Genomic DNA, 72,089 nt, shown 5'->3' on the forward strand with positions numbered 1-72,089 from the left:
GCCTCATTTTAAGTGCATAGGTTATTAACTACTGCCCATATGTGATAATATCCTGTGATTCTCCTTCTCTTCTTTATCCTATTGCTCCTTTTTCTTTTTTTTTAAAAAAGTAAAGTGCTAAACATAAACTCTTTTGGCTTTATAGGGACTAAAGCCGAAGTCTTAATTCTAAATAAAAGTATCTCTAGTGAAAACTTCAGAGCCCTGATTTTTTAATGCTCATTATTATGGATGTGTTACATATATTTTTTACTTTTATTTCTTTGCACAAAAAAAAAACAGAATGAAAAGTGCTTTATTAAAGTGCTGGCAGGTGAACATTAGACTAGAAACATGGTTATCTGACATTTCCACAGTGGCTCACAGGTTCTCCAAAGTTGCCTCATGTTTTCTCATTGGATCCTCAGAACAATGCAGGGGTTACCTTGTCCCCCATGTCAGAGCCAGGAAACCCGAGGGGCAGAGGTGTCCAGTGTCATGTCCAACTTCACTGCTGTTAGCGCTCTTAGGACTGAGCCCAAACGCTCTGCTTCCCACCACTGTGGATTTCCCCCCTTTAGCTCCTGAGTGATCATAGCAATGAGTAAGAAGTGAGATTTAGTAGATTACAGTGTGCAGACACATTAGTTCTCAGAGTGCAGTTGGGCCTGCCAACCCTCTGGGTATATGAAGTGTCAGATCAGCAGGGGGAGAGGAGGGGAACCTGATGGGCATGTGATCCTGACAGGAGAAGTCTGTCATCTTCAACTAGCTGTCACCCTGCTGCTGCTGCAGGAGGGTGGAGATGCCTGTCAAGGATCTGAGGACCGACTGGTCAGTTGTGTACAAGCATTTGGAGACCCTGGGACTAAATATAGTGGCCTTGGCTATTGTTGTAGATAACAGTCCAGCGTTTGTAGAGAACCGAATATTGTTTTGTTTAGTGGTGTTTCGGCCGTATATTAGTAGTCAGTTTATGAAATTATTTTGCAAAAGTGTTTTGGAATATAGTCTGATCCATTTCTTAATGCAAACAGTATCTAACAATCTGTACTGCTTGTAGCCAGATCACGAGTTTCCTTTATTTTTATTTTCAGATTTCAAAATATAGCTATTTTTGAGCTAGAAAAAATTAGTCTTTGACAAAAATTATTTGCATAACAGGATATAATCTGTCATTTACAAACTCTATGGCTTTTTATTTTAAGATTTGTTAATGATAGGCTTCCAGTGTTTTTGAAGGTCTATTAAAATGTTACATTCCAAATAGAATAATATTTAAATAAACCTTTAACAAACTTACATTTCTTTTTTCATTTGTGTGTGTGTATGTTGATGGACTGGAGATTGTTTCCTGAAAAGTCAATCCAACTGCAGAATTCTAAAATGTTCTCATTTTCTAGTTGAATTTTTAAAAAATCGGAAATTTAGGCTGAACTATTTATATTAACAGACTGGTGCTGTCAAGTTAATCCTGTAATTAAAAGTCATCTCTCGAAGATGTGACTAACATCTTAGAAATATTAAAGATTTAAACCCTAAAAATTGGTATGGAAATGATTAAATTTTCTCTATTATTATTTCCTCCTCTCCCAGAGTGATTCATTTCACTTTCTGTCTCTCCTTCCATGAACCGTAATGCTTTTGCGGCGATTCCTAATTCAGTGAAACCTGTTTAGGGGATCATCTCTGTTAGAAAGACAGCTGCCGAAAAGGCATTCACTTTCTGAGCATGGATTTTAGATTATGGCCAATCAAGACTCGGGGGCTGGAGGAACACCTGTCAGAGACGTTTTTCTGCAGGGAGATGGTCTCTTTAATCAGATTTCATTGCACTTCAGAAAAAAGATTCATTTTAAAATGTGGGTATAACAGCATCTGCTTTTATGATTCATCCTCACCATCCTTTTAAAGCTTAAAAAAACAATTTAGACTTTATTTATGACATTGTTCTTTGGTAGAAGGAGAACTTCACCAGAGTGTTTAAAGAGGAAGGGCTTTCCCAGATGTTTGGTTTGTAACTTTCTCTCATGAAAGAAATCTTAAGAATTTATTTTTGAACTTTTTCGTGTGAGTGTAAAAATTAAAGCTAGAAATTCTTATGGGCAAACTTCAAAAATGTTTGAGCATAACTGTGAATACACATAAGGGAAGCTGGGAAGCTCGCCTGTGTTGAAATTGGTTGCATTTATCTGCGAACAATGCAAAGTATTATTGATACTGACTGGTGTTTAGAGAAACGACATTCAACTTTCAACTCTGCTCTAATTAGAGGCACCGTTAAGTACATAAAACACAGGTACTTTCTCACATCTGCAGGCTATATTGAGCGTAACTATTAGAAGACAAACTTCATTTTGCAAACTGTAATTTAATGGTATAACAGTGTGCAGACCGGAATATCGGTTAATTTTCAAAACATTTTATTCTCCACCAATTAGCTTGGGTCCTGGAGGGCAAAATGACAAGAGGTTACTCGTTCACTATGTATTTAATTAATTGAAAAATGCTCAAATTGCTTTTACAGTTGTTATTAAAAAGTAGAATCAGTGTTGCCAGTGCTCAACCATAATTGGAACCCCAGGGAATTAAATATTTAGCATTAGTAATGTAACAGCACTTAGGACACAAATTTCTATTTTCGTAATGAAAGCTATACACTGTGAGTGCAAGCGGCTGAAACGACAGCTGTGACAAGTGAAACGGCCTGGGATATTTCAATAAGACACCTCATTGGACAGCAAGTCTTACCACATTACTCGTTTGTAAAGAGATCTGCAAGTTTAATTCCCAATAGGAACCCGTTACCCAAGTATTTAGATTTCTAATTGCATGCAGGATGAACACTTGGGCAAATGTCTTGCCATAAGCGGCTGCAATGTATAGTGCTTTCTAAATAATCCTATATAAGTTCATGCCGTTGTCAATTTAAAAATAGCAGGACTGTCAGGGAATAAAGATCTTGTTTGTTTTAAGTTTAATTACATTTTAAGCATAAATGCTTGCAGTGTTACAATGAGAAAAGTTGGATACTGGGCTCTAATGAGCTGCAGTGGTAGACGGCTGGAGACCCTGAGGGATTCCCTGTGTATATTAACTGGATAAAAGTACTTGGTTAGGATATAGTTGATGGCTGAGCTGTTCTTAAAACCCAGTTATAGAGCTGTCTCTCACTCCTGTTTTCATTCTAAACAGGCCCTATAGAGACTTTTAACAGCCGCCTGTGACAACAGTTCAACTTGTCAAAATGTATTCTATTACTCCACTAGTAAATAGTATTAAAGGGTATTTGACTTCATTTCTCGTTTTCAGAGGGGATCAGGTTGATAAACACAACCGGCTTAGATCGGTCTCATTTTAATTTGTTTATGTCATCTAAGTAATACTGAAAGTCCCTGGTTTGAATTTGGCAAACATTATTTTCCTGGGGGATGTGAAACTTACAAAATATTATGGACAATGGAAACAATTCATGGAGACTATTTATTGTAGGATCTTTGTCCACGAGAGATGGATGACTTTGACATGTTTAGCCCACATTCAAAGTATTTGAAAAACCGTAGCTAAACTGACATTCTTTGAAGCATAACTCGACTAATTCCTTTGCCAATCATTCTGTCTTTTCTTGAAAAAAGAAAAAGTTGCAGGACTTTTTGATTTCACAGTTTTCTTTTGCTTACCAATGTCTAAGTCAGTATTTTTGAGAATTTATTCCAACTGATGAGGATTTCTTTTCTGTTTTTTTAAGTTTAGAACATACATGCTTATTTTTGTAAAACGAGAGAAGAAAACTGTAGAAATTTATTTGATAAACTCTCCCTTTCACCCTCTTCCCCAATCCTCCCACCCTCCCTGCTGGTCATCTTTGCTAACAGTTTGACCACATATCAAACATTCATAACATTTTCTGGGCGTATTATACACATGCACTTACAGATGTGTGTTTATTTATACACATTACACATAGCATATTTAAAGAACATAATTCGTATTGTTCTGTAGAAGTCTGTTGATTTACTTTTTTCCACACTTAATTTATTACAGACATTTTTCTGTATTGGTACCTGGATCGTCCTCATGCTTTTTCACAGTTAGTTGTCACTCTGCATTTTGGAGGTATAAAATGTGTTTATCCATTGCTACTGATGTCATTTGAAGTCACCTCCCGTTTTTCACTGTGGTGGATAGGATTACAGTGAACTTCTGAGTGTGCCCCAGTGTTTGTTTATACCAAGTGTATGTATATGAATAATACATATATATATATACACACATATATACATATACATATACATATACACACACACACATATATATGCTTTTTAGGGCTGTACCCACGGCATATGGAGATTCCCAGGCTAGGGGTTGAATCGGAGCTACAGCTGCTGGCCTACACCACAGTCACTGCAACTCAGGATCCAAGGCATGTCTGCATCCTACACCACAGCTCACAGCAATGCTGGATCCTTAACCCACTCAGCGAAGCCAGGGATCTAACCTGCAACCTCATGATTCCTGGTTGGATTTGTTTCCGCTGTGCCATGACAGGAACTCCAAAATCTTACAATTAAAATAACTTACAAGCTTTTGCACAGCAAAGGAAACCAAAAAGAAAACAAAAAGACAACTTACAGAATGGGAGAAAATAGTTTCAAATAATGCAACTGACAAGGGCTTAATCTCTAAAATATGCAAACAACTAATACAACTCAACAGCAAAAAAGCCAACAACCCAGTAGAAAAATGGGCAAAAGACCTGAATAGACATTTCTCCAAAGAAGATATACAGATGGCCAACAAGCACATGAAAAAATGTTCAACATCACTGATTATTAGAGAAATGCAGATCAAAACTACCACGAGATACCACCTTATACCAGTCAGAATGGCCATCATTAATAAGTCCACAAATAACAAGTGCTGGAGGGGGTGTGGAGAAAAGGGAACCCTCCTGCACTGTTGGTGGGAATGTAAGCTGTACAACCACTATGGAAAACAGTATGGAGGTACCTTAGAAAACTATACATAGAACTACCATATGACCTAGCAGTCCCACTCTTGGGTATATATCCAGACAAAACTTCCCTTGAAAAAGACACATACACCTGCATGTTCATTGCAGCGCTATTCACAATAACCAAGACATGGAAACAAACCAAATGTCCATCAACAGATGATTGGATTAGGAAGATGTGGTATATATACACACAATGGAATACTACTCAGCCATCAAAAAGAACAAAATAATGCCATTTGCAGCAACATGGATGGAACTAGAGACTCTCATACTGAGTGAAGTAAGTCAGAAAGAGAAAGACGAATACCATATGATATCACTTATATCTGGAATCTAATATACAGCACAAATGAACCTTTCCACAGAAAAGAAAATCATGGACTTGGAGAATAGACTTGTGGTTGCCAACGGGGAGGGGGAGGGGGTGGGATGGATTGGGAGCTTGGGATTAATAGATGCAGACTATTGCCTTTGGAATGGATAAGCAATGAGATCCTGCTGAATAGTGCTGGAAAGTATGTCTAGTCAATTATGATGGAGCATGATAATGTGAGAAAAAAGAATGTATATATGTATGTGTAACTGGGTCACCATGCTGAACAGTAGAAAATTGACAGAACACTGTAAACCAGCTATAATGGAAAAAAATAAAAAGCATTATATAAAAAGTTAAAAAAAGGAGAAAAAGACAAATACCATATGATATCACTTATATCTGGAATCTAATATATGGCACAAATAAACCTTTCCACAGGGGGGAAAAAATTTTAAAACTCTCATCAAATACTCAATCCAATTATAAAAGTTATGTATGCATATAGATTTATATATAATATAAAATTACATATAACAAATTTTCAAGTGATATTTTAACTTCTCATACATTTGCTTTTTCAGATAAACATTTGACTCAGTTTGCCAATTTCACTTTAAATTTCTCTTGGGATTTTGATTGGGAATACATTGAATTTATAGATTAATTTAGGGGCAGGTACGAGTCTTCCTCATCCTGACTCCTTATGATAGCTCAGAGTAATAGCTAATACATTGTTGTTGAAGGAATAAATAGGTGCTTTGTTTTCAGAGAAGGGGGAGTAGATATTTATTTTCTAAATATTTTTAAAATTCTTAAGACGATCCATTTCACTTAGATTTTCAGTTTATCATTGTAAAGTTCTACATAATATATTTACTTTAAAATCTTCCCCATGTTGCTAAATATGTCCACTTTCTTAATTCGGATGTAGTTTACTTTGATTTCTCCATGTTTTGCCTTTGTCAAACTTGCCAGAGTTTTATTTTACTGGTCTTTACGTATATTAAAAAATTTTGCATTAATTGACATCCTCTGTTTTTCACTTGTTTCCTTTCCTTTCATCTTAATACTTCCTTTTACTTGTCTTGGTTTATATGATTGACTTTTTCCTGGGTCTTTTGGACAGCTGAATGTATAGTATGTTTATTTTTTTTCCTCTCTCAGTTTTTTATTTGTTTGTTTGCTTTTCATTTTTGCCTGTGCCCACAGCATGTGGAAGTTCCTGGGGCAGGGATCAAACCAGCACCACGGCAGTGACAACCCCAGATCCTTAACCCACTGAGCCACCTGAGAACTCCCTCTCTTAGTTTTTAACGCATATTTTTAGGCTATAAATTACCCTCTTAAGTTCTGTTTTGGCTGAGTCCAGTAGCTTATGTGTATATTGCTTTCTTTTTTTTTCATAAATGAATAGTCCAAAATTTTACACTTTAAAAAAGTAACCAAAGAGTTATTTTGAAAAGAGCATTTAAAAAATAAGTGATTAGGAGTTCCCACTGTGGCACAGCAAGTTAAGGATCTGGCAATGTCTCTGCAGCAGCTTGGGTCACTGCTGAGGCGTGGGGTCAATCACTGGCCTGGCACAGTGGATTAAGGGTCCACCGTTGCCACAGTTGTGGCAAAGGTCACAGCAATGCCTCAGATTTGATCCCTGGCCTGGGAGCTTCCATGTGTCGCAAGCGCAGGGGGTATGGGGGGTGATTAGAGTAATATTCTGCGGGGAAAGGCACAGGTAAGGAGGAGAGAGCTATCCATTTATTGTTTATTTCTAGTTTTTCGATTTTTTTTTTTTTCATTATAGGTAGGGAATGGAGCCTACATGATTTCCACTTTGGGTAATATGTTGAGATTTCCTTTGTAGTCAAGTGGTTAATTTTGTAAATATTCTACACTTTTAAAGAAATGTGCTTTCTCCTTTTGGAAAAGTATAAATATCCTATACTTTTTTTTTTTTGTCTTTTTGCCATTTCTTGGGCCGCTCCCGCGGCATATGGAGGTTCCCAGGCTAGGGGTCTAATCGGAGCTGTAGCCGCCAGCCTACGCCAGAGCCACAGCAACGCGGGATCTGAGCCAAGTCTGCAACCTACACCACAGCTCACGGCAACGCCAGATCGTTAACCCACTGAGCAAGGGCAGGGATCGAACCTGCAACCTCATGGTTCCTAGTCAGATTCGTTAACCACTGTGCCACAACAGGAACTCCATAAATATCCTATACTTTTAAAGAAATATACTTTCTCTCTTTAGGAAAATTATCTTAATCGACTTATTAAATCAAGCTTGTTCATTATGTTTTTCAAACACTGTACATTCTTATTTTGCATACATCGTAAACTGTCAGTCTTTAGGAGCTTGTGGTTTTCAGATGTTCTCCTGTATTTCCAAATTTGTTTGTATATTTTGATGCTTTTTTGTTTCATGGAGTATCTTCTTGGTGGATTGTATGTTTAATTGATATAAAGCTTCTCTCTTGGCTCCCTTTGATTATAGAAGGAAGCCTTTGCCCTTGTACGACACTCCTTGTGATTGTTTTTTTTTTCCTCCCTGTTTTTCCAGAATCTGAAGTTACTTCACATTTTTCTTGCTTCTCCCTCTGCTCCAGCCCTCAAGCAGTGAGCCTTGCCCAGGCATATTTCTTCTTCTGTTTGGTGAGCAATTCTCAGGGGCAAACACCCAGCAACAACCCACAGTACCTGTGGGTGAGGGTGGGAAAAGGCTGGCACTAAGGGGTGGGCCAGGGAAGGTCCAGAAGGTGCAAAACTGAAGTGATCCCTGTATCTGCAAAGTCAGGAGGCCCTTGTGTGATGCATAGTGAGTGCCTTCCTGAATTTTGCATTCTGGGTGCCTCACCTGCCTCCCTGAGTCCTGGGCCTGCTAACAGAGCCCACTGTTCTCCAGGTGGGCCTGTCCACGCTCAGGAGAGATTACCCATCCCTCACACCGGCTCTTTCATGTCTGCCATCTCCCAGTTTGCTCTTGGCCGCTCTGCTGAGAAGAACGGCCTTCATTTCCACGGGAGCCATTCCTATTCCTGTTTGGATTGTGGTTTGCCCTGGTATTGCTAGTAATCTATTCCTGTCTTTGTACCTTTTATTTTCATAAGGTAACAGTCATGAATTAGTTGGCAATGAGACAGCACTAAAGGAAAACTGGGAGGTCCCTACCCTGCCCCCTTCACTCCCTCTCTACTCCTCAGAGGCAACCCTCGAACATTTTCTAGCTGTTTCTTTTGCTGTGTGCCTTCACATTTCTAAATAGTATGATTTCTGCTTTGGTTCTAAGTTATAGGAATGTTCTTTTGACTTCCATTCATGGCATGTGAGTACATAGCTTTGTTGCTTTCTCTATTGCTCCAAAACTTTATTCTCCCAAAACAATTTTTTGTTAAATTTGGTTTTTACTGCTGGGAAAAATAGTCCTCTTTCCTAGTCATTTTAAGTTTTTTTTCTTGAAGCTGGTAATGTACTTGTTCCCATATTTGATTAATTTCCATATGCTCCATCAAATCCGTTATTCACTAGCAGTAGTTTCAAAACAGTTATAGGTATTAGATGATTATCCATTCTCTTTTGGTTATTTGCTTTTTCTCTTCTAGAGAACTCTCTCTGGAAACCTTTTTTTCCCCTTCTCCACTTTGGATGGATTGCTTTCTTACTTTGCCACCTGGCTGTCATCCTGAAACTTTATATTTTTCTTTGTTGGAGTCTGTGTTTTCTTGTTTTAATTGTTTCTTCTCATTTTCATGGAGCACATCCTTCCACAGCTTTCTACAGAAATATGCATGGGGGTAAAACATTTTCATGTGCAGATGTCCTTATTGTAGGTATCATGCTTTTCTGAGAGCTGTGTCTTATACTCTGCTCCTGTTCTTTTACTGCCTGTTCTTGTTTCATAGATACGGTATCGCCTCTCATTTCTCTGAGGTTGTTAGTACCTTGATTTTAAGCACTGTTTCCTTTTGTGCTCTGCATGGCCTCAGTGTCCTCCAGATCCCATTTTTCCATATGTTTAGGTCTTTCTTTTTCATGTTGGAGGATCTACTCAAATGTCTTGTGATCATTGCTGTGATATTAAAGGAAAAACTACTCAAAAGCTGATGGGAAGCTCTGTGTACCTTTATGGAGCTTGTTGGTGGATGGATTTCACTGTTGGATAAGTGGCAAGCCAGTCTTAGCTGTGGGGGGCCCTTGAACTTCTGGACCTGGAAGTCTCCCTTTCCTTAGGTTTGGGTCTCAAGAGATAAGCCTTCCAGTCTCCTCTGGGAGGTATTACTTAGTGGCTGACTTCTGAAAGCAGAGAGGAGGAAGGGGGCAGGGAGCTCCTCATTCAGGGCACTCCTTTGTCAGCCCAGTGCCTCACCATAGCCCTTCTTTCTGCCTGGTGTCTCTGAGTCTGGAGCCTCTAACTTAATGTCTCCTGCCCCAGGCATTGCCTGGATGCATAGGAAAGGGGAGAAGATCTGGGAGTGTGACTGCCTACCATGCACCAGACCTTGGGCCTGTCTCCATGCTAACCCTCACCCCACGCTCCACCGTACCTGCTTCTCCCATTCTTGAGCCTTTAGGTGCCATGGGCTTCATTCTAAGTTTTGCTCCCCTTTGCAGAATTTAGCTTCTAGCTTCCTTTGCTCTTTAAAGCCAACTTACCACCTCTCTAGTTACTCTCTGCTTTTGAAAAGTATTCCGATGTCTTTGAAGATGACCTTGTTATCTTTCACACAGTCATGTCTTTTTTGTTGTCGTTTGGTTTTTTGTTTTTTAGGGCCGTACGTGTGGCATGGAAATTCCCGGGAGGCTAGGGGTTGAATTGGAGCTACAGCTTCCGCCCTGCACCACAGCAGCCACAGCAACTTGGGATCCAAGCCATGTCTATGACCCACACTACAGCTCACAGCAATGCCAGATCCTTAACCCACCGCATGGGGCCAGGGACTGAACCCGCATCCTCAGCAATACTAATCGGGCTCATTACTGCTGAGCCACAGGGGAACTTCACATGCAGTCATGACTTCATTCTCTTGTTCCTTACATACTTGTGTCCTCTGCCTGGAACCCTTGTCTCTTCCTTCAGGTCTCAGCTTTACCGTCACCTCCTCAGAGAGCACCTGTTTTACACATATTTGCTGAGCAAATAAACAAGGCTAACCAAAGCAGAGCTCAATTGTTCTAGACTGGGGGGAGTGTGACACTTTCCCTATGCCTGGCCTGAAGGAAGCTGCCATCGGAAGCACCCAGGTTGCCAGATCGGAGACCATATGCTGCTTTACTAAGGGGTGAAATTGAAATCCATGCAGAGAGGAAGATTCTGTCTGCTCCTCACTCCCCCACATCTGTGTTCCAGCTGTGATGACTTAAGCCCTGTCCCTTTTGGATGAAAGTGTGTAGATCAGTGCTCAGGGGCTGGAAGTTGATCCACAAAATTAATAATGTGAATGTGCATTTATTGAGCATTTCCTGTATACCAGGCACCATGCTGCTTGTGTAACATGCATGATATCATTTAACTCCTCTCAGGGGTAGATTGGCCCTGTTATTCCTGTTTGTGTAAGTGAGGAGGCTGAGGCTCAGAGAAGATGAGTTGCTCACTCAAGTTCATGGCGTTTGTGAATGCGAGAACTAGGACTTGTTCCCAAGTCTGTCTAATGTCAAAGCTTCTGCTGGTATAGTCGTGTTCTGCTGGTTTCCTTGGAGTTTCCCTCCCTCTACATTTCGGCATCACACCATTCCTGGCTGGGGCCATGACATCCCAGAGGAGGGGAAGATCATAGAGGTGATCTGTCTGGCCCAACTCCTGTTGGCAGTGAAGAGAAAATGCAAGCCTGACATTTCCAGCCACCCATCATTGGCAGGGTGAGCCCTGCGTTTAGCATTCATGCCTCACAGGAAACAATAGAGCTAGAATCCATAGCTCACAGAGGCAGAAAATGGGCACAGGAGCTGGCCTCAGATCATTTTTCGCAAACGCACACAGCCCTCTGTCCACAGGGTAAAGGAAGGTATACGCTGGAGTTACTTAAACAAGTACAGAGCTCAGCCTGAGAAAGATGACACACGTTTCCTTCTGACTTACAATTACCGTAAAACACCTAATAGTCCATTGGTCAGCTTTCCACATCCCCTGTGCCACTGGGCTTTGTGTCAAATGCAGCACTCACGGCCCAAGACTGCAGAGTGCGGAATAAAAACAGCAGGACATGGTTCCAAAAGTCACTATCCAGTACAGATTTTGGACTAAAATCTCAAGCTATTTCTCCCCCACCCTTCCCCTACTCCCATAGTTCCTTGGGTTTTGCAAAGATTTGAGGGCAAGGGGATTACCACCGAAGTAAATAGATTTCCCATCCTGGGGACGTTCTCGTAGCTGCCACACTAAGTAGCTGAACATTTCTGCTTGCTGGCAGCCAGAGTCAGCTCTCACCTCCCGTGGAGCGCCTTCCGACTTCAAAAAGCATTCCGCAGGGTTGCCAAGATGTAGAGAGGGTTACCACTGCCTGAATTCACTTTCCATCTCTGTACTTTCTGGCTATGAGCCACACAGGGGCTGACAGAAGGCCAGAGGAGTTTGAGGTGTTTCTTCAGTTAAGATGCTGGAAGCCCTGATGTTGGAAGGAGAGATTGCCTTCTCCTAGAATTAACTTTCGAAAATCATAACTCAATGTAATTTCAATTGGGAGGGTTCCTACAACAGATGTGCAAGGTATGCCGACTCAGTGAAGGGCTCTCTTGCTGTCTATAAAAGCTCATCTCTTTGCGCCTCTCAGGGAAAAAGCAGTCGTTTAAAGTGTTTTCCCCAGTAGACAATTCTGCTGGTGGCAAACCAAGCCAGCATGAGACGTCACTGCTTCCAGAATGGCGTGAGAAATGTGCCACTTACCAACTCTCGCTGTGCAGAGCCGGAAAGCATGAATGAGGCTGGAGTCAACACAGGCTAGTTTAAAAACCCCTGGATCAGGGACGTCTTAACAGTAGCTAGCCTGTTGAATTTTTAATTTTTTTTTTTTTTTGCCTGTTTGAATTTCTTAAAGCTTCAAGTCTGCTAGATCATTTTCAATATCGAAAATAAGCCGACATAATCCTCATTTTGTTCTGCTTTATATTTTGAATGAAAATTTAAAGTTACATAGTACTGGATTTATTTTTTTTTTTAAATTTGCAAGCTTCCAGCAGAATCCTTAACATGGTACAATATGTCGCTGCCTGAGCCAGCTTCCTCCAACTAATTTAATAGAGATGTGAGCATAATTCGTTAGCTCAAATGAACAATAATAGGCTGCCTTTTATTTTGAAATGTAGTCAATTTATCGCACATCCCTAGGTGTAAGGAATTGTGTGAGCTCACATGTTTAACACACAATACACATCTTCTGATTTCCTTCTGTGGTGATACTTATTGAGTCTTCACTGTGAGTCAGTCATGATTATCTTGGGGAGGAAGGGGGTGGGGCCCTCTCAGCAGCACCTGCCCTTTGATGCTGAATCCAACTTGAGTCCGTCTCTGTCACTCTGGGTTTCTTCTCTCTCCTCCCTCTAACCCACAGGGTGGCCTGTAGTTGAAGCTGAGCTGGAGATTTCCCTGTGTGAAGCTAATTGGCCCATTTGGGGCTTCAACCCAGATTCTTAGACCTCTTAGCACCTTGCTTTAGACACCTTGGATGCAAATGCTAATGGTTAATCATTAGAAATGACTTTCTCTGTTGGGGGTCCCAGAGGGAAGGGGGCTGGCTGGCCGCTGCATCAACCCTGACTCACACTTATAGTAGGAGCTTTGGTAGTCCCTGCAGATGCAAAGGGAATTCAGGCATGGCAGGGCCAGCATGTTCTCTCTCACGTTCCAGGGAAGGCCCAGTGGGTGACACATCCCGGGACCAGCCTCCTCCGCGACACTAATATGCATCCATCAGGAGTTAAGTTAAACAGTACTAGAGACTGGTGCCCATGTGTGAGCCACACGCCTATTTTTTGGTGGTAACCAAAAGACTGCAGGGTGACTTTCTGAGGAAAACTTGTCGTCCTCTGAAAATCTCTGATTCCATTTTGTCAGCTTGAATTTTAGAGCAGCTTGAAAAGTGATTCAGCTGATGACCTTTGTCATCTTAAGGCAGTGTTTTCCTTATGTGTAAAGAAAAACATTTACTTTTTCGTACATTCAGAATTGCTGACTTACGGTGCTGAAATGCATCTGATATGCACACGAGGCCTTGAACTTAAAAGATGGATGTCAGAAGGGCCCAGCAGCCAACTTCCAGAGCCAGAATAGTAAGTAACTCTTCTCCCCATGTGCAAACAGCCATTTCGGATCCACCCTGGGTTCTTTCCTGAGCCCAGATGTGTCATCAGAACTTTTCTCAACACAGGTGTATAAGTCAAGTGCTTGGATTGGCCCTTGAGATGAGATTTATATACCAGCTCTGACCTGGGTAGCTTCATACAAGGACATTTCAGAGTTCTGCTTCTTTGGGTCTACATTGGTCCTGTAGACACTCTCACTCTCTTTCTGTCATGGCTTTTGTGTATTATTGTCCAAATGGCATCGTTTTCCAACCTGGACTGACTGCATATGCTGGCTCATAATTACATAGCTACCAGGAAGGAAAGGAACTTTCCAAAGTCACAATTTTAACATCATAATATGATGCCATGTGATAGTAACTGACTTTTAACCCGTGTTAACTAGACTTCATTAGTTTGAGAAGTGAACTATTTTCTGTCTTTAAGTTTTCACGAAAAGTCTATTGTTTGGAAAAGAAGCATTTTCCAGATTATGTACCTTAGGATACATGTCCCTTAATCCAAAACAAAGACTGTACATGTCCCTGTGTGTGTATGTGTGTGTGTGTCTGAATGTCTGTGTGTATATTCACAGCTGAACTAATAGTAAAACCATTTATCGAGCCCTTACTCTTTGCCAGATCCTATGGTAGTCATTTGAAATGTATTTGTAGTCATTTATCAGGGCTGTCATAAAAAAATACCACAGCTGGGGGGGCTTAAACAACAGAGATTTATTTTTTTATACTTCTCAAAGCTGGGGAGTCCAAGATCCTGGCGTGAGCAGGTTTGATTTCTCTGGAGGCCTCTCTGCTTGGCTTGCAGACGGCCACCTCCTTGCTGTGTCCCCACAAGCCCTTTCCTCTGTGTGCAGCCCTCGCACACAGAGGGGCAGCCCTCGCAGCCTCTCTTTGTCCACATTTCCTCTCCTTATAAGGACACTGGTCGGACTGGCTTAGCGCCCACCCTAATGGCCTCATTTTAACTTAATTACCTCTGTAGAGGCCCTATCTCCAAATGCAGTCACATTCTGAGGTACTAGAGATTAGGGCTTCAACATACTAGGATGGAGGAGAAGGAGACACAATTCAGCTCATAACTGTGTTGGATCCTCACCACAATTTTTGTAATAAGGATACTATCATTATCTCCATTTTAGAGATAAAGAAACAGAGGCTGGTAAAAGCTGAGTCACTGGCCTGTTGACCTTCATGTAGCAAGCCAAGCATACCACTTCCATGCTCTGTATTTCTTTTTCAGCTGTGTGTGTCAGAGGAATCATTTAGTTTATGAAGTGAGTTTGAAAAGGCACATCGAAATTTCTGGAATCCTTTAAAAGGAGATGTGTATTGCCATGTTGCTGATGGGGCCTTTGCCACTTAGCAGCTGCATGACCAGAGCAGAGGCTGTTGCTCTGCTCTGGCCCTTGGTTTTCTCATCTGTCAAATGGAGATATTAATCGCACCTGCCTGAGAGGGCTGTTGTGAGCAGGATGTGAGATCATCCATAGGACGTCTCCGTGACAGTGTCTGTGCACAGCAGATATTAAGTAGATGTTAGTAGCTGTCACTGTACATGATTTATCGTTCCTCCGAGGTTGCATTTTCAGGATGGGACAGAGAGATTTCTATCACTGCATTTTAACATTTGAAAGTGTTGTTGCATGCTGGTTATTTGGATCTGTGTATTAACATAGTTCTAAATATCATCATTTTCAACGTATTAGGTCATTTTCATTGGCAACATGTCAGAGGCTGTGTAACACGTCGAAAGGGGTTTAATTCATCGGCTGTGTGTCATAAATGTGGCACAGCACTGAGAATCAGACCGACAGTACCTGCTTTTAACTGTTGGACAGACCAGCAGGGTTTCCTTGGAGTTAGGTGACATGCTGAACTGTTGCTTTTATTCCCTCAAAACCGATTTTCAAGTGGCCCCATTGCATAGTGGCTTGGCCGTCACTCTGTTATGCAGAAGCCTAAACGGGGCACTTGGAATGTTGTAGAAAGAGTTCCTAGAGAGCCTAGCTCGTCCACCAGACCCCGCATGGCTGCCATGGTCTTCCTTGGTGGGCTGCACTGTCACGGGGCCAGCCCCCTGGAGGGATGCTCCTTGAGGTTGCTTCCAGACATGTAACATTGCAAACCGTGCTGGGCTGCACGGCCTCATCTATCTAGTCTAAGGTGCTTTTACAAGCATTTTTCTAGATTAAATTCCTAGCAGTGGAGTTGCGGGGTTAGAAGTTAAGGATATTTGCAATTTCCATAGATATTATCAAACTGTCCTTCAAACCCGTTGAACCAACACATTCTCACCCACAGTGGATGCTTACTTGATATCGTCAAACATCTTCATTTCTACCGACATGATAGCTAAGATCCATTCTTCCGTAGTTTGCTGTGACTTGTATGTTTGTAATTACGACTGTGATTAAACACCATTTCATCCGTTTGCTCCCTGTTTATATTTTTTACTTCTGGGTGTGAATTGCCTATTCATAGCCTTTGTCCACTTTTCTGCTGGGTGTGTCTTTTTCCAATGAAACCCTTTGGCAATGAAGGAAACGAGCCCTTAAGGCAAATATTTTCCCCAGTTTACCTTTTGTCTTTTGGCTTTGCTTGTAGTATTTTGGTCCAACCTAAGTTTTTAAATTTACATGTGTTTCAGTTTCTCAACAATGAGGAAATTTGTTGAGAGTTGGACTAAATCTCAAGATACCGTTGCGTCAACAGAAGACTCTACAAATACTAACAGTCACCGAAGGAGAGGAAGGCAGGTCCAGTGCTGGGTTTTTGCAGACTTTACCAGGTAGGTGAAGGCTGCTTCTATGGTCTAGGCCTTTTCAAGGATTCTGTCATCTCTCCTGTAAAATACTCTGCTTGGCATTGTAGCAGCTGAACAGTGGACGTTACAGTCAAGGTATGATTTTTAAAGTATTTTTTAAACTGCTTTTATTACTGTTATAAAAGTCATAGGGTTCACTATAGTGATTTGAGTTTTTAAAATCCAGCCTCTGGCCCCACACCTCCCCCTCAGAAATGTGCCAGGTGAGTCCTTCGATGTTTGGGATAAAGGAACGTGGGTCACAAAGGGATGAACCTCCCCAGAAGGCTTGATGGGCTCGAGGATGCTCTAAGGCTTCCTCGGGGGCAGGGAGAGAAGGTGAGAACTTGGAATGAAGACCTGAAATGACTTGGAGATAGCTTTGCGTAATTTACCATGTAGCTTTAAACTTCGTGGAAAACATGAGTCCTCCTACCTTTAAACTTTCTCATTTATAAAACTTTATTAAGGAAAAGTCCAGCATCTAAAGGAGAGAGCTTCTCAGAACCTCCACGTGCAAATGAATCACCTGGGGATCTCGTTTGAATGTAAATGCTGGGGCTCGGTGGGGAGCTAGGGTAGGCCTGAGATGCCGCATTTCTACCCAGCTGCCTGGCCCCAGACCTCGCAGGAACCAGGCTCTAAAATACAAATCTCCTGAACACATTCCCTTGCTGGTATTGTGTGTGCATATACGCATGCTCTCTCTATGTCTTTCTAGTCCTGCTTTCTAAAACATTAATTGAGAAGTAGGCCATTGTTACAGAAGCCACAGCGCAGGTCATGAAAAAAACAGTGGGTACAAAGGCAAAACATTGACAAATTGATACTTTCTTGCTTGGTCACGCCTGATTTAAGGAAATGAACCCAAAATGGGCTGTGTGAATTGGAAATTGACTTCAACCACATTTAAATTGTTCTCCTTTAAAATATTAGCGCTTGAGTGTGTAAACCAATATTTATTTTCTAATCAAAGGTTTGTGGCAAATTGTTTATAAATGAAAGAAATGAGGAAAGAATGATTTAAAATGTTTCTAGTAATAGAAATGGAAATAGGATATTTTAGTTCTTTAAATGGCAGACACAGGCCTCCACTAAAATTCATCCTGTTCAGGGAAGAGGAAATCATATGAAAAACTGGTCATAGTATAAAAAAGCACAGGCCGGCACCTCTCTGCCAGGGATCATGATAAATATTTTTCAGTAGAAAAAAAAGTTGGAAGATCCAGCCACATTAAGGGAGAATCTATTAGCAGAATAATTGTATAGAGAGGACCCCTTAAGAAAAGCTTCCAAAATTCCATTATCTTAACTGTCACTCGCCACTTGGAGTTGTCTTGGCTGTGTGTTTTCATGAATTACCAGAGCTGTTTGTTTTTTCCTTTATCAGTCATCACCCTGTCAGCCGGGCCATTCATAACAACTTCTGGCAGCTCATCAGAGTTCAGAGCCTGGCTAGGACCCTATCAACCCTCACACCTCATTGTGTGAGACTGTTTACCAGCATTGCCTTTTTCTGTAAATATTACAAACAGAGCCCTGAAAGTGGAGATGTGTGAAAACAAAATGGACAAATCTTGTAGCAGTTGGGCTGAGATGGCAGCTGCGGGTGGGGGGAGGGGGAGGGACTGAAAACTTCCAAGTCCTGTGTTTTCTTTATTGGGCTGAATACCGCCTAGTCACCCGGCTTGAATTCTTGTGTATGCTGGCCAATTAGACAGTATTTAATTTGCCTTAACATTCGTGTCAGTTTGGTGAAAGTGAGACTTTGTAATTAGGGAGTACAGATCGGGCCTCTGTCACAGTTCTGCTCACTTCCTCTCATTTAATGCCCCCCTTTTTCAGTGTATTATCACACTTGATGTGCTGAGTTCCCCCCGCTGTCTTTTATGCTTGACTCGTGACAAGGTGGCCCACATTATACAGCCAACAGCAAATGGACTCAGTCTCCTGGATTTAACGGCCTGAAGCTTCTGCCAGATTCACCCCTCAGAAATAGTTTCCTTTTTCAAATGAATGTCAACCATTCTCTACTGAAGCTAATATCACCACCTTGCAAATGGGTATGATTTTCTTTGCTGTTGTTCTCTGTTTTTACTGAAGTTATGTATGCACAGATTTTGAAGTGTCAGATTGTTCCAAGTTTTGTGATGGCAATAGCCATCTCCCCAGCCCCAGCCCCTCCCTGGAGGCAACTGCTTTCAATTCTGGCGGCAGATTATTTAGAAAATAATTTCACAGTGAGAATATAGATTGTTTTGCTTTACCTGTTCTTTGATGTTACAGAAATGGGATCACAGGGCTGTGACTTGCTTCTTCCACATACTGTGAAGGTGGGTTTTCTTTTAATTACTCTTTTTTTAAAACCAAGTATGCTTTATGTACAATAAATGCACAGATGCTCAACATACAGTTCGATACGTTTTGACAAATAAATACACCCACATAACTGTACACCAAACTCCGGAACATTTCCACCCGCCCAGAAAGTCCCCCGTACACCTTTGCAGTCAGTCCCCTTTCATGAAGCCATCACTTTTCTGATTTCTTTCATCATGGGTTAGATTTACCTGTGCTAGAACTTTCTATTTGGCATCATACAGTAGGAACTCTTCTGTGCCTGGCTTCTTTTGCTTAAAATGATATCTTTGAAATTCATGCAGAACTTTATTCCTTTTAACTACCAAGTAGTGTTCTATTGTATGAGAATATTACCCCCCTTTTTTTTTATCAGTTGACTTGTTGATGCTCAGTTACTTCCATTTTGGGGGTCTATTGAGTTGCCTTTTTATTATTGATTCGTAGAAGTTATGCATATTCTAGCTAACAAGTTCTTTGTCAGAACTAGGCTTTGCAAATATCTTTCCCAGTCTGTGTTTTATCTTTTCATCTTCTTAATGGTGCCATTCAATGAGTGGAAATTTATAATTTTGATTATGTTCATTTTTTGGATTTTTTTAGTGACTCATGCTTTTTGTATCCCGTCAGAGGACTCTGCCGACAAGGAGACTGTGCAGATATTCTCTGACATTCCCCTTTAGAAAACACTGAGGCTGTTTCTAGTTTCAAATTGTGCAGGAAGGCTTCCTATCGAAATCTAATTTTTGTGTATGGTGCGAGGTCAAGGTTCTTTTTTTTTTTTTTAATGTGGACTTACAGTTGATCTAGCATCATTTGTTAGGAAAGTTTTCCTTTCTCCATTGAGTGAGGGTTTGTGTGTGTGTATTTCAGGACTTTCTTCTGCCTCACTAACTTGTTTATATATCTTTATGTAGGTAACAGTGTCTTAATTATTATGGTTTTTAAGCACTCTTTAAAAGCAGGTAGGATAAGTTAAATTCGTTCTTCTTTCTAAGGTTATTTTTACCATTCTTCATCTTTTGCATTTTCATATATATATATAATCAGCTTGTTAATTTCTATTCCAAGCCTCATGGAATTTCAATTGGGACTGCACTGAATTTATATATCAATTGCACTGAAATTGTAGATCAATTTTAGCAATATCAATTTTTCCCATCCTTAAGTTATATGGCTTAAGTTTTTATTTAATAACTTTCTATGATATGTAGTAGTTTTTATTTTATATTTTGATATTTTTATTTTATTTTTTGTCTTTTTAGGGCTACACCTGTGGCATATGGAGGGTCCCAGGCTAGGGGTTGAGTTGGAGCTACAGCTGCCAACCTACACCAAAGCCACAGCAATGCCAGATCCAAGCCACGTCTGCCACCTACACCACAGCTCATGGCAATGCCAGATCTTTAACCCACTGAGCAAGGCCAGGGATTGAACCTGCGTCCTCATGGATGCTAGTCAGATTTGTTTTCACTGAACCATGATGGGAACTTCTGTAGTAGTTTTTAGAATATGAGTTTTACCTATCTTTATTTTTGAGTATTTTATGTTTTTCCTATAGTTATAAATGAATTGCTCTTTAATTTTGTTTTCTTAGAGTTTTCTAGGAAAATATTAAAATATAATATTATGTATATTGACCTTAATTCCTATAACTTTGCTAAATTCGCTTCTTAGTTCTAGTCGTTTTAGGGGGGTAGATTTTGTAGACTGTTTTATATTAGTTTGGGTCAACTGCAGAAAAAATATTTTGCTTCTTTTTAAAAAGATTTGTATATGATTTTTTTCTTACATTGTTGTGCTAGATAGGGCTTCCAGTATATTGTTGAATAGACATGGAGAGAGTGGATATCTTGTTCCCGAACTAAGAAGCATTCAGTATTTCACCATTAAGTGTGACACTAACTGTTGTTTCTTCATATATACCTATGATCATGTTGATGAAATTCCTTTCTTTTCCAATTGTTTTGAGAATTTTTTTTTTCATGAATGGGTGTGACATTTTGTCAAAAATGTTTTCATATCAACTGAGATGTTATTTTTTTCTCTTTGATTCTGTTCATGTGATGAATTACAACTATTGATTTGATAATGCAAAACCATCCTGGCATAAGGTCCACTTATTAATAACATTTATCATTTTCATATAATGCTGAATTTGATTTGTTAATATTTTACTGAAGACTTTGTGTATTTATTCATGTAGGATACTGGTCTATAATTTTCTTGTAATGTCTTCGTCAGGTTTTGGTAACAGAGTTATTATCCTGGCCTCATTAAACTATGTGAAAAGCATTTTATTCTATTTTCGCAAAGAGTTTGTATAACTGTGGTATTAGTTCTGTCCTTAAACCTTTGATAGAATTTGTGAGTAAAGCCATCTGGGCTTGGGGTTTTCTTTGTTGAAAGGTTTTTAATTATGAATTCAGTTTTGAAAATGGATATAAAGCTCTTTGAATTTTTTATGTCTTCTTGTGCTAATTTTGGTAAGATGTGCTTTTCGAGGAATTTGTCCACTTGCTCTAAGCTGTTGAATTTAAAGGCATAAAATCATTAATGTTTTTGTCTTCTTGGAGAATTGAATCCCTTTTCATTATGTAATAAGCCTCTCTATCACTGGTAATATTTCTTGTCTGAAGCCTACCTACTTTGATAGTAATAAAGCTCCTTCAGCTTTCTTTTGAGTAGTGTCTGTATGGAGTATCTTTTTTTCATCCTTTTGCTCTTAATCTTTTTATGTCTTTATATTCAAAGTGGTATTCTTACAGGCAATATATAGTTGGGTCCAGCTTTTTATCTAATCTAACAATCTATCTTTGAATTAGTGTGGCTTACATTTAATGTGATTATTGATACGGTTGAATTAAAATCTGCCGTCTAGCCAGCTGTTTTCTGTTTGTTCCATTTGTTCTTTGTTTCCTTTTTCCTTTCTTTTTGCCTCCTTTTTGATTAATTGAGTTTTTTTTTATGATTCAGTGTTATTTCCATTGTTGGGATTATCATGTGTACCTCCTTTGAAAAAAATTTGGTAGTTACTTTAGGGTTTATCATGTACATTTTATTTAATCAAAGTCTACATTCAAATAATATCCTGTTTCATGTCTAGTATAAGGGCAATGATATATCCCTAATTTTCTCCCTCTCATTCTTGTTCTATTGTTGCTGCATATTTACTCTTGCATATGCTATAAATACACAATACTACTTTTCTCTTTTTCTTTTAGGGCTGCACCAACGGCATGTAGAATTTCCCAGGTTAGGGGGTCAAATTGGAGCTACAGCTGCCAGCCTAGGCCACAGCCACAGCAATGCAGGACCAGGCCACATGTGCGACCTACACCACAGCTCGTGGCAACACTGGATCCCTGACCTACTGAATGAGGCCAGGGATCAAACCCACATCCTCATGGATATTAGCAGGACTTGTTTCCACTGCACCACAACAGAAATTCCAATACTACTATTTTTGCTTTAGGTAGTTATCTTTCAGAGCAATTAAAAATAATAAAAAAATGAAATTTTAACTTTGTGTACCTTAAGTTGTTCCATTTCTAATGCTCTTAATTTCTTTGTGTAGATTCAGATGTCTGTCTGCTACTATAATATTCCTTCTGTCTGAACAACTTTCTTTAACATTACTTGTAGTGTGGGTCTACTGACAATGAATTCATTCAGATTTGTTTTTTGTTTGGGGTTCAGGAAAGCCTTTATTTCTGCTTTTTTTTTTTTTTTAAAGCTTCTCCTGCAGCATGCAGAAGTTCCCAGGCCAGGGATCAAATCCACACCATAGAAGCAACCAGAGCGACTCTCCTTTCTTCTTGAAAGACATTTTTGCTGGGTATAGGATTCTGACTTGATAGGTTTTTGTTGTTGTTCAGCTATAGAGACCTCATTCCTCATCTTCTATGTTGTGTAGTTTCTGGAGAAGTCTGCTGTAACACTTTCATTTTTATTTCTCTGTGTGTTACTTGTCCTTTTTTCTGGCTGCCTCATAACTTCCACTGTCTCTGGTTTTCAGCAGCTTGAATATGATATGCCTGTGGTATGGGATTGATTTTGGGAGGGGAACATTTATTCTGCTTGGTGTTTTTTGAATGTCTTGGAATTGTTTAGTGTCTGTCATTCATTTTAGAAAATTCTTGTGTATTTTCCCTTGCGTTTTTTTCTTCCCAGATGCCAGTTGCACATAGGTTGGATCTTCTGGTATTGTCCCCTATCTCCTGGGTGCTCTGTTGTGTTTTTTACCCACTGTCTCTTCTTCCTCACTGTTCTGCAGTTCATACCAGCACTGTTGTAAATCCAGTGTCCACATATGTGAGGGTCAGACTGAAGAAACTTTGTCACTGTTGTGTCCTCTCTTATTCTCCAAATCCTGTGGGTTTATCCCTTTAAAAGATTGTTCTCTGCCATTACAGCCTCTTGGAAGGGAGTCAGAGTAGATGCACATAGGCCGTCTGCCATCTTTATGTGGAGGTTAGTGTGAATTTTATTATGTGAATTAAGCATAATGGTGATAAGGACTAAATTTCCTATTTTCTTTGAAATCTACTGTATCATACTTCCTCATTTTAAAGGACTTTTGCATTCTCAAAAATGAGGAAAAGAATCAAATAATAATGGCTAGCTTTTATTATATACTTATATGTTAGTGTTGCAAATGCTGCTGTTGTATTAACTAATTTAATTCTAACAACAGCTTTATAACATAGGCCTTCTTTTTTTTTCTTTTTTACAGATGAAGATAAACAGAGCACAGAAGATTAAGTAATTTTTCCAAAGATGCAGAAATAGAAAATGACAGAACTTGGCTTCTTAGCCACTATATTCTAGCTGCCTCCAACACATGGGAAGATAGTAGCTTTCAGGTAACGTCTTTGCCTTTGGTCTCTGCAATCCTTTATGTACTACTATTACCTCTCTCAGAATCTTAATTTATTAATCAGCAAGTGCATATTCGGTGCCTGTTATGTGCACAGAATGGTTTGTTCACTGTGGAGGTATAAAGAAAGGCGGCAGGGCTACTTCCTTCAGGAAGTTTACATCTCTCCAAGAGAAAGCCCCCACGTATCTGAAAATAAGCATAGTGGTACAGAGTAATATCCTCATTCAATAAAATGAAAGCTTGATTTGATCTGGGTGCTCAGAAAGCTCAAGAAACTGATTAAAAACAGTGACAGCTGTTTACTTAGTAAGAGTTTACCTAGCGTCTGGTCTCCCCATGGTGCTTTCAGTTCTCCCTTTACCTCTTTTTTGGCAGCTTAATTTTACTGCTATTGTACTGCTTATTGATATTTCCTCCACAGAGCAAATTAACTGGATTGTCTATAAGCTCAAAAGATCTTTGTAAAAGTTTAAAGTGGGAAGAGTCAAATTCTTGGTCACTGTGGTTTATAGATAAATAGGAAGGAAGGACAGGAGGGAGAGCGGGAGGCAGGCAGCAGGCCTTTTATCTCAACTACATTCTTTCCTCCTCGTCAAGATGGATAACCGAGGATGAGTACGTGTTAACATTGAGTGTTCTCTATTATTTCTGGAATGATCAGGAGTAAACAAAAGGTTTATAGATGCTATGGCATCTTTAGATTGGCTAGCATGGTGGCTGACTCCTAATAGAGACCTATCAAATATTTATTGTTCCATGTATTTAATGAATAAAATTGAAGGAAACCTAAGGTGGATCATTTTATAGATGATGAAGAAAAATCCTCGTGAGTTTGTATTTTAATTTGAAGGCATTTTCCCAGTGCAGTGCACATCACATCTTAGGGAGAAAGTTGCAGTCAATCCGTTATCCTTATCCAGAAGCTCCTTAGGATTAAGGGATGAGACTCATTCATAGTTTATGACCACTCCCTTCCCAGTGCAGTACCCAGAAGACAGTAAGTATTTATTTGATGGAAATGCTTGTTGGATGGAAAAATGAATCATTTGTCAGTATCTAGTTTGATGCTGAAGGAAGTCTTAAGTGCTCTGTAACCACCTGTCCTAAGGGTTGGTTCTACACAAAACTAACAGTACACAAGAGCAGTTTTTTAGGAAAAACTTGATAAGGTAGTAGTCAGACCATTTACTGTGAAGCCAAGCAGACCCAGAGTCTAGTCCCATTCCTGCCACTTAGTAGCTAGCTGTATGACCTCAGGAAAGTTATGTAACCTCTCTAAGTCTCAATTTCCCAGTCTTTCAGTTTGGAGCCGTGATAGTATTTCACATGTTCGGTGTAAAGATTAAGTAAGATACTCCTCACTGTGACTAACTACACTAAGTGCTCGACCAATGGTAAATAAATAGTTATTCTACAAAGATCTCAGGAGTTGAGGCTGTGGCCATTTGGATCTGTAAAGAATCCTGACCAAAGTGGGGAAATCTAAAACACATATGCTTCCTGTGTTTCTCTTTCCTTGCTTTAGGGATTTTGAGTGACATTTGTTTGGCTTTATGAGTATGTGGGAAGAGATGGGATGGGACAGGAGCTGGAAATTCTTTCCACCTCTAGAGAATGCCCTCTACCAAGGATTTCTGCTAACAGGGCCCCATAGGCCCACCCTATCAGCTGAGGATGAAAACAGCCAGAGACAATGGGATATGACACAGTAATGAGTTCTCATTTGTCAGGTGTCAGCTTGCCGATATGGTCTAAGGCTATGGTGTTCAATAATTCCTAGAAATTGGTAATAACGATACCATTTACACGGCAGCTCCTCTGGCAGGTTTCAGAGCAGCTCCACATACACTATCTGTTTTAATTTCCACCACAATGCAGGAGGAACCTGAAATAAATATTATCGTTCCCATTGTATAGATGAGTACGTACATTCTAAAAAGCAAAATGACCATACCTGAGATCACTCAGTTGCTCAGGCATTGACCTCAGACTTGACCCTCACTCGGGGGTCCTTATTTTATTTCCATGAAACTAAATGGCCTCTTTCTTCTACAGAATCTCTCTGGCATTTTGATTCTTAAGTGTGCTTGTACCCATGCTAGACCCTTAAGAATGTGCATTTGTAAGATCATTTAGTAATCAGTTGCAGCAGCTAAAAGGGGCAGCCAGTTTTTTGAAACCTTTTGTGTCTTTTTGGACCAACAGGGAACAAAATTATTCATCTTGATACAGCAAGTCTTCAATGATGTCAATAGGAAAACAGCCACAGCCATGCTAAAGGCTTCAAGCACCACCGGTTTTGTCCAGAGGAGGCCATGGTTATTCTGGTGAAGTACAAGGCCGAGGTCATTTTGAGCCGTCACTCTCTTGAGGGTCCGAGTCTATGAAGCAGAATAAGCTCAGGACCTACAGCACTGGACCTCTAGGAGGGCAACCTCACCAGCAGATGAGGTCCTGATGGATGATTCCTAATTATGGAGTCCTTTTCATCTCTCAGTTTATATTCTGAGTTTTTACCTAGAATAAATTCTACTGTTTCTCATTAACGCACTCACTGTCTTTGTTTTGAATGGAAAAGGGGAAAAAATATGTTTAAACCTCTGCTACCAGCATACAGAGTATGCCCAAAGAGGCATATCTGTCTCCATCCCGAGTCACATTAATCTTTACAGTTCTCCAAAGTAACTAATTATTGTGTGGTCGGCTCCCTGTTTGTATGGATGGGTGGTAGGTATCCTTTATGAGTTTCTGGGTGACAGTTTGTCGCATGACGAATTTTCTCCAGAAACCGTTCTTCAGTGTATTGCCAAATTCCTGAATCAAGAATGAGAAGTCCAACTAGTTAGGCTAAAGGTACAGCCAGCCAGTTGGCCACAGCCTGAGCGCATCCTTCCTAGAGCCTTACCTGTCAGAGAGGATTGATGGGTTAAGCTCCAGAGGACTTGCTCTCCATTCCAAGTCTTCCAGCGGCAGCGGGGCAGCCACGCCACAGTCGTCTGTCCTGAGCCCGTCTCGCAGGTGGGACACGTTTACGAGTATGAGATCCCTGCACACACCTGTGCCCTCTGACGAGAGCCTGGTGGTCGTGGGGAACGTGCGCACGTCACAGCCACTGCGCCGTGTTCTGAGTCACCCCATTTTCTTCCAGCAACAGCAATCTGAAATGAAAAGAATCATCACATTTGGCACATGTCAATACAAAGGCCTGGGTAGATGGCACACCTTGTTTGAGGTCACACAGTCATTTAACGGCCGAGTAGGAGGGGGAGCCTGGTTCTGTCTGCCCCCAACCCAGTGGTTTCAACCATCACCCTGGGTGTCACTTCTGAGGTCACGGCTTCCCAGCGGTAACTGTTAGAGGCCAGAAGACATGGGCCTGGGGGAGCTATTAAATGTGACATAACTCTTTGCCTGCTGAGATTCTTATGTTTAAAAACCCAGAGGAAGATCATATGAATGTATTTATTTAACATTTATGTACAATATTTACGTTTACAAAATGCTTTATAGTGGAACAGAATGGGCAGAAATTTTTATTGGGGCATATAATTGTCTTTCATATTCATTTATTCCTTTAATTTATATCAGATGTTCTCCACTTGGTCTTCTGAGATCATGTACAATGGTAACAAATTGAAAATAAGATTAATAAAAGATTATTTTGTATCACTCTGAGGGAAAACGGAGCAGGGCCACGCCGTCCTCCGTTCTCGATAAATGTTACGCAAAAGTGCATCATGAGGTCCCCAGCACACTGTCTGTAACACCAGCTGTGCTTGTTCATGGTGCTTTGAAACTATGTTTGGCGTCTATTCTTCCTTTATTAGGTGGTACTCATTTTCTGCCATCCAGCTGGTTGGGGTGCTCAACATTTTAGATAATAAACTGCTCCGAGCAGCATCTGGTGAGGCTGCCCGGTGGCCTGTCTTCATTGATCACCGAGCCAGAAGCCTCTGCAGAGGTTTCTTGCCCATGATTCCCTCTGCCTGGAAGTCCCAATAGCACCTTCTCCAAGAACCTGGCCTTGAGCCCTGATCCTCAAGAACCTCCTGCTGGTGGTGAGTCCTGGCATTGCCTTTTATCTTCTCTTTAGCCCATAAGACTGTATGAAGAACGCTGGACTTCCAGGCTTTGGTGAGACTAGATTAAAATATGTATATATTGATAAGGTACTATTTTGTCATTTTTAAGTTGCTATGGTCTGATTTAAAATCAATCTTTAAAAGATTAAAGAGAAGGAATCTCTGTAGTGCAAAGTAGTCTGAAGGCTTACAATAAATATATGCCTTGTCTTCTTAAGGACTCTGATCATTACTCTGGAGGGCATACAAATATATGGCTCAGAGCAAATGCCCATATTTGGTTACCTTTCAAGTTCTAAATCTAAATAACTCGTGGATGTAATCAATAGATTAAAAAGTTACTCTCAAAAAAAAAAAGTTTTTCTTATCCTTGGATACATGGGTGTGAAGATTAATTTTTTTTTTCTTTATGAATCATAGGTAGGGTGCCTAAATAACTGTGGTTTAGAAAGATGAGTGTGGAAGTCAGCCCTGGGAAGGAGATTTGGGGACAAGCAGATGGGGTAAGTGATTCCCAACCCTGGCTAAACATTAATAATTATGATAGATCCTACCAACCAGGACCAACCAAATCAGGATCTGGGGTAGGGGGGGTGAGCCCGGGCGCTAGTGTCTTTAAACTGTGCCAGGCAATCTGATCGGCACCCGGGGCTGAGAAGCACTGGGTTAGCAGCTGCCGTAGTCCACTCTTGAGAAGAATGAGTGACAGGGTAGCTGTCGTCAGCCCTGCCTTCCCCACACTGGCCAGGTAGAGGCGCCCGATTGTCATCCAGCCCTGACCCAACCTGGAAAGAACTTAGGCTGCTCCTCTCTGGTGGTTGGCGGTTTCTAGAACTGGTCTCGCTGTCCTCAGCAGGGCCCAATGAGCCTCGTGGTGCTACCCCGGCACCCTCTCCTCCATTCTGGTCTCCTGTCTGGAATTCCTGCTGGGCCCAAACCTCTGCCGGCCCCCCTAGGCCTGGCTGCTCTTTGCTTAGCCCCTGATGACTCCTGTTCATGGACCCAGGGCCTTGTTCCCCATGTCCAAGCTGAACAGACTGAACCACCCAGAATCACAGTGGAGGCTCCATCCTGACTCATCTGAGCATGGCAAACTCAGCCAAGTCCCCCAACAGAACCACCTCCTCGAACTTGGCCCCTCAACAAGGCCTTCCAACTCCTGGAGACATAAACTCCACATCCGTGATGGGAGGACACCCAAGACACGCGCAGGGGGGCTGAACATGGGGAGGGGTGAAAAATGGGGGCCATTAATGCAGTCAGCCAACCACAGATGGGAAGCAAATAAGGGAGATATTGATTGAGCATTTCTGGGAAAGAAGCAAAAATTGTGTGAACATCAGCTCTACGGGGAGTTTAATTCGATCTGAGGTGAAAATGAGGTGACAAAATGACAACTGTGATCACGTTGCCATGAAGCATTCAAAAGTTTGGCAACTCGGATGTGGGTTGAGAAAGGTATATGGATTATTTTGACAAATTAATCATGGCAGCTTCAGAGTGCTGCTCACAAGTATGAACTGGGGGGCGGGGGGAACAGACTCAGATGAGATCCTGCAGAGACTGGGGGGCCCATCAGGCAAAGCTGCCCCCTCCCAGGAAAGGAACAGGGCAGTCAGGGCCACAGCCACTGCAGCAGGAGTCTGGGGAGCTGCTATGGATGTGGTCGCAGGAGGTGCACCCAGCTCATCCCTTTGCTGCTGACACAGGGGCCTCAGTGCCCTGAAGTTCCTCTTATCCAGGCACTGGGGCAGCCTGTACCTCTCTGCCCCTTTGAAATGTGAGGAGTGGCATATATCACTTCTTTGTGGAAGCCCTGAAGAGCCTCCATGATATATTTTGTTGTTGTTCTCTTTCCCTCTGACAATGAATTGTCAACATTGTGTTGAGACGGTGGCATCCAAAGATGGTAGAGTCTTGGGTCCCTGGGTGACTAAATGAAGCACAGCCACCTGCTGACCCAGTGGGCAGAGAACATGAAGGAGACAGAACCCTTTATCGGGTTAAAGTCATGGAGCGTCGGGGGTGGCTGTTACTGCAGCAGAGCAGAGCCAATCCTGACAACTGCAAGAACCTTCCCCATGGACGTGCCCCTGTTAACTGTCTAGAACTTGAACTTACTTCTAGCCTGGTAAGGTAGAAAGAGGCAGTTTTTTCATTAGTGAGAGAAGTTTCTGGCACTATCTTTCCATGCTCATCTAAGGTGGGGGAACCAAGGGGATGAAGAGTGGGAGGGAACTAATACCTGCTGCGTTCCTACTCCATGCTAGGCACCTCAAGGGCTGCTGCGTGTGTAGATAATCTTGAGAACAGTGTGGTCAGAGCATTTTGATTTTTTTTATTATCGATAAGGAAGAAGGGCTCAAAATTAAATTACTTGTCTAAAAAATCACCAAGCTAGGAGATGACAGAGCCAGGACCAGAACCCAGGTCCATCTGACTACAAAACCGATATTCTTTTCCCTGTAGGATAAACATACAAGCAGAGAGCTTTTTTTTTTCCCTTTAGGGCCACACCCGTGGCATATGGAAGTTCCCAGGAGGTTGAATTGGCTGCTGGCCTACACCACAGCTCATGACAACGCCAGATCCTTAACCCACTGAGTGAGGCCAGGGATTGAACTCGTGTCCTCACAAATACTAGTCAGGTTCATTTCCACTGAGCCACCAGGGGAACTCCAACAAGCAGTGAGCTTTTGACCGCTGCTAGCCTTTTCATTGTTTTCTCCTGACCATAATCTCTTTGGAATAATCTTTAGTTAGATCAATCTACAATTCCCAGCTATTATTCTTAGAATTATTTTCTTCTTTCATTTCACTCAGATTTGTTTTTACTGATCTTTGACACTGAGGTGCTACAAATCTGTGTGTTTGTTTAAACTCCAACCAAACGTACTCATGTTTGTTTTAAGTTGTAATATCATCACCAGGGTATCTGGAAATTCCTCCACTGCGGGTACAGGTGTTTTTTTTTTTTTTTTTTAAGTAAGGTTTGCCCTTTCTGGCAAGAATCTTGGAGGAGGGAACTAGAGTGAGATGGAGAGGAAGAGGGTTTATTTGTGAAAAGGGGAGAATGAAGGCTGTACTCAATTAACAGAGACCCTTTGGTACCTGGGGTCTTTTCAGCTGCAGTCTCTGTGACCCTTAGAAACATCTGATCCATCTACTTCAGAAGCACCCCAGTGACTCCTGCTGGGCCTCCCCCAAATAAGATGAAATCCTCATGGAAACACACAACTCACCTCCTCTTGCACATGGGATGAATCCCTTGGCTTTACAAGGCAGCCAAGCTGCCCCCTTCAGTGTTCAGCCGAGGGTGTACCTCAGTCTGCGTCCTCTGACTCCTGACACGACTTCTGGATGGAGAGCTAGGATGTTGCTCAAGTGTAACCGTATTAATTATCAAGTCACTTTAACACACGTGTGATGTATGTGTGCATTTATTTCACAGGAATGGTATAAAGATTAAATACTTAATGAATCCATTTTTCATATCCAGGGTATATTTGCCCTCCGCCTAACTATATCTCTCCCTTCTGTTTCTCATGAGAAATATAGCTATCTTTATTATGTAATCAGTAATATATCATTCCTTCTAAGCAGGATCTAATTTTAGCAACATGATGAATGGCCCGGGAATGCAGTCCCCTGCCCTCTGCAGAAAGGAATATATATCAGACCTGCTCAGGTGTGTGTCATTTCTTTATATTGGGAGCGTTCAAGCTCCCCAGGTGGCAGCCTGGGTCTTTCTGGCCGAGAGCCCCAAGGTCTGTCTCTGTTCCGGCTGTACAGGCAGCATTGGGAAACGGCCATGTGTGAACAACGACAAGGTCTGCTCACTCCAGCCAGTGAGGGACACGCCTGGGTTTACCGAAGTGGCTAGGAAATGACCACTTGGGGCTTTTCTTTCTTTCTTTTTTTCTTTTCTTTTTTTTTTTTTTTGTCTTTTTAGGGCCGCACCCGCAGCATATGGAGGTTCCCAGGCTAGGGGTTGAATCGGAGCTGGTGTAGGTTCCCCCGGCTTACGCCACAGCCACAGCAACATGGGATCCGAGCCACGTCTGTGACCTACACCACAGCCCCTGGCAATGCCCGACCCTTAACCCACGGAGCGAGGCCAGGCATTGAATCTGCATCCTCATGGATCCTAGTCAGATTCGTTTTCGCAGCCCGTGCAGGACCATCCTCAACTTCCCACCCACCACCTCCCGCCTTTTTCCCCTTTTGCCTTTAAGCAGTGCAATGTCTAATAAAGGCAGGAATCATTCCAGCTTGACTAGCAGCATGAGGAATTAGTAACTTGGTCTTGAGCTTTCAAGGAGAAAACGATCCTTTCCTTTCCTGCCGCCTGGGAGTTTTATAGCTGCTGCTGCCCAGTCATGGCACCTTACATCTCGAGAACATTTTAACGTGCAAGCTATTTTGAATTCATTTTTGAATCAATCGGTTGGAGAATCAAAGCAGTACCTTATCTGCATGTCAGAGGTGAAAACTGAGGCTTAGAGAGTGTACATGATTTAAGTTTGGAAGCATGTGGACTAAATTAAAAACTCCGTATTTCATGGCTACCTAAGCTTACTTTTAAATGACCTCTATATAAGATGGAAAAGTTAGAGGTGCTTGTGTTTGCAACAACTGTACATGTGAAACCCTGAAATTTCTTGTGCAACTACTGTATTTGCTGATTCCAATATGTACTTTTCTCTCCTCCTTGTGTCTCCAAAACTGGGATACAGCTGATAATCAATGGAGTATCGTAATCTAATTGGTAATGTTTTCCCTTTCTTTGTGGTTGCAGCAGATTGGTACCTAAAAAGCCCACAGTTTTGACCCTTCTCTGTCTCCACACCCTTTGGGATGTCACTTTATGATTCCTCTCATCAGTCAGGTCTGTTTCCCCAAGCCTGGGCAATGGGTGGGCCTTACCTTTATTTGTTCCTAAAGAGGACACTGGTGGGACCCACCCATCCCCTGGGCCTTGACCACCTCAGCGTCCAGACATCTACAGGCACCTGCATTCTTTGCTTGAGGCTGTCTTTGGATGCCAATACCCGCTTTGCCTACTGTGATGGGTTAAAAATATGTTCCCCTGGCAGCTGTAGCTCTGATTTGACCCCTAGCCTGGGAACTTCCATATGCCATGGGTGTGGCCCTAAAACTAAAGCAAAAAAAAAAAAAAGTTCCAGAGTCTTTGACATGCTTCCCTCCCTCCCCTCCCCTTGAACATGGACCCCATTTCATGACCTGACTCACTTCCCCCAAATGGAAGGTGATGGAAGTAGCGTGACTTTCAAGAAGTTATAAAAATACTGTGGTCTTACTCACTGCCATCACTTACTTTGGAGGGAGGACATTGCTTTGAGCAGCAGTTTAGCCAAGTAATTACTATTTTTCTGACTATGGATAGGCAGCCTAACTAGTTTGAGTCTTAATTTTATTTATTTATTTATTTATTTATTTATTTATTTATTTAATTTTATGGCCACATCCTTGGCATATGGAAATTCCTGGTCCAGGGATTGAATCCAAGCCACAGCTGCCACCTACACTGCAGCTGCAGCAATGCCAGATCCTTTAACCCACTGCTCCAGGCTGGGCATCCAACCCACACCTCCGCAGTGAACCAGAGCTGTGGCAGTCAGATTTTAATCCATTGCACCACATCAGGAACTCCGACTCTAATTTCTTTAAGTATGAAAAGGGGGAAATAGTTTTTATGTGGAAATCACCCAGCATTGCACATGGAATATAGTAAAAGCACTCAGGAAACATCAGCTGAGTTATTACCTAAAATAGGTAAACCCAAAGCCGCGCATGAGGTAACCCAGTTCGCCCCCATCCCGTTGCCAGCCCATGACAGAATTGCATTTATCTGCCGTTCAGAAGCTGAGCGTGGCCTTGCTCTTTGTGTTTGCCAATGAAATATAAGCATAAAAGTATATTCTATTTCCTACAAACTTGTAAGACCTACTAAGCAATTCACCATGCCCCATCCCGCTTCCTGGGGATCCTGAGGCTTGTGCTGACATGGAACCTCTGCCAGCCTGGGTCCCTGAATGCCATGCTGGATCCCTGAATGAGAGCTCTCCTGCAACCCACGTGCACACATAAAATGAATGAGAAACAAAATTTTGCTGTGTTAACCCCCTTGAGATTTTGGAGTTTTTTTTTTTTTTTTTTCCCTGCAGCAAAATCTAGCCCATCCTGACTAATATAATGGATTCAAGGTCGTATTTTTTTCTCCCCTCTCAGAAAAACTAAAGTCATGCTTGAGAACTCATTTGTCCTTACCCAAAAATACTTCTCTCCCATTTGTTTATGTGGTTTCCCATCTCATGGACCGTTTGGAGCAAAATACCAGAGGGAAAGCCACCAGAGTTAGGTACTGACCCTAAGAGGGAGGGAGAACGGCTGGGTGATAAAAAGTTGGGAAAACTGTGATAAGAAGATAAGGAACTCAAAAAGCATTAGGATCTGGGGCTGTTAGGGGTAAGTGGATTACCGATGCTTCCTGTAAAGGCTTTGAGGATGTCTCTGTATCACTGCAGTGCTTTTTCAGCTTATTACAATTTCATTACATTTTTATTTGGCTTATTCATTTTCTGTATTTTATTGTACATTTAGTTTTTACTACACTTTTAAAAAATGCTGTCTCCCAAGCATCATGTGGAACACTTTGGATGTGTAGCAGGTCTCTTAATGCCCTCAGTAGCTCCCAGAGGCAGCAGGCTTTATCCATCTCTATGGCAGCACGTGGAGATTTGCACTTGCCCAAATGGACAATATGGCAGCATCAGAGTTTCATGTGAGCCCAGCCTGTCTGATTTCAGAGTCCTTTCCCCATCATGCCTCTCATGCATTAGCATAACACCACAGGATGGCTCTCAACAAAGGCCAAATTATGTTTCGGGAAAGTCTGTTTTAAAAGGCTGGGAGACATGTGTAACATTTTGGACAGTTTTCTATCAGAAAAAAAAAAAAAAAAAAGATCCAATTTTAACAAGTGCTGGTGCTTCAAAGGGTAGGAAGCTTGGGTTATCAGGAAAAGCCACATGTGGGAAGCAGCTCTCTGCCTAGCAGTGTGAGATAAATGAGACAGGCTTGAATTTCAATGATCTTATAAATGCAACAGGAGTGATAAATATAAATCTATTAAAGCGCTTTCATTTAGAACAAGGCATCTGTATTCTTTGACCACATAACTTTTTTTTTTTTTAATGCATCTTTCAAACAGGAAAAAAAAGTTGCTGGCTATGGATGAGTCACTTCCTTGGTTCTTTACAATGTGAGGAGAAAGGACCCGTGGCAGGGGTGGGGAGGTTGGAGGGAAGGTGGATTTCTCTGCTGCTGTCCAAATGGTTGCCAGAGAGGCCTCAGATGGCCATTTCATCTCTGTAGTTGTTTCCTTATGCGAAGGATAGCGGCTGACACCCAGGGGTCTTCGCCATACGTGAAAAGAGCACAGGACAGCCAAGCTGGAAGCCCAGAGACCTTTCCTGCATTGGCCCACATTCGGCAGAGAGCATTTCTTCTAGGATCACAGCCTCTCTCTCCTCACTGCCAAAACGACGTCTCTGGGGCTCCGAGAACATGCTCAGGAAACCCACCTTGTTGTCCCCTCCAGACCACAAATGAAGGTTCACTCTCGGTGGAAATTTGATTTGTGTTTTTAATTTTTGTATGATGGCTCAACAGGTAGGCGAACCTATTTGTCACAGAATTCTAGCACTCTGGTGTAAATGTCGCCGCGGCAGTTTTGGTTCCCTGTAGGGACTTCGGAAGGTAGGGTCCCTTTCTCGAGCTGTGTTTTTGTCCCCCGTTTCCTCGGGTGCGGTGTATTGACATACCTTCAGGGAGCGGTTCAGAGATGCCAGAAAAGGCGGGGGGCGGGGGGGGGGGGTGCGTGACTGCAAATGCTCACTATCAGGCTACTTCTGACAATTCCTAATGTGATCCATATACTACCCATACATTCTAGTTACACAATTTATGAGGTATAACAAGGGGAGAGGAGTGAAGCTGGGATATAATTGTGACTGATGTGAAACAGACATGTAGAATGAATGGCCTTACAACATTTTCTTTGAAGTTGGTTAAAAGCAGTAAAGTGATATTCAGTCTAAGTGAAACCTGCTGTTACAGATATCCACCGGCTTGGGGAACATTTTCCTTTGACTTTATTTCTTGAATTTTAATTTGCCACTTGAAGTTTTGGAAATTTTTCCTTTTTCTTTCAATGTGCACTGGAAGAGGAAGGGACTAGAAATTATGGAGCATCTCCTATGCACTCATTCTCTAGCAGGCACTTGACCTCAGGGCTGGCTGACAAGTGATGGTACTGCACAGGGCCTAGGGCCCACAGGAATAAATACTTAGATTTTCCTTTCTTTGAAAATCAGGAGAAAACAATGGATATAATAATAATACAGTAATATAATAATAATAGTGTATTAATATATTATCAATTCATATAAAAATGAAACATTATGATAACAAAAATGGATATAAAAGTGAAACTCACCTGGATTCTATTTGTCCTTTAATCCTTTTTTATGGAGGGGGCTCACGAAGGCAGAGTGCCAAGGGTCTGCAGATTCCATGATGTGGCCCTGCTTGATAGAAGTGCTCTCATTTGGGGGTTCCCATGGTGGCTCAGCAGGGTGAGGACCTGGCATAGTGTCCATGAGGATGTGGGTTGAATCCTTGGCCCCACTTAGTGGGTTGGAGATCCAGCCTTGCAGCAAGTTGCAGCGCAGGTTACAGATGGTACTCGGATCCAGTGACCATGGCTGTGGTGTTGACTTCAGGTGCAGCTCCAGTTCGACCCCTAGCCCGGGACCTTCCATATGCCACAGTTGCGGCCTTAAAAAGAAAAAAAAAAATTAAAGTAAAAAAAAATTTAATTCTCCTGCATAATTCTAAAAGACTGAAAGACCGGAGAAAGTGATGCTTTGAAGACTTAGGACATTTTCTGAAGGTTCTAAAATGGGGAAGCAGTAGAAGCATGTCTTTAGACTATTGTCTAATTCCTTCCACTGAAGAAGAGCTTAATGTATAGACAATTCTACATTCTACACCGGAACACCTGGCATTGGGGATGAAAAATGTCACTTATATATGTGGTACCAAAGAAATGAATGGAAAATTAATTCTGAGGTGGACATCTGTTTTTCTGTATCATCTAGGAAGATGTCTAGAATATACGAAACCCAGATGTCCCCAGGTTGACCAGCTTCAAGGTCAGGACTTCTCTTTAATACTCAAGCAATACTCTAAGCCCCATAGGAAGTCCAGCCTTCATCCTATCACTCTTGGCTTCTCCATCTTTTTCTTGGGACCTAAGAAGACCACTCGCCCATCCTGGGTAAATCTCAACATCTCAGCTGGCTGCCTCTTACCACATTTGGGAAGTCACTTCAGGGCCAGGTTGTCACAGCTCTATCCTCACCCATGGATGAGTGCCCGTCTCTTCATTGCCCAAAGACCAGCCAAGACAGAGCTGGGACTTCCAACCAGGGTTTACTAAAGTCTTGGGGGCACAGTGGCCCCACACAAAAGGGAACATTGGACTAGTACCCAGGTTGACGAAGTGTCCCAGTCCCCCCAGAACTAAAGGAGTTCTTGGGAAATTTTAGTTTTAAAACATTGTCAGTCCTGGGAGTTCCCATTGTGACTCAGAAGGTTAAGAACCTGACTAGTATCCATGAGGACAGGGCTCGATCCTTGGCCCCTCTCAGAAGGTTAAGGACCCGGCATTGCCGTGAGCTCTGGTGTAGATAGCAGACGGCTTGGGTCTGGTGTTGCTGTGGCTGTGGAACAGCAGCTGCAACTCCGATTTGACCCCTAGCCTGGGAACCTCCATATGCCGCGGGTGTGGCCCTAGAAAGCAAAAACGAACAAATAAATAAATGAATAGCTTAGGTCTACAAAGAACTCTGCCCCAGGTAGAATCAGAGATGACCTGTAGGTCACAAAATGTGTAACAAGGTCATGGAATATCACTCGAGTTGACGATGTTTGTCACAAAACTCAAAGGCCATCTTGAGCAAAGTTACCAGAAATGTAACATTGCTGAGAAGGGAAGAAAAATAAGGGAAATGAGATAAAGAAGGCAAATTTCAGAAGACGTTATGCTGAGTTGTTCAGGCTGTAGGAGGGCTTTCAGCAATGCCCGGAGCATTAACTTTACTCATATGAAAACAATCGTCCTTGTACCTTCTTCACATCCTTAATCATTCTTAAGTCACCTGTTTCAGGTTTTTTTTCTTTTTCTTTTTCTTTTCTTTCTTTCTTTTTTTTTAATGGCCGCAACTGTAGCATGTGGAAGTTCCCAGGCTGGGGTTGAATCAGAGCCGCAGCCACACCAGATCCGAGCTGAATCTGAGAGCTTCGCCGCAGCTTATGGCAAAGCTGGCTACTTAACCCACATCCCCACGGAGACACTGTTGGGCCCTTAACCCTCTGAGCCATGACAGGAACTCCCTGTTTCAGTTTCTTTTGAGCAAAGATTATATGTGTGTATTTTTGCAGGGGATGTTAGCTTTGAAATTAAACATCAAACCACCTGTTTTAATCATGTTGCGATTGCTCTCCCTATTAAATATCACTTTCCCTTTTTTTCCTCTGTAGATAATTTCAAGAAATACAGAATAAAATAGACTCACAGATACAGAAAACGAATGGGCGGTTGCCAGAAGGGAGGTGGGTTGGAGGAGTGGGCAGAGTAGGTAAGGGGGTTAAGACGTGTAAACGTCCCGTGGTACAGTCAGCCGGTCACGGGGACATAGTAGTACACGGCCAAAGAAATACGGTCAATAAGAGTGTAAGAACTTTGTATGGGGACAGATGCTGATAAGCATTTCAAAATGCATGCAAGTGCCAAATCATTATGCAGTACACTTGAAACTAACCTAATATTATATGTCAACTATATTTAACTTAAAAAACCACTTTAGTGCGTGAATAGTGTAAGAATAGCCTCATCAATAAGACACAGTAGAGATTCCAGAAATAAACCCGCATTGATACCATCAATTGATTTTTGACAATGACATGGAAAGAATTCAATAAAGAAAAACCTTCTACAAGTGATGCTGGAGGAACTGAATATCCAGATGGAAAAAAAACGAATCTTCACCCTTACTTCAGTCTGTATAAGATAGTTAATTTGGGGTGAATAAGAGACTTAACTGTAAGAACCCAAACTATAAAGGTTTTAGGAGAAAAAAATAGGCAGATGTTTTTATGATTTTGAGGTAGATGTCTTAGAACTCTGGTAGAAATAACCATAATATTAAAAAAAGATAAATCAGATTTCATCAAAACTAGATGTTTCTCTTATCAAATCACATCATTAACTATAGGAATAGACAAGCTACAGACTGGGAAAAATATTCACAAAAAACTTACAGGCAAAGAACCTGTATTTGGTATTAAGAATTTGCATCTTTTATAATTTGTTACTAAAAAGATAACACAATTTCCTAAATGTACAAAAGACTTGAACAGGAAGTTACAATGGAAGAAGCACAAATGATTAAGAGCATGCGAAAAAACACTCAACATCATTAGTCATCAGAAAATTATTATTATTATTTGTCTTTTGTCCTTTTAGGGCCGCACCTGTTCCCAGGCTAGGGGTCTAAATGGAACTGTTGCTGCTGGTCTACACCAGAGCCACAGCGACACCAGATCCAAGATGGATCTGTGATCTACACAAGAGCTCATGGCAACGCCAGATCCTGAACCCACTGATTGAGGCCAGGGATTGAAACTGCATCCTCATGGATATTAGTCAGATTCGTTACTGCTGAGCCACAACAGGAACTCCTGGATGATAGGTTTTAACAAGATTCTCTAAGTGCTTACCAAAATAATTAGTAAAAATAAAAAATAAGTTTTCTGTATTAGTATGGAGGTGGGAAAAAATATTGTTATTTATCATTAATGAAATTGTGCACCTGAAAAGCCCAAGAAACACTGAGAAATTAGAAATGAGGGTTTACTTTCCTAACTGTAAAGCAAATCACTTTCCTATGTAATAGTAAACACTATTTAGAAACCATAACGGTTAAAACAATCTCTTTTTAAACATTAACAAAAATACAAAATACCCAGGACCAATGTATACAAAGTTATTAAACTCTAATGATGGACACAAAAATCACTTTAATAATTCAAGAGTGCCTCTTGTCTTTGCATGTATATGCTCGAAGTAATAAAGATATTGTTTCTCTCTAAATTCATACATATATCCAGTTCCAAGCAAATCCCAGCAAGATTTTTATAAATTTTGAAAAAAAAAAAAGATCCTAAAACGAATCTGGAAGTAAATGTGTAAGAATAAGTAGCCAGAGAGGAAGGGTGAAATTTATTCTAGCAGGTGTAAGAATCCATTAATTAATGTTGATGCAGAATAAGGACAGAAAGAAGGGTACACTGACAGAAGGTCATGGAGAGCCAAAGTGAAAATCAGGAGTTCCCATCATGGCGCAGCGGAAATGAATCTGACTAGGAACCATGAGGTTGTGGGTTCGATCCCTGGCCTCGCTCAGTGGGTTAAGGATCTGGCGTTGCCATGGGCTCTTGTGTAGGTTGCAGATGTGGCTCAGATCTGTCATGGCTGTGGCTGTGGTGCAGACCGACAGCTGTAGCTTCAATTAGACCCCTGGCCTGGGAACCTCCATATGCTGTGGGTGCGGCCCGAAAAAGCAAAAGGAGAAAAAGCATGAATATGGATTGGGACAATTATTTCAAAGCATCTTTGAAATAATTGGGAAAAGAACTATCGGTACATAAAAATGACTTCCTGTTACCACCTTACAACAAATTCACCCTGGATTAAGAGTTAAATGCAAAGGCAAACCAGAAAGGCTCTAGGAAAAATAGATACCTATTTGTTAATTTTGGTTAGAGAAGAAGTTTAAGGAGGATTTTTGAGGTATATCATCAAAGCTTGACTCTAAAAAGGAAACGATCGACTCCTTACAAACAAAAAACTTCCACAAGACAAAAACCTTCTTAAACAAAAATTTAAAAAAAACAAACACTTTGGAAAACACTTACTGCATATGGGAGAGATGAAATGTTAATATCTTCAATCTGTACTTTCGGATGGTTGCTTTCAACAGAAGAAGCGTCGTGCTCAAACTTGCTAAACATACAAGGCAGTGTGCAACGTTTGTAACTGGAGAGCCCAGGCCTGCAGCAGCCAGCAGCTCCCTTCACGAGGAAGCCAAGTCGCTTGCCAGTAGCCCAGCTCCTCTCATCCCACCAGCCTAACAGTCCTCCAGGAATGAGTGCTGCTTCTCTGACCGCTCCAGCAGAGAAGTATTCAGAAGGATTTTTGATCCAGTTTGGGTCACAGGTCCATCCCTGAATAATCCCTGTGGCTGAAGGGACGCTTTCTTTTTCTTTTTAAAAAATATTTTAAAATTAGAGTTGATTTACAATATTCTGTCAATTTTTGCTGTACGGCAAAGGAACCCAGTTATACATATACACGCGTTCTTTTTCTCATGTTATCTTCTATCATCTTCTCTCTCAAGAGATTGGATATAGTTCCCAGGGCTGTGCAGCGGGACCTCATGGCTTATCCATTCTAAATGTAATAGTTTGCATCTACCAACCCCAAGCTCGCAGTCCATCCCACTCCCTCCCTTTCCCCCGGGGAACTGCAAGTCTGTTCTCTATGTCTGTGAGTCTGTTTCTGTTCTGCAGATACGTTCATCTGCGCCATACTTTAGATTCCACATGTAAGTGATATCCTGTAGTATTTGTCATTCTCTTTCTGACTTACTTCACTTACTATGAGATTCTAGTTGCATCCATGTTGCTGCAAATGTCATTATTTTTTTTCTTTTTATGGCTGAGTAGTATTCCATCTTGTATATGTACCACCTCTTCTTAATCCATTCATCTCTTGATGAACATTTAGGTTGTTTCCATGTCTTGGCTATTGTGAATAGCGCTGCAATGAACATGGGTGTGCAGGGATATTTTTGAATGAAAGTTTTGTCTGGATATATGCCCAGGAGTGGGCTTTCTGGATTATATGGTAGTTCTATGTTTAGTTTTCCGGGGGAACATCTATAATGTTTTCCAGAGTGGTTGTACCAATTTACATTCCCACCAACAGTGTAGGAGGGTTGAAGGGAGGTTTCTTTCTCTTTTCTCCTGTTTCTCTTCTGTTCTGAGATTCTAGTGTGGTGCCCACTCATGTTTCTGGTCAGGCATGGATCGTGTGCTACACTTGTGGCAGGGAAAGAGGTCTGTGCCACACAAATGCTTGGAATGTATTTTTCATACTGAGTGATTCTGTTATCAAAAGAAGGGCGAAGGAAACCGGAAGGGACAAAAATCAGTAGATTTTCACTAACATATATAAAGAAGTCTCACAAAGCGATAAGAAATAGTATTTTCAAGAATCCATGAAAAGCCAGGATGATTTGTCATTAATTAAAATTTACTTTTCTGAGTCCTATTCTTTTATATCCCGATGAATGCTTTGCAAGGTTGTAGTTGGCTAATATTACAAATTAAGCTGTTATAATTTATCACAAGATGGTAATATGTTATAAGGAACTTCCTCTTCTCCTAGAGTATAGAGGCTTTCTGCAGATGTTTTAATTCAAAGGATTGTTTCAAGTTGTGAGAATTTTAGGCATGATAACTAAGATACAGTCCCTCAGGCAGAATGAATGCTCAAATCTTCATTTCACTAGTGTTCAATAAACCTATCTTCTTTTATCTTTGACAAGTAAGGGAAGGCCTTGTTTTTATGGTTTTTCTTGAATAACCTATGATTTTTGCAGTTATTTTATGTGCATATTTCTTAAATGAATTTAGGGACCTGAATTTTACTGATTTTGTTTCAAATTTGGTCTGTCTCATTGCAAGAAACAGTTGATGATTACTTTTATATATCTTATGTAATCTTTTATAAATATAAATTTTACCTATTAGATTTCAAGTTGCTGCTTAAAAAAATAAGCTGTATGTTTTAGACCGATATGAGAGTATTCATAGAAGATAAAAAGTTCAATTTTTGAGAAAGCAGAACCCTGCCGTAGAACCCTGAAACTCAAGAAAAGCACTTTTTTTTGTTATTGTTTATTTGCTTTAAAATTTTGCACATTATTTTTTTACGAGAGAAAGAGAAGGAACCAATAGCAGGGAGCTAGTTCAAGAGAGCTTCTCTAGGTTATATTCTCTTAAATAAATAAAAGTAAATACTCAACATTGGCCTGGAGGAGTTTTTCATGTCATTTCTATCCATAGCCCAACCTACTGACAGTTGTATAGCTGACAAGGTGCAGAAGTCCTTGTGAGGTTTAGAAATACCTCCTGCATGCCAGAATGCAGAAAAATAGAGTTGGTAAGCTTACTTCCTTGAGCTCCAATTCTCTGGAAATAGATGTTTCATCTACAGATAAAAGAAATGATCCCTGCCATTAATCAGAAACATAAAGAGTTCTCAGAGGTCCCTGTTACCTCTCTGTAGCCCTTATTCTATGGTTGATTTATCCACTGGTGTTTCTGTTTCCCCTACTAATCCATGAACTGCAAGGAGGGTTATGATTTACTCACTATTAATTTCCTGGATCCACGATGGGCCTATCACAGGGGGGCTCACTGAATATGTATTGAATGAATGAATGAATTAGCTAGTGAACAGATAACCAAACAGACATACTACTCTCTCACCCTCTTATTTAAATAGTGCTGTACTGAGGAGTGGGCAAGTCAGAACTAGAAGACCCAGAGGCTAACTCTCTGGAGAGCAGCGGAAAAGGTTTCATCTACCTGCAATCTATTAAACGACGATTCTTCAAGACTTCTTTAAAGTGTCTTAAGAAGAGGAAATTCCATCATCGCGTGTGCTTCGGCCATGAATTCCAAAATTTCTTCTTTGAGAAAAGGTGAAATGTTATACCGACGTAGATAGAATCTTTTGACCACCCTTATTGGTCATTCATGCCTATATACTATTAAAGAGGAAACGGAATTGAAAGGTGGTCACCAAAAAGGGAGGTGATTTTAATTTAGGGGAATTAAAAGGATAAGAGGGAAGCAATAAACATGGTTGAGTGTGCTGAATGTTTTTCTATGCTGGGAAAAAATATTAACTAAGATGCATTTGAAATTTGAACAGAATTAAATAGCAGTTCGATTCAGAAAATATTTTGAGGCTGTAACTTTGTTTCAATGCAGTAGATGAGGTCTTTTTTCTTCTTCTTCTTTTTTTTTTTAGGAAAATAGCTAGTTCAATTCTGTTTGAATGAATGATCCTTTACCAGCTCTCTGCAGGCAGGCACAGCTTTTTTATCGTACTTTTCTTTATTGCCCTTTACCAATAACAGCTTTTTTTTTTTTTTTTTTAACAAATCGATGGTTTGTGGCAACCCTGCATTGACCAAGTCCACTGGAGCCATTATATTTGTTTTGGTGATCAGTGATCTTGGCTGTTACTATTGCAAAAATATTACGTCTCATATGATGGTTAACATTTTTTAGCGATTGAGTGTTTTTTTAACCAAGGTATCTACATTATTTTTAGATATAACACTATCACACACTTAATAGACTGCAGTGTAGTATAAACACAACTTTTACTGCACCTGGAAACCAAAAAATTCATGACTTGCTTTACTGTGATATTCGCTTTATTGCTGTAGTCTGGAACTGAGCCTGCAGTATCACTGAGCTGTGCCTGTGTTTCTCTTTAGTAAAATTTTGCTTATTTCAGGTTCAGTGTGATGAGTGGTTGGATTGGATTCAGTTCAGCTTGTGGTTCACAATGGTTGTGCATTTCATTCCGGCGGTGTGGTGGTGGTTGTCACGCTTTGGTTTTAGCTCATACCTCCAGCTATTGTGGGGCTCAGGGTTCTCCTCTAGACCTGTAGATGAAGATCCCAAATGAGATCAATGATACGAACCCTTTAAATCAGAAGTGTCAGCTGAAGAAAGATCTTTCCCTGGGTTCCTGCAGTGCGTGGTCCAGGGGGGCCATCACTTAATTCAGAGCTAAAAGAATACAAGCAACTTGTTGTGTTTTCAGAAATGGCTAATTGAAATCCTTACCCCTCAAAGTTCAGAATTAATCAAGAAATATCTACAAGAATCAGATGAAGATCACAATGCCATCTTTTTTGCTGGCGTCATTCAAGTAGAAAATGTGTCTGGAGTCTGTGGCTCAGTAATTGAGTTTCTGCATCTTGCTTTTCAAGTCCTCCTCTAGGACAAGACGCTAGGACGGCCCCTTTGTGAAGCAGACACTACCTTGGTCAACAGCAGATGGGGTCACTGCTTCCTGTCTGAGACACCTCATGAGTTCAGGCCAATAGGAGTGGACTTCCATCCCCCAAGGCCCCAGGTAGATGTGCTTCTCCTGTGGATGCAGGCGCAGGAGGAGGTGCCCCCTCCAGGCAGACGGACCTGAGAGAGAGAGAAAGAGAGATATGGAGAGCCAGAACCGGCCACACCAAGCTCAGGCCAGTCAGGCAGGTCACTCCTTCTCCTCTGCAGAGCCAGTGAAGGGGACAAAGGAACCAGCATCGTTAGGGACTAGCTGTCCACTTTCCACATATGTTAGCCTTGCCCTTTCTGTCCCACAATTCAAAGAGCACTTTGAAAACTTTTATTCAGAGTCCCTGAGTCAAAGTGCCTTCATCTTTCAAAGAAGCCAGTCTCATTGCTTCAAAGTCAGGAGAGCCTTGGTTGACTTTTTCTAGAAATTTCCCTTTCTATTATACCTACTCCCTCCCCAGAGGTCCCTGTCTGGTCATTTTCTTCATCCCTAACTAAAACTCTGCAGCCCTTTTTTGCTAAAAGTGCCCTTCTCTTTCATGCTATTGTTCAAGACCAGGTGGCCATCACCCACATTTTTCTTCCTTTCCCAAACACTGCCCCTTACCCAGAAAATACATCTTAGAGGCTCCCCCAAAGCCTTGGACCATTTGAATTATTTCCTGAGGACTTACTGTAGTCACGGCCAGTCTTAGAAGCCTTCATAGGGAATTTTACTACTCTCTGTATGCACTCGTTTTTTCTATACACACCCAATAGTCAGACTTGAAAGGTTGATGTCACCAATTTTATTGGTGTGTTCTGTTGATTATGGTGCATGTGAGTTCTTGGATTCATTCATTCAACTCATTCATTTGTTCATTCGCCTACTAATTTTTTCATGTTTTTTAAGAGCTGCACCCTTGGCATATGGAAGTTCCCAGGCTAGGGGTCGAATCGGAGCTATCATTGCTGGCCTTCATAGCCACAGCAACACGGGATCTGAGCCACATCTGCGACCTACACCACAGCTCATGGCAACGCTGGATCCTCAACCCACTGAGCCAGGCCAGGGATCGAACCTGCATCCTCATGGATCCAAGTCGGGTTGGTTAACCGCTGCCACCAAGGGAATGCCACACCTACTAATCTTTATGGAGTGAACTTAGCCCTGTGCTGAACCCTGGGGTTACCAGTAAGGATAATGCTCAGTCCCCATCTGTGGCCACTCAGCTGGGGATGGACATACGGTCGCTTATAAGATAGCAGGTAAACTGAATCATAAAGGCACACAGACTCTTGTGTAAGCACTCTGCCCTAGGGTGAGGGACCCTTGGGTGTCCCTGAACCTGGGTCTTGTGTGAAGGCTGCAGGGTGAGGGGGGCCTGCCGCGTAGAAGATGAACCATTTTGGCAGGGCCTGGTCTCCTTTGATGGGAAGGAGAGTGGGAGGTGCAGCAGGAACGGTGAAAAGCAAGCTGGGCCCAGTCCATGGAAGAACTTGTCAGACAGAAGAAGGACTGTAAACCTCATTCCGCCAGTAACGGGAAGCCAGCCGAGGTTTTAAGCAGAGGTGTAGCTCTGTCATCTTTTTATTAGGGAGATAACTCTGCATCGGAGGGATGGGATTCATTCTTAGAAAACTTAATCCTTCCAGGGCAATAGGCACTTGGCTGCTGAGAAGCCTGGCTTTTCGCTTAGTGTTTGGAGGGTCTCGAGTGATATTGACGTAATTGAGCTTTTAGCAAAAAAAGATGAAATCGTAATAGCCAGTATGTCTAAAATGAAAAGAATGTGATTTGCCTTATAATAAGGCACCCCCCCAAAAAAAAATAAATCTTTAATTCAACCTATGAATCTTTAATGCCAAGAACGCAGCATAATACTTTGAAATTGAAACTTGAGATAGAGGCAAAAGGCAGAATCGGCCCTACAGTGGGTTTGGGGCATACAAATTGAACAGTATGAACTATTGACACCTCCTGGTGGCAGCAGATGTGTGCTGTTTGCTTGGTCAAAACAAGAGGGAAATGAATCAAAGGCATTAAAAATAAATAACACTGCAGCCCAGGAGGAAGGGATGAGAGGATGAAATGGCCCCAGTCATAGGGCCGAACGGGGCACGGGGTGGTGGATAGAGAGACCTCTCTGCCTGTCGGAAGAAAGAGATGGCAGAGGGGTACCTCGGGGGAAGGGGGCCAGGTGCCACATCTTGGGGGGAGGAGCTGAGCAAGGGTGCTTCTGACACCTTTCAAACTCAAAGGCAGATTACTGAGCTGGCTCTTCCAGAATGTCCGCTGGCAGTTTTTCAAGGCAATTGTTTTCCTTTTTGAGTTCTAAACATCCAGCCTCAGACGTGCTTTTTCTATGGTCGTCTCTTTCAGCCCTTCGAGTGCTTTTTAACCTTCTCAGGACCCTTTCACGTACAGGGTTGTATTTAATATAAAAGGAGAGAGACTTTCCTTAAGGAATGAACCACCCAGAGTCACCGTGGGGTATTTTTTTTTGGGGGGGGGGGAAGAGGGTTCTTTTTAGGCCCGCACTCTGGGTGTATGGAACTTCCCAGGCTAGGGGTCGGATTGGAGCTGCAGCTGCCGGCCTACACCACAGCCACAGCCACATCGGATTCTTTACCCACCAAGTGAAGGCAGGGATTGAACCCGCGTCCTCATGGATACTAGTCGGGTTCGTTACCGCTGAGCCCTGATGGGAACTCCCAGAGTCATCGTGGTTTTCACCTGTACGTAATTCAAAGAGGCACGAAGACATTAACTTGGGAGATGCTGAAGAGCCAAACACAAAGGCCGATCAAATGCCATCTTAGATAGATACACTTACCTACTCACGGTGGAAAACTACGAGAAGGACCACAAGGAAGCATCTTAGTTTCTGACTCATTTCTGGTAGAGAAACTGGGATGGGAGGATCCAGGGTCCAGGGTTAATAGGCATCTGCTGGATGACCTGGGGCCTGTCCCTTCCTCTCTCCTGGCCTCACTTCCCATCTAGGTAAAGCGAGAAGCCAGACTCTAAATGATCTCTAGGATCTAGTGGGTTCAGAGGGGCTTTATGAGTTTCATGGGTTTTAAGCACTTTTGTCTTCATGGCCCCTTCCTCCACTTAAAAACAAATCAAGTTAGATTTTACTGCTGCTTTGGTCGAAGAGACATAGACACAGGTCTGGATTGTAGTTGTCTATATACGAACAGAGTGAAGGGAGGCGCCTTGCTTACTGTGAGAAGCTGACATTCTTCAGGGGCACCAAGGGAAAGTCGGCCCTGAGTGGGGGGTGGGCGGATCTGGGGGGGCCAAACATGACCGAGGTGAAGAGGTGAGCTTCCCTTGAAAGGAACCCGGAATCGAACTGGCACTCAGCCACTTACTCCTGTTTGGCTTCAGGCAAGTTATTTAAGCTCTCTGAGCCTCAAGTTTCTCCAAGGTAAAAATGAGGCTAATAAATCAGATCAACTCCCTCGCGTTGCGGTGAGGGTGGGATGAGGCGGGACCCCAGAGCGAGGCCTTTACAGGCGCTCAGAGCCTGACGTTTCGTAAGCTCTCCGTACGTGGTGGCTGTTACTCTTCTTCCTATTTTACTGTGGTCATTCTTGTCCCCAAGGGTCTGAGCCATGGGCTCAGTGTGGATGCTCAGTCTGCCCACTGACTTCCACCCAGGCAGAGTGACCAGGGCTCTTTGCTCCTGTGGGTGTCAGGCCTAACACACGGTAGCCCGGCCTTGGGTTCCTCTCTCAAAGGCCTGGTGGCCTCCGGGGGCTGGAGGGCCGGCTGCTGGTCATGCCCGCCCCTGGGCACAAGCTGAGCACCCTCACCTGTGTTCTTAGTTTGGAAAGGCAGTGATGGCCACAGCCGTCGTCCGGCTCTGTGACATGGCATTCTAGGGTGCTAAAAACCTGCCCTCTTTATTTAAAACATTTGGTGGAGTGGCAAGCCCTTTTCTAGGTTTGTACACAGATTATTATCACTTAAAAAAACAGTATACGATTTAAGAACCTGAATCCATCCTATACATGAATACCAGAAATTTCCATGAAATTTGTGTGTGTATGTGTGCGTGTGTGTTTGGATCTTTGGCTAGCCTAAACGTTCCATAACTCCATCTGTTTGAGATTTTGTGGGTAGGGAGAGCCCATGTTGTTGATCTAGAAGGGCTACTTCTGCTTTACCAAAGGCCGATCCCACAGGTCAGTGGCATCTCCCCTGCTCTTGCTTAAGCACTCTTCTTTGGGCATTAATTTTAATGGTTATATAGCAAGTACATTTTCCAAAGGCTGCATAAAGCACAGGATAAGCAGAAGCCCACTGACTTGGGAAGAGCAGACTGCTCAGCGAAGCCTGAGAGAGAATGCTGATTACCTCCACCATTATTTAGCAGTAAAATCAGTTATGGTTGGCGGACTGATGGACAATTTTTTCCCGACCTGCTCCCTTTGCAAGGGACCTATACTGTCTAGACAGTTGCATATTATTTATACATTCATTTCAGATTTTATGTGTTGTTTTTTTTTTCTCTAAAGTTGTGCAGGATTCATGCAGTCAAGTAAGTATTGGAAATGTACTTCCCGACAAGCCATATAATTGCACCAGGTGACTGCTTTCTTAGAGGTGTGTCACCACTAAAAGAAAAAAAGTGTGTGTTTAAAAGGCTATTATGTGGGTTCCGAAGGAAGAAAAGGAGACCAAAACTTTCCAACTTCAGCCCAAACACACACACACACACACACACACACACACACACACACACCCCTCCTATCTTCGGAGTCCCAGCAGCATGCCATGGAGAGAATTAAAGACAGCTAATTTCAAAGGTTCTTAATCAATTCAAGTTGATCCCATTTGTTGATTAGGGAGTCAAAATGCATTATTTGCATTCTGTTTCAAATTCAGAATTTTCTTGCAGAGGTTGGAGGCTCTTTCAGGGCGATCCCCTTGGGCAGAAAGGGAGTTAATTTGAAAACTCTGGTGAGTCTGATGGGTTGTGAAAGTTCCATATGAAACATTTATAATGGCTTCTTTCAGGGTGGTGGATTTTGGTTGTGTGTGTGTGTGTGTGTGTGTGTGTGTGTGTGTGTCTCTACACATGGGCATGAGTGTCCTTCAGGAAACCAGTGGCTGAAGCTTTGTGTTATCACCTGGGTAGTGAACAAGGTGCCCCATTTCCATCCAGATACTTGGTGTTGTGTCGACTCTACAGCTGGAGAAAGGAGAACAGCAGGAAGCATAGAGATTAAGTGGAGGGCATTACTTCCTGGGGTGCCCCTGAAAAGGAGGGGGTGAGAAGGGGGTGCTAGTTCTGTGCAGGTCCAGGCCCTGAGTCTGATCAATCCCACTGCTCTGGAGGCCCAGTGTGGAGCAGCATTTTACCCTGGCTTCATTATGTGATGACTTTCTACACGATGCTAAAAATCTGGAATTGGATCCTTCCAGCCCATGACCTGGTCAGCTCTGGGAGACATGCCCTGCACAGCATCAGAGGAAGTTAATCCGAGGGTCAGTACCCTTGGGAGGACATGCTCTCGATGGAGCCAGAGGTGAGCGCATGCTTCTGGAAGTCCCTCCCTTCTGATTTCACCCCGCGTGGGTTTTTTGCTCAGAAAAATCTCAGCCCTGCTTAGAAAAGAATCTGGGTGATGTGTGTGCCCTACCTACTGGAAGACATGACTTCTTTGGGGCAAGATTGTACATTAACCTATTTGCATCTCATTTATGTCAACTGGAGATGGTAAGGGTGAACATATCATAGGAATTATATGAAGGAAAAAAATGTAGCCCAACTGGATTCAGTTTGTATCTTTGGAGTCTCAGACCCTAGCCCCCGCTTCATACCCACTGACCCCTCTTCCTCTGTTCCATGGGAAGTCACTCTTGCCCCCTGGCCACTAAATGGTCCACTGTCCTCTGTTTATCAGCCAACACTAACATCAAATGGTAGAACTTGCTGTACCAGGTGGCTAAAGTTTTGGGGGATGTGAAAAAAAATTACAATGAAGAAATCAGAGTCTTTACCACTCTTGAAGGGAAGAAAATTTTGCTTGTCCAAATACCAATTCTAAACCACACCATTTCCTTCAGTAACGCCAACCGGTCCTTTTGCAAAGGCTGTTTCTTTCTCAGCCTTGATTTTATTTTCTGTTCTGCTCCTACAGTATAAGATTAATTCCCACATTCTGCATATTGCCTGGAGTTCAGCGCACATGTTCACCGAGCTGTACAGCCCTCAAATAACTTGGGTGCCTCTTTCACCCACTGTTAAGAAGTATATTTAAAAGAAATTGCCTTTTATAGATTTAAATTACAAAAGTACTGATATCATGCAAACGGCAGTTTAACTCATGCAAGCATACAAATAGGTAAATCTTAGGGAAAAAGATACCAAGGCTAATATGAATGTAAATAGGATTAGCTGCCTGCATTAGCAGCGGCTATGAAATTTAAAGTACTTTCTGTTAGGTTATTCTTTAAAATACACCTATATTTCATGTGTGCATTTGTAGATATTTGAGAATATATTTTCCTTTGTCTTGGGCTCAAATTTCAGAACAAGCATAGACAATGGCCCAGACCTCTGCTTACTGACAGCCAAAGTAAAAGGGCAATTTAACCTTCTTGATGGTTAAATATTTGTTGACATGGAATTTTTTTTATTGAAGGAGCATTGATTTACCATGCTATGTTAATTTCTGCTGTACAGCAAAGTGACTCAGTTATAACTGCTATATACACATACATTTTTATGGAAAAGAACCATGAGGGTTTATCTCAGGATACTGAATATAGCTCCCTGTGCTATACCATAGGACTGTATTGTTTATCCATTCTATATGTAATGGTTTGCATCTGCTAACCCAAACTCCCAGTTCATCCCTTTCCCTCCCCCTAAACACACACCACACACATGAGGAAGATTGATTCCAATGGTTAAATGAAGAAAGTTCTCCACAGGGAATTTTTTTATGGTCGACCTCCCCCCGTATCTTAAAATGAGCCCTTGCTGTGATTAGTAAAAGTCCAGTCCATCATTATTTTTGCCAGTAAGAGTTTAAATTATTAGGGACTTAGTCCATACATATTGAGTTTATGCTTTTTTCTTTTCATTTTTCACCTACTCATAATTTATATTAGAGTAGTCTATTTTATGAATCTCTATAAACCACCTTCAATCCATATTGGAAAAAGGTAACGTGTGCATAAATAAATGAATGAATAAAGTACATAAAAGTGAAAAGGAGGCTAAATGGCTAAGCAGGGTAAAAGACAGACAGTCCATCAACAAGTGTGAATCCCTTAGGTTGGTATGCAGTAGATGCTTAATGAATATGGGTCGGCAGGAGGGCTAGATTAAGATATTTTAGAAAGCTTTCAAGATGCAAAATTGCAACAAAATGTAACTTGACCATTAACTTAACTGAACAGGAAGCATTATTCCAGAGCCTTGAGTTAGATGAACTTTCTTCTATCTTTTCTCATAAGGAGCCTGGAAATACACCTCCTTCTAGACCAAGTCTGATGCATGAAAATCCGGGTTCCTAGAACAGATCAAAAAAGAGTGACTCACTAGTCATTCATTCATCGAGTGCCTCTATGTTTGCTGGGACAGAACTAAAGGTTGGAGATCCAAAGCCTTGTGTTTACCCTCATGAAGTCGATGGTCTAGCAATCGACATTAAACAGATAACCATCAACGAGTACAACATAGTAGTTACACTTCACAAAAGGCTGTGCCACAGGATGTGACGTGTGAAGATTGGTAAATAAATGACCTCTTTTTTTTTTTTTCTTTTTAGGGCCGTACCCATGGCATATGGAAGGTGCCAGGCTAGTGGCTCACCTAGAACTGTAGCTACTGGCCTAACAGCCATAGCAACATGGGATCCGAGCTGCATCTGTAAGCTACACCACCTTAACTCACTGAGTGAAGCCAGGGATCGAACCTGTGTCCTCATGGATACCAGTCGGGTTCGTTACTGTTAAGCCACAATGGGAACGCCTAATTGGTGTCCTAGCAAAACTTTAGTGGAAAAGAGCTGAACAGATTTAATAACATAGGTTCTGGGGTTTGATGGGGTATGAAGTCATTTCCACAGGTAGGAGGCATGCCCACACTCCCACCAGGAGCACCTGGGGGTCTTTCTGTGATCAGTGGAAGGCTTATGAGACCAAGAGCCAGAGAGACCTATCAGATCTAGGGTTACCTTGGTCCACACAGGCCTCTCTTCTGAGGCTGTATGAACAAAGCCAAGGTCATTTGGAGGAAGCAGGAAACAGCTCAACTATTGAAGCTGCGGCAAAGGATCAGACGGCACTGCTAGCTGACTGCCTGCCTGTCTGGCTCATCAATTGGCTACTGTCTCAATGTGATTATGAATATTCATCTCTCATAAATAATAGATAATTGATCTTTTAATAAGCATTATTAATAATGCATGCCCGTGATAAGCATTTGATGGAAGCATCTGATGAGTGCTCAGATTGTACAAAACATTGATCTCCATGCTGCAGAGGTGGCAGCCACAAAGGTGTGCCACTCACATCTCCCTTCCAGAAAGCACGTGCCATCCAGCTGCAAGGAAGGCAGTCACCTGACAGCATCCGGCTGTTGGGCCTTCAGAATCCACCTCCACTTTCAGCCAAGACCATGCGCTTCCTAGGCAGTCCCCAGGTCTTGGCCATTTTTGCCCAAGGCAGAGCTCTGCCAGTGGCACTCTTTATTCTGGAGCTTCCTATTGATTCGGCTAAGACTTTATCAGATGGACATTTTCTGAGACTCTTTCTTCCTAATTCTGCTGGTTCCCTACTTTCCCTTTCACCGGCATCAGATCTGCATTGTGGTCCAATCCTGCTTCTTCCCTTGTCCCAGGCTGCCTTCTAAGAGGGCCTGGAGAGATTCCCAGTCACCCAGTATTCACACACCCTTCTGTGATCTCCTCTCCTTGGCTATTGGCTGGATGTAATGACTCACTCTTAATAAATGGAAGTCAGAGAAAAGGATGGGAAGTCATTTGTCTTCATTTTGGATCATTCCTCCTTACCCACCCCTCCCCCACCCTGCATTGACGAGGCATATGGCTGTCATATAGAAACCATCTCAATGAGCTGATTGGTCCTGGCAACAGCAACAACATGGGATAACATGGGGATTGTACATAGACGGGTCCAAAAACTCTTGACGTATCAGGATGGGTATGTTTTCCTTGTAGTATAAAACCTGCCTGCTGAGCGAACATCTGCTAGTCACTGTCCACTCCTATTTTGGCAATAGCCAGAGAGTGGCCCCGTTACTGGGCAAATTAGTCAGATGCATGCCATGTTTTTTCCAGAACAATTAAAAAATACCTGAAAATGGTCATGGAAAATTGTCCTTTGTTGATTTGACTCCATTAAATCATGATTTCAGATGACTTTGAATCTACATTTTCATACCGGGTCTCCAAACAAGACACTTTGGTGACAAGCTTTACCTGTTTCTTATTTTATCATAGGGCAAAAAGAAAATTTATTTTAGGAGCCAGGAAATACTTCCTTCTTCTTGAGGTGTCCTGTGCCTACAGGGAATAGCTTTGAAGAACTGGAGATATCAACTCAGCAAATGAACCCAGAATAAAGCAAGAATGACAGAAGCATCAGTTAGTTCCACTTATAAGGAGGCTACAAGGCAGTGGGCAAACGTAAACTTAGGAGACTTGCTTTTTTATTCAAAGTGTGGCCCAGAGACCAGCAGCATTAACATCCTCTAAGGGCTTGTTAAAAATGCAGAGTCTCAGGTCCCACCTTTGACCTATAGAATCAGAGTGTGCAGGTTAACAAAAGGCCCAGGTGGTTCTTATGCACATTAAAGTCTGAGAAACTGCTGCAGCACCAGCCTTACCTGTAACTACACAGATCTCGGTATTCTCCATCTTTAAAAGGAGGTATTTGGCCTAAAACAGTTCTTCCTAAAGTAGGATCTTCCAAGCACTAGCATCATAAGGTGTGCCTTGGAAAAAGGATTCTGTGGTCAAACGTGTTTACCAGCATAATGAACAACATGTATTAGCTTAAGAAAGGCACTGATAAGTCCTGCAATAAAGGAAGCTTTTAAAAGAAGCGTTATTTGATCTCTAAACCATTTTTCACTAAAATTGAACACCATCCTATGGAATTAGGGTTCCGCTAATTGTTTTCAAAGTCCTCTTCACCTCCCTGATTCTATAAAACACATGTCCTCTATGAATTTTTGTTAGCTTTTGGGTTGTGACAGGCTGGTCCTGCCTGTAATCTTCAACCAAATCTAAATGTCTCCCTTCTCAGCTTATCTGAGCCTTTAGTCTTGACCTAGAAGCTAAAGTCAAAAGAGAAATTGTATAGGGGGACCAACCATCCTGCTTTGTCTACGACTGTCCTCGTTTCCTCACTGAAAGTTCTTCCTCTCAAGAAACCCCTCAGACCAGGGTAGCTTGTAACCCTAAAAATAGACCCTTCTTGACAACGCTTGTTTTCCATTCACCTTCTCTCTCTTCCCTGCCCTATCCAGTCCATTTCCCAAGTGGCCCCCCTCAAATGATAAGCACAGGAAGAACTGCCTGGTGGTTTGGTCAGATTGAAGATACAAGCAAAAAAGAGCAGTAGGGGTTGAGTTTGCAGACACAAACCCTATGGTCCTCAGTTCCAATGAATGGAGTGGTCCCATGCAGCCAACCTGATACAAGACATCCCAAGCTTAAGGGACAGTGTGAGTTTTTGCTTCCCAAACAGATTCATAATGTTGAAAAATAAAGACGTGCTTTGGAGGAAATATGGATGCTAAATACGTCAGATGTATTTTTGTATCTTTTATCAATTCTTTTCTTTTCTTTTTTTCTTTTTAGGGCCACACCTGCGGCATATGGAAGTTCCCAGGCTAGGGGTCGAATCAGAGCTATAGCTGCTCACCTACACTACAGCCACAGCAATACCAGATCCAAGCCACGTCTGTGACCTACAGCACAGCTCACGGCAACTATGGATTCCCGACCCACTGAGCCAGGCCAGGGATCAAATCTGCATCTTCATGGATACTAGCTGGATTCGTTTCTGCTGCGCCACAATGGGAACTCCCTGTATCTTTTATCAATTCTTGAAGAAATATATTATAACCTTCGGTGATGAAATCTAGATCACTCAAATTTCTGGGTATGGAAATTGGGGGCAGGAAGCACCTAGACTCTTCTTGCCCTTGAATATTTTTTCCTGAGGCTTTCAAATATGTTACACTTGATTGACAAGATGTGCACATGTGTACAAACTTCCTAGTTCAGAGATTTTTTTCCCTTGCTAGAGTCCAACCTCTTTGTTAAAGACTTGTAGAGTCCTCTTCCTAATCCCTATAATTCTAAATTCCAGCCTCACCTCACTGTGCATTGCATTTTCATAGTTTCAGCTCAATAGAACCTTTTAAAAGACATCCTTGCACCAGAATTAGATGCCTCCTGTTTTGCAAAAGCAAAAACAAGTACTAGCATCTTTTAAATAACAATATTTTCTGATGTTAATGTTGAATTAATCCAAGAAATGAATATGTATTGATGGTATTCTTTTGGGTTTTGAAAATCCTTACAACCACATAATTAAATGAGTGCCTTTAGAAATACTGATAAAAGCCCATTGCCATTCAAATATCTATACAAGACAATGGCCCTAAGCTGTGGGCTTGGGAGATTAGTTTGGCCACGAGCCAGTGTTTATCACAATATTTCCATCTCAGCTGATAAAATTTAATCATTCTTATTTAAATAGAAATCAGAATTAATGCAGGTTTTAAAGAGAAGGAATAATAAACGAATCACACTATCTTTATTTCAGAGCTCCTGGCATATATTGCCTATTCAGAATGGAAATGCTAGTGGTTGTTGTGTTGCTTTTCTACCTTGGACTTTCATCCAGAGTCCTCCAAAATAATGAGCTATTGCTTCTTGAATATTGATTTCTTCAGCTCCGCTTTAAATCAAGTGGCTCCTACCTTCCTTTCCAGTGGGATATAAGCAGGGCTTTGAGTGTGATGGGGATGTGGCTTGAACTTGAGGCGGCAGCAGGACGTGTACTTTGAGCCGTTTCTCCTGGAGGTACAACGGGTGTGGACCATCCACTCACATCCTCATATCTAGGTGCCTGAAGACCAGCAGCAGGAAGGGAGAAGGCTTCCGGCAGAGATGGAGTGTGCGGCTGGCTCTGGACCAAACTGTCCTGCTGCTAGAGCTCAAGTCCAGGGTTAAGTCCAGAGTAAAGTCTTCCACTGGAACAGTCAGGGACCACAGCTTTGTGTAAGCAGTTCCAGCCTTAAGAAACCTTATCGGTCGTTTCGTTCAACCCACTCATTTTGTGGATGAGGAAGTTAAAACCCAGAGTCCCCATCAAATTAGCAGTCAAACCATGCTAAGCAGGCACATCAGGTCTCCAGCCCCCAGCCTGGATTTCTTTTGATGTTGTGTGGTCCTCGACCTGGAGCGAATGCAGCTCAGTACCATTCTGTATGACTCTGTCTGTACATTTCTGGTGCATGTCTCAAAGGGGGTGTACCAAACTAAATCTGTTCAAATTTAAATAACCTCTCCCCTCCACAAAATAAACACACCAACTAAAGGGAGCACACTTTTTCTGGGGATTTTAATATCTTGGGTAGAGAGACGTAGATAACTTCTTACTCTTCTTCCTCCTCCTTAAAATAATATATTTTTTACAAAATTTAAATGTCTTACATTTAAATATAAAAAGTTTGTCCATAATTTCACTGGTTACATAATATTGCTATTATTAAAAAATAATGGCAATAGGTAAAATTTATTGATCATTTACTATGTTCTTGTCATTTTACTGTATTATCTCATTGAATCCATACAACATGCCAGTGAAGTGGGTACCATTTTTATTCCCATTTTACAGGTGAGAAAACCGAATGTCAGAGGGGTGATAACTTTCCCAAGGTCACCCAGCTAACATGTGGAGAGGTTGGAGGCCAACCACTAGCAGTCTGGTTACAGGCTCCAGCTCTTAACCCCAATTCCACAGAGGATCAGAAATGTGGATTCTTAACTTAGCTATTGCTAAGGGCTTACCTGAATTTTGAGTTGCATTTCCTCTTCAAATTTTATGATACATCCCATTATTTCCATGGCTCTGTAGTCTCTTCCAAGTTGGAATGAGGCTCCAATAAAGTCAGTTGGTATAAACAGCTAGATTTGTTAGAAAAGGCATTTTGGAATCAATTTGACTCGATTGCTTTTGACTTTGTTATGAATTTCAGTTTGGGCTAAGGGTGTATCAGACTTCAAAACATCTGGTTAGGTCATTTAAGAACCTTTCTGAGACTTCACAACCCCTTAAGACTTCCTTTCAAAGGCAGACCTTTCCTCTGTCACCACGCTCTTATAAAATGCTTGGAGAAACAATAAGACAGTGCTTTATTCGTTTGAGATAATGTAAAGAAGAACCTCCTTAATCTGGTATCAATGGGAGTAAGATGTTTCACATGAGTAAAATTTCTGGATAACTCAACCCTAGATATTTAAGAGCTGGGAATTTTTTTCTCAATGGTTTTTGATAGTTACACATTCCTTTCTTTGCTTTTTGTTTGCCTTTTTTTTTTCCTTCCTCTTGGGTTTTAACCTGTCTTGATAACCCGGAGCTATGGTTATAATCACTCATGGTATACTGTGTGCATGAGTCGGAGTCTCTGGGAAAAATGCTCTTTGGGGATGCGAGGCTTGCAAACAAACGTCACTTTGTAATGAAAGCATTTCCTGACAGGGAGCTTCGATCTTAAAATATAAGCAGGATGATATAACTTGTGGATAAAGCAATAGCTTGAATACAGATGGCAGGCTTGCTTTTGATAGGTTGTCAGGAATAGGAATACCAGCTGAGAGGGTGAGTGAACTGTTAGCAGTGGTCTGGTCCATGCCCTCTGTAAGAGGCATGACTCTTCCCAGCTGACATCCCTAAAGGGACAAGACACTTTACTTGGCCTTTATCTCTGTGGCAACCACTGGGGGAAACACTATCCTCGCTCTGATTGGATAAAACTGGCCTAGATCTTCTGGGACTACCCTCGCCCTCCTCATAGATATTTAGATGGTTTCTGTTCTTGGCTATGGAAACAGGGCTGCAATAGGCATGGTGGGAGTAATGTCTCTTTGTGCACGCAGACCAAGGGTATTCTGAGACCTCAACCTCTCGACACGGTCTACGGAATTGTTCTCCAAAATGATCACACCAATTTCCATTCTCATCGGCCACGTCTAAGGAGAGATTCCCATTTCCTACTGTTGGCACCAATGCTTGGTGTCATGGTCTGTGCACTCGGTCGGAAGGAAGAATTTTCTGGATTCAAAGCAAGGTGAAGACAAGTTTATTGAGGCGAGAGACGTTGTTAACACAGTGGGACACCGACTGCATGGCTCGTGTCTGTTTTTATAGCCCAGGGGGAGAAGAGGTCTCAGGATATACCTACTGACCTGCTGACTGGTTGGGGAAAGGGGTGGGGGGCGGTCTTAGGATACACCTGCTGGTTGGTTAAGGACACATAAGGTCCTATAAGGGCAGCCTGAGGAGTGGGCCACGTACCTTTCCTACTAGGGGCCAGGAAGGAGTAGGCCAGTTTGCTTGAGGTGGGAGGAGCGGTGGGGCGAAGAGAAGGGTCTAGGGATTCTTGTCTTGGCCAGAGGCTCTGAGTTCAATCCCTTAAAGGGGACTTGAAGCCCAACACTTGGTCTTACGGATCCTTTTAGACCAATGGAAATATTTACTGCTTTCAAACCTCTTCACTGATGTACGCTGGACATAAAAAAAGCTATTAATGCACAACTTGTTGAATTTGGAGGTAATTATACACTCACGAAGCCATCACCAAAACCTATGCCATCAACACATCCATTACCTCCAAAAGTTTCCTTCTGCCCTCTTTTTTAAATATTATTATTTTGATAGGAACATTTAAGATCTACCCTCTGAGCAAATTTTTAAGTGTACAATATCATATTGTGAGTAAGAGGCACTATGCTGTACCATAGATCTCTAGGACTTATAATTATTATTGCTAATTATTCATTTGGCGTAAGTGAAAGTTTCTACCCTTTGACTAACACCTCCCCATTGCTCCCTCCCCTCAGGCCCTGGCAAACACCACCTCACTCTCTGCTTTCATGAGTTTAGTTATTTTCGATTCCTCATATAAGTGGGATTACGCAGTATTTGTTCTTCCATGTCTGGTTTATTGTGCTTAGTATAATGTCCTCCAGGTTCATCCACCTCGTTGCAAATGGCAAGATTTCCATCTTTTTAAAGACTGAATAATATTCCACTGTGTGTATGTACCGTATTTATCCATTCATCTGACCATGGACATTTAGGTTGCTTCCATGTCTCCTATTGTGAATAATACTGCAGTAAGCAAGGGGGTGCAAATACATCTTCGAGATCCCAATTTCAATTTATCGGGTCATTTTGCGTGTTGCCCTAAGTGTGTGTGCGTGTGTGTGTGTGTGTGTCTTAGCCTCTGTCCGACTGAAACTGCAAACAGAACAACTCACTTGGGAGACTTCTACGTGACAGAGGTGGTCATCTATTGCCATTACTTATGACCAGGTCTCGAGTTACAAATTAACCAGGTAGAGAAGAAAGCTACGGTTCGCAGGACATCGGAGGCTGTTCCAACCACTTAGCTCCTTTAGAAGGAACATCAGTGTTTCTATTTCTTAGGTGTCCCTTTCAAAGTCTGCTTGTCAAGAACAAGAAAGAGGAATCCTCGCTGAGGTCCCAGCAGTTCTGCTGTCCCCAACCCAAGTCCGGGGGTCAACAGCATGAACCTCCTAAAAGGCAAAAGGCAGAGAGTCTGGGCTTCCCAGACCACACCCCTTAGACCTGCGCTAAATCAACTTTCCTCTTCACCCTGGTCCGTGGACCCTGGCCTTCACTGGTCAATACCACCCGAGGCAAGACCTCCTTGTTTCTCTCTCTCTCTCTTTTTTTTTTGTCTTTTTGCCATTTCTTGGGCTGCTCCTGCGGCATATGGAGGTTCCCAGGCTAGGGGTTGAATCGGAGCTGCAGCCACCGGCCTACGCCAGAGCCACAGCAGCGCGGGATCCGAGCCGCGTCTGCAACCTACACCACAGCTCACAGCAACGCCAGATCCTTAACCCATGGAGCAAGGCCAGGGATGGAACCCGCAACCTCATGGTTCCTAGTCAGATTCGTTAACCACTGAGCCATGAAGGGAACTCCAAGACCTCCTTGTTTCTTATCATGGTTACTGCAGGGACACCCTCTCTGGACCCCCTGTATTTCTTGCTGCTGCCAAAGTAACGCTAATCATCCTCCATTGTCTTCATCTTACTTCCCAAGACAGAGCCTTGGGTTGAGGGCCTTTGGGAAACCTCTTTCTCCCACCCATCCCTCCTTTCCAGGTTTTACCGTCCCTCTACTCGCTAAGTCAGGCCCTGAACCCCTCTCTGCCCAGGTAGTCCTGTTATTTCCACCTCTCAATCCTTGTCCATTTCCTTTTCCCCATCCTCCTCCCCTCTGCTGAGTTACACCCTCCACCTGCCAGGTCCAGTCCAATCTGCCCTCTAATGCTCTGTGACCCTTGGCAGGTTCCTTGCCCTCTCTGGGCCCCACGTATGCATCTATACAATGAGAGAGCTGGATGGGATCGGCAGTTCCAAACCCAATGGCAAGGTTCTGAAACAAACAAACAAACAAAAAATAAAACTGATACACTTTGCTTGCATATTAACTAATACTTACATTATTCCCTTTCCCATTGAAACCTGCTTGCTTTTATCTTTTGCTGAAACGCATTATCCGCTCTGTCTAGCATTCATTTTCCAATTAAGGATGGAGAGGGGATGAGGCATAGGTCACATTCCTCTTTGCTCTAAGAAGAGCACAGCACAGCTGTGATGCCATATAGCAGATGACATCAGCCTCTGGGATGCAATAGGGAGCAGTGGGGACTGTGGTAACTGGTGAGCAGGACACCCATCCAGGCTGAGGGAAGATGTGCTGCGCAGCCCAGGATTGGTAGAGCTTGGCTCACCCCACCTCTGATAGGCTTTGGAAATTCAGGTTTATTAAAATATAAAATCTATAAAATCTCCCGATGTTTTATTTTCTTTTTAAAAAACTGGCATCTGATTTCAACTCTAAAATTAAAAAAAAAATCGTTATATTAGTGAGCAGCATGCTGGCCTCACAAAAGAGAACTATGGGTCATATTTGGGTTATGGAACACCAGTTTGCTTCCTGGGGACTGGAGGGCCTTTTATAAGAGTCCCTACGTATTTTCAGTTAATAATCCAGTACCCCTGAATCATGTCTTTACTCCATGCATTTTTAGTGTTTACACATTCGATTTGCACTCACCCAGCAATCATGTCATTCACTGCGCTGCAGTTTCTCCAACAGTTTCATTTCTCTTTTATCTCGTTACCTGGAGAGTTTGTTCCTTACAGCCAAGCCAGACGCTGGGCCACACTCCAGGGAGGGGTTTGAGCGTGAGAGGTCCCTGTGCCTGCTTTGAAAGTGAGAAGATGAGGAAGTTCCCATTGTGGCTCAGTGGTAACGAGCCCAACTAGCATCCATGAGGATTCGTGTTCAATCCCTGGCCTCACTCAGTGGGTTAAGGATCTGGCATTGCTGTGAGCTGTGGTGTAGGTCACAGACACAGGAAGATCCCAAGTTGCCGTGGCTGTGACGTAGGTCAGGGACTACCGCTCTGATTCAGTCCCTAGCCCGTAAGTGCAGCCCTAAAATAGCGGGGAAAAAAAAAAAAAAAGGAAAGAAAGTGAGATGAGATGGAGCACAGCTGATGTGGGCAGTGGGTCCCAGGGAGGTACAGCCAGGACGGGCCTGAGGGCAAGAGCAGCGCCTCCTTGGGTCTCTCCATGATTCCAGGCTTCATCTCTAGACCCAGCTCCGTCATTCTTTGTGAGGCAACTGCAGGAGCCCGAAACTGACCCCCTAAAGCTAGTCTGGTCCCCTCTAGATCTTTGTTTGCTTTTGTTTTGGCCGTGTCTGTGGCATGCGAAAGTTCCTGGGCCAGGGATCAAACCCATGTCACAGCAGTGACCTGAGCTGCTGCAGTGACAACACCCTAAGTCACCAGGGAACTCCCTCTTCTAAGCCTTTGAAATCACTACAGCCAGAGTGATTGTCATGCTGATGTCACCGATGTTACTCTGTTCCAAGCCTTCTAAGAGCTTCTCACTGCTTTTTGGATGAAGCCCCCAGGACTTAACTGGCCTGAGAAGACTCGCCTGGTTAGGTCCCGGCCGTCTTCAGCCCCATTGCCTGCATCTCTGATGTCTTCTCCCTTCTTGACTTTCAGCTGCTCAAACATACTCTGCCCTCTGGTCACTGGGCCTTTGCACATCCCATGCCCTCTGTCTGGACCCCACCCTTTCCCTGGTCAAACACTTCTCAGCCATCAGGTCTCTATAGGAGGATTGCTTTCATGAGGAAAGCTTTCCTGAGCCCACGGGCTAGGTCAGGCTTCCCCGTGATCTGTAGGAAACAGAGGTTGAATAACCTTCTTCACCATTAAACGCCTAGCAGATTGCACAATGCCTGGCACAGGGTCGGGAGAAGATACATGTTCGTTGAGGGGCAAGATAAGGAACTGCTGAAAGAGTGTGATTTGGGGAATACCTGCTAGGTCCCTTTGTCCTAAAATTAGGCCCCCATCTGACCCTTCTACTGCAAGCTAAGGGCTTCCATTTTACAGTAAGAAATATGGTTCAAGAAAAAACACCCTTCCTCTCCCTGGGAGTAGAACTGAAGAATAGGCAAAGTGAACTCAGTTGACCTGGAATGTTCCCTGTGCCTGATAATTTTTGATCTGATAACTGCACCGATTACCACCTGGAGAGATGTATGCTTCTGAGAAAAGGCATTTCCATTTTGAGGGTTCAACGTCTGGAAGGCACCCTGCTGTCTGGTGCCTTGTTACGGGAAGCATGATCAGTGGTCCAGCCACACCAGCATCACTTGGGAACTTGGAAGCTTGTTAGAATGTGAACGTCAGAGTTTCCATCATGGCGCAGTGGCAACGAATCCGACTAGGAACCATGAGGTTTTGGGTTCGATCCCTGGCCTCGCTCCGTGGGTTAAGGATCTGGTATTGCCGTGAACTGTGGTGTAGGTTGCAGATGCGGCTCAGCTCTGGTGTCGCTGTGGCTCTGGTGTAGGCCAGCAGCTATAGCTCCGATTAGACCCTTCGCCTGGGAACCTCCATATGCCACGAGTGTGGCCCTAAAAAGCTAAAAAAAAAGAAAAAAAAAGAAAGAAAGAATGTGAACTTTGGACAGACACTTTTACACTTTTTCTCGTTCATTCTTGCATTCCCATGGCCTGGAGTGGTGGCAGGACAAAGTGTGCGAATGAATGAGCAATGGATGAAAAGATGGAGGGAGGGATGTTTGAATGAGAGTGTGGTCCAGATGAAGAGGGAATGGATGAATGCTGGGTGAATGGACCCTCCACAGGCGTGTCCACGATGGATTCCTTGCTATGGGCGCAGAGCTCCGGAGGACGGAGCTGGCAATACCCCTAACGCTTCCCCAGGGGAGAAGCTGGGCCATTGTCCACTGGCCCAAGAGGTGGAGCTTTGGCTTTAACTGAAGAAGGGGCCCTGAGGGACTTCTACAGGAACATGGGGCAAGCCTCTGTTTGGGCATTAAAATAAAACAACCAACCAAACTGTTTGGTCTATGAAACAGTGACCCTATTATTCCCAACCTGGACAAAGCTTGCTTAACTTGAACTTCAACTGTTGCTATTATTCATCGACACAGCACAGTCCTAATCCCTTGGTTTTGGCCAAGCCTCGGGCTCGCCTGTGCTCCTTGCAGTGGATCCCATGAGCAGATCCAAGCCACAGGGAGAGTAAAAAGGAGAGTAAATAGCCCCTGAGAGGGTGGTGATACATCTGAATCAAGGCCTGCATGTCCGGGCAAAGCTTCAGAGAAGAAACCACGTTTTCTTATTTGTGTCACATTCCCAGGATAAATAAGTCTGAAATATATTATTATCATTATTTTTTGGCCATTCCTGGGGCATGTGGAAATTCCTGGGCCAGGAATTGAACCCGTACCACAGCAGTGACCTGAGTCGCTGCAGTGACAATGCCACATCTTTAACCCGCGGAGACACCAGGGAACTTTAATAGGTCTGAAATATTAAATGCTGAGTGTGGAACATGGAACGTAGTGTATTGTTTGGAAATTTTTCTACAGTATGATGAAAGCAATAATCCTTCATTCTCCTATAGCATGCATTCTGTGCTAGGCATTGTTCCAAGAAGCTTACTTATATCAACTCATTTTACCCTTATAACAATCCCGTGAGGAACTATGATCACCCTCCCATCGTACAGATGAGGAACTGAGGCAGGGAGATGAAGTAATTTCAGCCAAGGTCACAGAGCCCCTGAGTAAGGAGCAGAGCTGGGATTCAAACCCAGGCAGCCAGGCTCCCCTGAGGGCATGATCTCAAACTCTCCACTACACAGCCTCATCTGACATCTGAAGACTCTCAATTGAAGGGGCGCATGCATGCATTCAGGCATTTATTTATTCTGCAGATCTTTAAGCATCTGTTATAAACGAGAGCCTCTCCGTAGGGATCCAAAGGCAAAAATAGCAATTCCTTACCCTTGCACAGTGTTTTAGAAAGTATCTCCTTGATGGTCCAATGATCCTCTTCACAGATGTGGACAGCTGAAGCCCAGAGAACTTACACGCCTTCTTCAAGGTCATGTGATTAGAAAGAGAGTGAGTCAGAACTTGAACCTGGATGTTCTGACCGCAGACCCAGTGTTATTTCTCCCCTAAGAAGCTTGTTTAGAACACCAGAGGCGATCAGGCACACAGACATGGGATAGAAATAAAACAAGAGATGGTTTGTGCTTTTACAGAACATATTAAATACCATGGGTAGCTATAGATTACCATGATGTGACATCCTAACGCCACACTCACCTCCTTTCTCAGCTTTCCTGGAGATGTCTTGGAGTGCATCGGTTGAAAAGGATATAAAAACGCCTTGTAAAATGCACGATTAAACCAGCCACAATTTCCATTCCAAAGAAAGTATTGTCCCGAACCTCATACCGGTAGCTAAAAACCCCTACTTGCCAGTTTACAAAAATAATTTGGGGTCCACGTTTCTCCCCCTGGTGGATTGACTTGCCCACTTAAAAGGTCGCCCTTTGGAAACGAACACTCATTAAAATGCTCAGCTAGTGACATCGATAAGTTTATCCCTCGGAGAAGGCAAGCTTGCTGGGGCTATAATGACATGGTCTTTCCGTGTTCTTAAGGCATTGATTAACCCTCACCTGCCAGAAATCGTTAGCAACCGGATCGCTATTTTCTGATAGTTTTGAAAGGAGGATAAGTTTTAGTAAATAATCATTGGCTGCTTTCCCAGGGGGAAAACCAAGCTGGAGTGGCACTGAAACGCCACATTGGTTTATTTCTTAGTGGGTGTATTTAGGGAGGAATGGAAATTGCATTCCAAGCAGCTAATTATAGGATAAGTGTCTCTAGTTATCCAGGCAGCAAGCATGTCAGCTCTGCACTGAGCTATCACATTATATACATTTTCTGTTCTCCGGATAATTAACAGGATCAAAATATTACTGTCAGATTCGAGAGGAAAATTAACACATTATCTTAATTGTCTTTTCTACTCAGGTACGAGGCATTACCATTTCAAGAAGGATTCGTCTCATACATTGGAATTTTAAACTGCAATTCCTGAAGATGCTGCTAATCCCTTTGCAAACTTTGATCTGCTGTTGTGATGTCTTTGGACCCTGATTTCTCTGTTTCACTTTTGAACTTTGCAAAATGGCAACAGAGGGTGCAACAATGCCAGCTCGTGCCCCCTCCCAAGAGCCAGTTGCTGAATTTTCAGACATTTTGTAAACTGGGTTAGACATACTATTATTGAGAAAGGAAACTTGATAAACTTCTGACTGAAGAAATGATATCAAGACGAAAGAGATAATTACTCTACTTAAAGCTTATCACTTCCTTTCTTTTGCTACATTTTACTATTATCTATGTTATTGAGGTTATCTCTATTGCATCTCTATGGTAGAGACTGTACAGTGGTGACCTGATGCTTCATCTCTTCCCAGCTCTGCAGTCAGAGCTGCCATGACATTGGCAGCTTGCCATCAGCTGTAGTGCAGGTATTCATGCCATGGATATTGGCAAATACTACAAATCGAGGCTTTGTTAATTGTCTAGACCAGGGTTGGCAAACTAGAGCTTGTGGGCTGGACGTTTATTTTAGTCAATACATTTGTTGGAACCTAGCCATGCCCATTTGTTTATATATTTTCTATGGCTGCTTTTGTGCCACAACCACAGAGTTGAGTCGTTCCTACAGAGACTATATGTTCTGCAAGCCTAAAATCTTTACTATCTGACTCTTTACAGAAATGTTGCTGGCCTCTGGTCTATATAAGAAGGTAATGGAGAAAATCTTGACAATGCAGCTGCAATTTAGAAGTGTAGCATGTCTGTAGCCATTTCATTTGTAATTAGCTCATGTAACTAAAGATCCAGGGATATTCGTCTTCAGGCGTGGCTGTATCCAGGAGTTCAAATGATGTCATGGGATCTCGTGGCTTTGCTTTCTTCTCTATTAACTGTGTTTTCAGGCAGGGATTTCCATGATGTGATAAAATGGCTTCTCAAAGTCCCTGGCTAATATTCTAACTATAGTTTATATGACTTTTACAGTAGCTGCAGCAGCAAAAGCCCTGTGTTGTATTAAGCTGCCTTGGATCACGGGCCCATGTATGAACCAATCACAGAAATGGAGGGCCTTGATTGGTTAGGCCTAAGACACGGCCCCTCCTAAGAGCTGGGGGTTGCGGTCAGCATCAGCTTCATCTGGGTGCACGAATCAGAGGGAGAAAGTGTGTGTAGTTGTCCAAAAGAATATCTGGTAATCGATCAGAGAACAAGTATGCTCTCATCTTTGGGTGCTGGGCAGGAAGAAGCAGATGATCTGTGAAGATCATCTAAGCCTCTAAGCCTTTGCTGCTCAAAGAGTCCATAGGCCAGCATCACCCCGAGGCTTATTAGAAATGCAGATGGGGGTTCCCATGCTGTGCAGCGGAAGCGAATCCAACTAGTATCCATGAAGATGAAGATTTGATCCCTGACCTCACTCAGGGGGTTAAGGATCTGGTGCTGTCGTGAGCTGTAGTGTAGGTCACAGACGCGGCTCAGATCTCACATTGTTGTGGCTGTGGTGTAGGCTGGCAGCTGAAGCTCCGATTCGACTTCCATATGCTGCGAGAGCGGCCTTAAAAAGGAAAAAAAGAAGGAAAAGAAAGAAAGGAAGGAAGGAAGGAAGAATCACAGATCCCTTCCCAGACTTCCGGAACCAGAATCTGCATTTTGACATATGCATTCATCTCCAGGTGACCTGCGTGCCTGTCATGGCATGAGAAGTGCCACTGCACGTGCAACTTTTCACTGTGCAGGAAACCTGGCTTCAGAAGTTGTGATGCCTTCTCCAAAGTCACCCCAATTAAGTGCTGCTACCACCGGAACTTTGTTCCCTCTGGCACCTCAACCCACCTGCCAACACAAGATTCCTGATGCAAGACTGCCAGGGGTGCTCTCCCTGACCTCTTCCGCTGAAGCTGTCTTGAAGTGTATACCCTGTCAGGAGCGAGGTTTAAAAAAAAAAAAAAAAAAAAAAAAGATTCCCAGTGTTTCCAAACAAGGGCCCGTCTTCCGCTCTCCATTGACAAGAAATGCAAGGTTAAGCTCCCAAACGGTTCCTCACCTCACGCCTTGCTGACGCTCCGTTAACCCCAGGCATCGGGTGGTCTTGTTTTACTTATGTTGACTCTAACCCCGACTCCCGTGTAGTTTCATCATCCTTACCATCATCATCATCGCAACAACAACGGGCATGAGAAATACGTGGTTTTAAAAGCTAGCGGTGTTCTCTGGCCTCCTTGGAGCTGGCGTGGAAAGGCGCACATGCCAGGTCTCTCCCCTATTTCCTCACATGTTGACATCAGGAATGACACACATGGTTAACAGATTTTCCACATGTTTTTCTCCCCGGCTGACATCTCCCCACTCAATCAGAGCGGGGTCTGTGATCAGAGAGAGCGTTGATTGACTGCGCAGAGGGCATGAGGCTTCTCGAAAACACAGGCGTGACAGTTTATATAAATATCCTGACACTTTTTGCTTCTCTCCCCGCCCCACCCACATCCCTTAAATTCCCCTTTTGAGTTTTTTTTCTCTGAGCCTAACATTAATTTTTTTGGGGGGGACATGTACTATCCAGGCATGCCTTAGAGCTCACTGGGGCCGCTTGTTAGCATTCCTATGGAATTGCATCTCTTTCTCCCTTATCTGAGTGGAATTCTCCTGCCATGGGTTTCCAACCAATCTAACGTCAAAAAATAAGGAAGGAAAAAAAAAAAAAAAAGACCATCTTCCCAAAGTACAGGGTGTCATACACTGATCCCTTTAGGAAGATCACCACAAAAAGTCAGATTTCAGCTGATGTTATTTGGGGGTCAGACCCCAGATTGCAAAGTTCCAATTATTGGGTAATTTGGGCACACGGACCTGTTCTCATTTGTCCAAATTAGTTGGCTAATTGCAGCTGTTTGGTTCTGACCTGGAGGGACTTTGGCTGCTTCCAAAGTACAGGGAAATAAATGATGTCGTTTCCTTTGGAACAACATTAAAGTTGGAAAGATTTTAATATGTGCAATTTTCCCACTGATAACGTTTAACGTTCTGGACGCCCTGGCCTGGAGGGAAGATCATACCCTATTGACAGCGGTAAAATTATTTTTTCAGTTTGTGGTCTCAGAAACCTATCCTAATTATGTAGGACATGTTCCCCCAAACTCCTTGGGCAACCAGAGGACACTGGTGAAATATTCTCTTCTTCTCAGCCAGAGAAATCCAACTGGCAGCCGGCTGGCCCCAAGCTCTGCCAACATGCACCAAGATCTGATGGGATACAGTTCTTCCCAGGTTGGTCCTGGGAGTGGAATTGGCTGTGACACTATTTCTGTCCCAGGGCTATGCTCTCCCCCAGGGGTAGAGCTTCTCCATTCTTTGTCCTCATGCTATTACCCGCCTCATCCCACGGTTCCACCGAATGTGATCCCGGGGGTACCCTGGTCCCTGACTTCCGGTGGACTCAACTCCTAAAAGGTAGATCCTTCAATCCTTTCTGAACATGTTTCCCAGGCTTATCCACTTCTTCAGAAAGCCCAACAGAGCTGTGGCTTTCAGACCCTGAGCCCCAGGGAGTCACATGCCCTAAGAGCAGGCCTTACTTGCCAAATTCTCAACGGCTCCCCTACCCCTACCCCTGTCCCAGGATACTTGACAAGTATCTCTTAGTTCGTCTTTACTCAGACCCTCTAGAAACAAGTCAAGAACTCTGCATTCAAATCCCAATTGGCCTTGGGAGATTGCTTTCATTTCTCCAAGCCTCAGTTTTCCCCATCTATAAAATGGAAGGTATTAGCTAAGGTCTAGGGTAAATAAACCCAAAAGATGAATCCATTTTAAGAGGTTATCACACCCCTGAATTTAGACAATGGATATGCCCATCTCTGAAAAAATGCCAATGTATTTTGCGTCTGTAAGAGCTAGCCAAATTACAACCAGTCTTAAAACACCAGTGGTGGAATCGCTGCCCATAGCATATAAAAAGCTGCTGCCTTCCCTCTGCAATGAATGTTTTTGTCTCTGCTCCCGTGAATGTCTAAACACTTCTAAAGAGCAAATTTCCACTCTAGTTTTTTTCCCCTTTGTGGGCCAATCTTTTGAACTGCAAATAGATGAGCCGAGACTATTTATGCATTCAACTTCTCCTGTACATGTTTGTTTGACTGGTAAGATGGAAGGTAAGGGACTATTTAAAGATATCTTTGAGAATAATATAAGTACACAAGGGGGCCAGGAATAATAGGTTAACATCACAGAAAATGTAGGTTGGGTATAAACTTCCTGGCAGTTTGCATGATTCAATTATGAAGAAGTATCCCATAGGAAGGGCTTTGATCATCCGTACTGGAGACGTTTGCAATTTCGCTGGATTTTTGAAAAATCTCGCAGAGTGCTCTTTGCAAAAAACAGGAGGGTAGGCTGCTGAATTGGGGGTCTTTTTCTGCATTCATTTCTTTCTCTCTCTCTCTTTTCTCTCCCCCCACTTGCTAATTTCTTGGAATAATCATTTCAATGAAATGTCACAAAGGCTCCATTAAGGATTTCAGAAGAGCGAGGACATAGGCGTGCTCTATAGAGGGTTTATAAGCCTAATCTGATATCGGTGGCTCCTGTGTGAAGTGAAAATATTTAACTCACTACTCGTGAAACCTAAGTGGATGTACCTTGCTTTTCACTGCTTGAGCTTCCTTGAAGACCAGAATATTCCATTTTCTTTCTTCTTCCTCTATTTTTGGTCCTTTATTTTAAAGTAGAATAAGACACACGGAGAAAAAAACCCACGCAAAAGGTACAGTTTAAAGAGTTCTTGTAGGACAAACGTCCTTGCCGTCACTACCCAGATCAAGAAATAAGACTTTGCCAGTCACCCCAAAGCCATTTTATGGGCCACATTCCAATCACAGTATCTTCCTTCCCCACGACCCTGACTTTTGCGTCCCTTCTTTGCCTTTCTCCATAGTTTCACGAGTTGAGTTGACATGCCTAGATACTACATTTCATCTTGCCCATTTTATTTTTTTATTTTTTGCTTATTTGCTTTTTAAGCCCACACCGGAGGCATATGGAAGTTCTCAGGCTAGGGGTCGAATTGGAGCTACAGCTGCCAGTCTACACCACAGCCACAGCAAGGCGGGATCTGAGCCTCCTCTGCCACCTACACTACAGCTCACGGCCATGCCACATCCTTAGCCCACTGCGCAAGGCCGGGGATTGGACTCCCATCCCCATGGATACCAGTCAGATTCATTTCTGCTGTGCCACGACAGGATCTCCCGAATCTTGGCCATTTGAAATGATATTCTATGTTTTTCAAGGTTCT

At 42.6% G+C, this 72,089-nt stretch overlaps 1 long non-coding RNA gene across 1 annotated transcript; it reads left to right on the forward strand.

The window, feature by feature from the left end:
• Window positions 1-22,167: 22,167 nt before the first annotated feature.
• Window positions 22,168-26,192, forward strand: LOC125133906 (uncharacterized). Its single transcript, XR_007136526.1, has 3 exons — window positions 22,168-23,233; window positions 23,496-23,625; window positions 25,848-26,192. It is a non-coding gene; the product is annotated as an uncharacterized LOC125133906 (long non-coding RNA).
• The last annotated feature ends 45,897 nt before the right edge of the window (window positions 26,193-72,089 follow it).

Source organism: Phacochoerus africanus, chromosome 8, assembly GCF_016906955.1.
Source record: "Phacochoerus africanus isolate WHEZ1 chromosome 8, ROS_Pafr_v1, whole genome shotgun sequence".
NCBI lineage: Eukaryota > Metazoa > Chordata > Mammalia > Artiodactyla > Suidae > Phacochoerus > Phacochoerus africanus.